Raw genomic sequence first — 72089 nt, 5'->3', positions numbered from 1 at the left:
GGGGAATCAGATATGGGGAATCAGAGGTGGCGAATCAGAGGTTGGGAATCAAACACGGGGAATGAGAGACGGGGAATCATAGCTGGGGAATCAGAGGCGGGGAATCAGAGTTGGGGAATCAGAGGCGGGGAATCAGATATGGGGAAACAGAGGCGGGGAATCAGAGGCGGGGAATCAGATATGGGGAAACAGAGGCGGGGAATCAGAGGCAGAAAACAGAGGTGGGGAATCAGATATGGGGAATCAGAGGTGGGGAATCAGTGGTTGGGAATCAGAGGCAGGGAATCAGATATGGGGAATCAGAGGTGGGGAATCAGTGGTTGGGAATCAGAGGCAGGTAATCAGAGGCGGGGAATCAGAGGCGGGGAATCAGAGGCAGGGAATCAGATGTGCGGAATCAGAGATGGGGAATCAGAGTCCGGGAATCAGAGATGGGGAATCAGAGGCGTGGAATGAGATATGGGGAATCAGAGGCGGGGAATCAGAGGCGGGGAAACAGATGCGGTGAATCAGATATGGGGAATCAGAGGTGGCGAATCAAAGGCGCTGAATCAGAGATGGGGAATCAGAGGCGGGGAATCAGAGGCAGGGAATCAAACACGGGGAATCAGAGGCGGGGAATCAGAGTTGGGGAATCAGAGGCGGGGAATCAGATATGGGGAAACAGAGGCGGGGAATAGGAGGCGGGGAAACAGAGGCGGGGAATCAGATATGGGGAATCAGAGGTGGGGAATCAGATGTTGCGAATCAGAGGCAGGGAATCAGAGGCGGGGAATCAGAGGCGGGGAATCAGAGGCAGGGAATCAGATGTGCGGAATCAGAGATGGGGAATCAGTCGCAGGGAATCAGAGGCGGGGAATCAGAGGCAGGGAATCAGAGGCCGGGAATCAGAGGAGGGGAATCAGATATGGGGAATCAGAGGTGGAGAATCAGAGGCAGGGTATCAGATGTGCGGAATCAGAGATGGGGAGTCAGAGGCAGAGAATCAGAATCAGAAGTGGGGAATCAGAGGCCGGGAATCAGAGGCCGGGAATCAGATGCCGGGAATAAGAGGCCGGGAATCAGAGGTGGGGAATCAGAGGAGGGGAATGAGATATGGGGAATCAGAGGCGGGGAATCAGAGGCGGGGAAACAGAGGCAGGGAATCAGATATGGGGAATCAGAGGTGGCGAATCAAAGGTTGTGAATCAGAGATGGGGAATCAGAGGCGGGGAATCAGAGGCAGCGAAACAAACACGGGGAATCAGAGGTGGGGAATCAGAGCTGGGGAATCAGAGGCGGGGAATCAGAGTTGGGGAATCAGATATGGGGAATCAGAGGTGGGGAATCAGAGGTTGGGAGTCAGAGGCAGGGAATCAGAGGCGGGGAATCAGAGGCGGGGAATCAGAGGCAGTGAATCAGATGTGCAGAATCAGAGAAGGGGAGTCAGAGGCAGGGAATCAGAGGCGGGGAATCAGAGTTGGGGAATCAGATATGGGGAATCAGAGGTGGGGAATCAGAGGTTGGGAGTCAGAGGCAGGGAATCAGAGGCGGGGAATCAGAGGCGGGGAATCAGAGGCAGGGAATCAGATGTGCAGAATCAGAGGCGGGGAATCAGAGTTGGGGAATCAGATATGGGGAATCAGAGGCGGGGAATCAGAGGCCGGGAATCAGAGGACGGTAATGAGAGGCCGGGAATCAGAGGCCGGGAATCAGAGGCCGGAAATCAGAGGCCGGGAATCAGAGGTGGGGAATAAGAGGCACGGAATCAGATGTGCGGTATCAGAGATGGGGAATCACAGGCAGGGAATCAGAGGCGGGGAATCAGAGGCGCGGAATCAGAGGCAGGGAATCGGATGTGCGGAATCAGAGATGGGGAATCAGAGGTGGGGAATCAGAGTCCGGGAATCAGAGATGGGGAATTAGAGGCGGGGAATCAGAGGCGGGGAAACATAGGTGGGGAATCAGATATGGGGAATCAGAGGTGGGGAATCAGAGGCGCTGAATCAGAGATGGTGAATCAGAGGCGGGGAATCAGAGGCAGGAAATCAGACATGGGGAATGAGAGGCTGGGAATCAGACACGGGGAATCAGAGGTGGGGAATCAGAGCTGGGGAATCAGAGGTGGGGAATCAGAGTTGGGGAATCAGAGGCGGGGAATCAGATATGGGGAAACAGAGGCGGGGAATCAGATGCAGGGAAACAGAGGCGGGGAATCAGATATGGGGAATCAGAGGAGGGGAATCAGAGGTTGGGAATCAGAGGCAGGGACTCAGAGGTTGGGATTCAGAGGCAGGGAATCAGATGCGGGGAATAAGACGCGGGGATTCAGAGCTGGGTAATCAGAGGCGGGGAATCAGAGTTGGGGAATCAGAGGCGGGGAATTAGATATGGGGAAACAGAGGTGGGGAATTAGAGGCGGGGAAACAGAGGCGGGGAATCAGATATGGGGAATCAGAGGTGGGGAATCAGAGGCAGGGAATCAGCTGTGCGGAATCAGAGATGGGGAATCAGAGGCAGGGAATCAGAATCGGTAGCGGGGAATCAGAGGCCGGGAATAAGAGGCCGGGAATCGGAGGTGGGTAATCAGAGTCCGGGAATCAGAGGCGGGGAATGAGATATGGGGAATTAGAGGCGGGGAATCAGAGGCGGGGAAACAGAGGCGTGGAATCAGATATGGGGAATCAGAGGTGGCGAATCAAAGGCGGTGAATCAGAGATGGGGAATCAGAGGCGGGGAATCAGAGGCAGGGAATCAAACACGGGGAATGAGAGACGGGGAATCATAGCTGGGGAATCAGAGGCGGGGAATCAGAGTTGGGGAATCAGAGGCGTTGAATCAGATATGGGGAAACAGAGGCGGGAAATCAGAGGCGGGGAAACAGAGGCGGGGAATCAGATATGGGGAATCAGAGGTGGGGAATCAGATATGGGGAAACAGAGGCGAGGAATCAGAGGCGGGGAAACAGAGGCGGGGAATCAGATATGGGGAATCAGAGGTGGGGAATCAGTGGTTGGGAATCAGAGGCAGAGAATCAGATATGGGGAATCAGAGGTGGGGAATCAGTGGTTGGGAATCAGATGTGCGGAATCAGAGATGGGGAATCAGAGTCCGGGAATCAGAGATGGGGAATCAGAGGCGGGGAATGAGATATGGGGAATCAGAGGCGGGGAATCAGAGGCAGGGAATCAGATGTGCGGAATCAGAGATGGGGAATCAGAGTCCGGGAATCAGAGATGGGGAATCAGAGGCGGGGAATGAGATATGGGGAATCAGAGGCGGGGAATCAGAGGCGGGGAAACAGATGCTGGGAATCCGATATGGGGAATCAGAGGTGGCGAATCAAAGGCGCTGAATCAGAGATGGGGAATGAGAGGCGGGGAATCAGAGGCAGGGAATCAAACACGGGGAATCAGAGGCGGGGAATCAGAGTTGGGGAATCAGAGGCGGGGACTCAGAGGCCGGGAATGAGAGGCCGGGAATGAGAGGCCGGGAATCAGATGTGCGGAATCAGAGATGGGGAATCACAGGCAGGGAATCAGTGGCGGGGAATCAGAGGCGCGGAATCAGAGTCAGGGAATCGGATGTGCGGAATCAGAGATGGGGAATCAGTGGTGGGGAATCAGAGTCCGGGAATCAGAGATGGGGAATCAGAGGTGGGGAATCAGAGGCGGGGAAACATAGGTGGGGAATCAGATATGGGGAATCAGAGGTGGGGAATCAGAGGTGCTGAATCAGAGATGGTGAATCAGAGGCGGGGAATCAGAGGCAGGAAATCAGACATGGGGAATGAGAGGCTGGGAATCAGACACGGGGAATCAGAGGCGGGGAATCAGAGCTGGGGAATCAGAGGTGGGGAATCAGAGTTGGGGAATCAGAGGCGGGGAATCAGATATGGGGAAACAGAGGCGGGGAATCAGAGGCAGGGAAACAGAGGCGGGGAATCAGATATGGGGAATCAGAGGAGGGGAAACAGAGGTTGGGAATCAGAGGCAGGGAATCAGAGATGGGGAATCAGAGGCGGGGAATGAGATATTGGGAATCAGAGGCGGGGAAACAGAGGCGGGGAATCAGATATGGGGAATCAGAGGTTGGGAATCAGAGGCAGGGAATCAGAGGTGGGGAATCAGAGGCATGGAATCAGATGCGGGGAATCAGAGGCGGGGAATCAGAGCTGGGGAATCAGAGGCGGGGAATCAGAGTTGGGGAATCAGAGGCCGGGAATTAGATATGGGGAAACAGAGGAGGGGAATCAGAGGCGGGGAAACAGAGGCGGGGAATCAGATATGGGGAATCAGAGGTGGGGAATCAGATATGGGGAAACAGAGGCGGGGAATCAGAGGCGGGGAAACAGAGGCGGGGAATCAGATATGGGGAATCAGAGGTGGGGAATCAGTGGTTGGGAATCAGAGGCAGGGAATCAGATATGGGGAATCAGAGGTGGGGAATCAGTGGTTGGGAATCAGATGTGCGGAATCAGAGATGGGGAATCAGAGTCCGGGAATCAGAGATGGGGAATCAGAGGCGGGGAATGAGATATGGGGAATCAGAGGTGGCGAATCGAAGGCGCTGAATCAGAGATGGGGAATCAGAGGCGGGGAATCAGAGGCAGGGAATCAAACACGGGGAATCAGAGGCGGGGAATCAGAGTTGGGGAATCGGAGGCGGGGACTCAGATATTGGGGAAACAGAGGCGGGGAATCAGAGGCGGGGAAACAGAGGCGGGGAATCAGATATGGGGAATCAGAGGTGGGGAATCTGAGGTTGCGAATCAGAGGCAGGGAATCAGAGGCGGGGAATCAGAGGCGGGGAATGAGTGGCAGGGAATCAGATGTGCGGAATCAGTGATGGGGAATCAGAGGCAGGGAATCAGAGGCGGGGAATCAGAGGCAGGGAATCAGAGGCCAGGAATCAGAGGCGGGGAATCAGATATGGGGAATCAGAGGTGGGGAATCAGAGGCAGGGAATCAGATGTGCGGAATCAGAGATGGGGAATCAGAGGCAGAGAATCAGAATCAGAAGCGGGGAATAAGAGGCCGGGAATCAGAGGTGGGGAATCAGAGTCCGGGAATCAGAGATGGGGAATCAGAGGCGGGGAATGAGATATTGGGAATCAGAGGTGGGTAATCAGAGTCCTGGAATCAGAGGCGGGGAATGAGAGATGGGGAATTAGAGGCGGGGAATCAGAGGCGGGGAAACAGAGGCGTGGAATCAGATATGGGGAATCAGAGGTGGCGAATCAAAGGCGGTGAATCAGAGATGGGGAATCAGAGGCGGGGAATCAGAGGCAGGGAATCAAACACGGGGAATGAGAGACGGGGAATCATAGCTGGGGAATCAGAGGCGGGGAATCAGAGTTGGGGAATCAGAGGCGTTGAATCAGATATGGGGAAACAGAGGCGGGAAATCAGAGGCGGGGAAACAGAGGCGGGGAATCAGATATGGGGAATCAGAGGTGGGGAATCAGATATGGGGAAACAGAGGCGAGGAATCAGAGGCGGGGAAACAGAGGCGGGGAATCAGATATGGGGAATCAGAGGTGGGGAATCAGTGGTTGGGAATCAGAGGCAGAGAATCAGATATGGGGAATCAGAGGTGGGGAATCAGTGGTTGGGAATCAGATGTGCGGAATCAGAGATGGGGAATCAGAGTCCGGGAATCAGAGATGGGGAATCAGAGGCGGGGAATGAGATATGGGGAATCAGAGGCGGGGAATCAGAGGCAGGGAATCAGATGTGCGGAATCAGAGATGGGGAATCAGAGTCCGGGAATCAGAGATGGGGAATCAGAGGCGGGGAATGAGATATGGGGAATCAGAGGCGGGGAATCAGAGGCGGGGAAACAGATGCTGGGAATCCGATATGGGGAATCAGAGGTGGCGAATCAAAGGCGCTGAATCAGAGATGGGGAATGAGAGGCGGGGAATCAGAGGCAGGGAATCAAACACGGGGAATCAGAGGCGGGGAATCAGAGTTGGGGAATCAGAGGCGGGGACTCAGATATTGGGGAAACAGAGGCGGGGAATCAGAGGCGGGGAAACAGTGGCGGGGAATCAGATATGTGGAATCAGAGGTGGGGAATCAGAGGTTGAGTATCAGAGGCAGGGAATCAGAGGCGGGGAATCAGAGGCGGGGAATGAGTGGCAGGGAATCAGATGTGCGGAATCAGAGTTGGGGAATCGGAGGCGGGGACTCAGATATTGGGGAAACAGAGGCGGGGAATCAGAGGCGGGGAAACAGAGGCGGGGAATCAGATATGGGGAATCAGAGGTGGGGAATCTGAGGTTGCGAATCAGAGGCAGGGAATCAGAGGCGGGGAATCAGAGGCGGGGAATGAGTGGCAGGGAATCAGATGTGCGGAATCAGTGATGGGGAATCAGAGGCAGGGAATCAGAGGCGGGGAATCAGAGGCAGGGAATCAGAGGCCAGGAATCAGAGGCGGGGAATCAGATATGGGGAATCAGAGGTGGGGAATCAGAGGCAGGGAATCAGATGTGCGGAATCAGAGATGGGGAATCAGAGGCAGAGAATCAGAATCAGAAGCGGGGAATAAGAGGCCGGGAATCAGAGGTGGGGAATCAGAGTCCGGGAATCAGAGATGGGGAATCAGAGGCGGGGAATGAGATATTGGGAATCAGAGGCGGGGAATCAGAGGCAGGGAAACAGAGGCGTAGAATCAGATATGCGGAATCAGAGATGGCGAATCAAAGGCGTTGAATCAGAGATGGGGAATCAGAGGCGGGGAATCAGAGGCGGGGAATCAGAGTTGGGGAATCAGATGTGGGGAATCAGAGGCGGGGAAACAGAGGTGGGGAATCAGATATGGGGAATCAGAGGTGGCGAATCAGAAGTTGGGAATCAAACACGGGGAATGAGAGACGGGGAATCATAGCTGGGGAATCAGAGGCGGGGAATCAGAGTTGGGGAATCAGAGGCGGGGAATCAGATATGGGGAAACAGAGGCGGGGAATCAGAGGCGGGGAATCAGATATGGGGAAACAGAGGCGGGGAATCAGAGGCGGAAAACAGAGGCGGGGAATCAGATATGGGGAATCAGAGGTGGGGAATCAGTGGTTGGGAATCAGAGGCAGGGAATCAGATATGGGGAATCAGAGGTGGGGAATCAGTGGTTGGGAATCAGAGGCAGGTAATCAGAGGCGGGGAATCAGAGGCGGGGAATCAGAGGCAGGGAATCAGATGTGCGGAATCAGAGATGGGGAATCAGAGTCCGGGAATCAGAGATGGGGAATCAGAGGCGTGGAATGAGATATGGGGAATCAGAGGCGGGGAATCAGAGGCGGGGAAACAGATGCGGTGAATCAGATATGGGGAATCAGAGGTGGCGAATCAAAGGCGCTGAATCAGAGATGGGGAATCAGAGGCGGGGAATCAGAGGCAGGGAATCAAACACGGGGAATCAGAGGCGGGGAATCAGAGTTGGGGAATCAGAGGCGGGGAATCAGATATGGGGAAACAGAGGCGGGGAATAGGAGGCGGGGAAACAGAGGCGGGGAATCAGATATGGGGAATCAGAGGTGGGGAATCAGATGTTGCGAATCAGAGGCAGGGAATCAGAGGCGGGGAATCAGAGGCGGGGAATCAGAGGCAGGGAATCAGATGTGCGGAATCAGAGATGGGGAATCAGTCGCAGGGAATCAGAGGCGGGGAATCAGAGGCAGGGAATCAGAGGCCGGGAATCAGAGGAGGGGAATCAGATATGGGGAATCAGAGGTGGAGAATCAGAGGCAGGGTATCAGATGTGCGGAATCAGAGATGGGGAGTCAGAGGCAGAGAATCAGAATCAGAAGTGGGGAATCAGAGGCCGGGAATCAGAGGCCGGGAATCAGATGCCGGGAATAAGAGGCCGGGAATCAGAGGTGGGGAATCAGAGGAGGGGAATGAGATATGGGGAATCAGAGGCGGGGAATCAGAGGCGGGGAAACAGAGGCAGGGAATCAGATATGGGGAATCAGAGGTGGCGAATCAAAGGTTGTGAATCAGAGATGGGGAATCAGAGGCGGGGAATCAGAGGCAGCGAAACAAACACGGGGAATCAGAGGTGGGGAATCAGAGCTGGGGAATCAGAGGCGGGGAATCAGAGTTGGGGAATCAGATATGGGGAATCAGAGGTGGGGAATCAGAGGTTGGGAGTCAGAGGCAGGGAATCAGAGGCGGGGAATCAGAGGCGGGGAATCAGAGGCAGGGAATCAGATGTGCAGAATCAGAGAAGGGGAGTCAGAGGCAGGGAATCAGAGGCGGGGAATCAGAGTTGGGGAATCAGATATGGGGAATCAGAGGTGGGGAATCAGAGGTTGGGAGTCAGAGGCAGGGAATCAGAGGCGGGGAATCAGAGGCGGGGAATCAGAGGCAGGGAATCAGATGTGCAGAATCAGAGGCGGGGAATCAGAGTTGGGGAATCAGATATGGGGAATCAGAGGCGGGGAATCAGAGGCCGGGAATCAGAGGACGGTAATGAGAGGCCGGGAATGAGAGGCCGGGAATCAGAGGCCGGAAATCAGAGGCCGGGAATCAGAGGTGGGGAATAAGAGGCACGGAATCAGATGTGCGGTATCAGAGATGGGGAATCACAGGCAGGGAATCAGAGGCGGGGAATCAGAGGCGCGGAATCAGAGGCAGGGAATCGGATGTGCGGAATCAGAGATGGGGAATCAGAGGTGGGGAATCAGAGTCCGGGAATCAGAGATGGGGAATTAGAGGCGGGGAATCAGAGGCGGGGAAACATAGGTGGGGAATCAGATATGGGGAATCAGAGGTGGGGAATCAGAGGCGCTGAATCAGAGATGGTGAATCAGAGGCGGGGAATCAGAGGCAGGAAATCAGACATGGGGAATGAGAGGCTGGGAATCAGACACGGGGAATCAGAGGTGGGGAATCAGAGCTGGGGAATCAGAGGTGGGGAATCAGAGTTGGGGAATCAGAGGCGGGGAATCAGATATGGGGAAACAGAGGCGGGGAATCAGATGCAGGGAAACAGAGGCGGGGAATCAGATATGGGGAATCAGAGGAGGGGAATCAGAGGTTGGGAATCAGAGGCAGGGACTCAGAGGTTGGGATTCAGAGGCAGGGAATCAGATGCGGGGAATAAGACGCGGGGATTCAGAGCTGGGTAATCAGAGGCGGGGAATCAGAGTTGGGGAATCAGAGGCGGGTAATTAGATATGGGGAAACAGAGGTGGGGAATTAGAGGCGGGGAAACAGAGGCGGGGAATCAGATATGGGGAATCAGAGGTGGGGAATCAGAGGCAGGGAATCAGCTGTGCGGAATCAGAGATGGGGAATCAGAGGCAGGGAATCAGAATCGGTAGCGGGGAATCAGAGGCCGGGAATAAGAGGCCGGGAATCAGAGGTGGGTAATCAGAGTCCTGGAATCAGAGGTGGGGAATGAGATATGGGGAATTAGAGGCGGGGAATCAGAGGCGGGGAAACAGAGGCGTGGAATCAGATATGGGGAATCAGAGGTGGCGAATCAAAGGCGGTGAATCAGAGATGGGGAATCAGAGGCGGGGAATCAGAGGCAGGGAATCAAACACGGGGAATGAGAGACGGGGAATCATAGCTGGGGAATCAGAGGCGGGGAATCAGAGTTGGGGAATCAGAGGCGTTGAATCAGATATGGGGAAACAGAGGCGGGAAATCAGAGGCGGGGAAACAGAGGCGGGGAATCAGATATGGGGAATCAGAGGTGGGGAATCAGATATGGGGAAACAGAGGCGAGGAATCAGAGGCGGGGAAACAGAGGCGGGGAATCAGATATGGGGAATCAGAGGTGGGGAATCAGTGGTTGGGAATCAGAGGCAGAGAATCAGATATGGGGAATCAGAGGTGGGGAATCAGTGGTTGGGAATCAGATGTGCGGAATCAGAGATGGGGAATCAGAGTCCGGGAATCAGAGATGGGGAATCAGAGGCGGGGAATGAGATATGGGGAATCAGAGGCGGGGAATCAGAGGCAGGGAATCAGATGTGCGGAATCAGAGATGGGGAATCAGAGTCCGGGAATCAGAGATGGGGAATCAGAGGCGGGGAATGAGATATGGGGAATCAGAGGCGGGGAATCAGAGGCGGGGAAACAGATGCTGGGAATCCGATATGGGGAATCAGAGGTGGCGAATCAAAGGCGCTGAATCAGAGATGGGGAATGAGAGGCGGGGAATCAGAGGCAGGGAATCAAACACGGGGAATCAGAGGCGGGGAATCAGAGTTGGGGAATCAGAGGCGGGGACTCAGATATTGGGGAAACAGAGGCGGGGAATCAGAGGCGGGGAAACAGTGGCGGGGAATCAGATATGTGGAATCAGAGGTGGGGAATCAAAGGTTGAGTATCAGAGGCAGGGAATCAGAGGCGGGGAATCAGAGGCGGGGAATGAGTGGCAGGGAATCAGATGTGCGGAATCAGAGATGGGGAATCAGAGGCAGGGAATCAGAGGCGGGGAATCAGAGGCAGGGAATCAGAGGTCGGGAATCAGAGGCGGGGAATCAGATATGGGGAATCAGAGGTGGGGAATCAGAGGCAGGGAATCAGATGTGCGGAATCAGAGGTGGGGAATCAGAGTCCGGGAATCAGAGATGGGGAATCAGAGGCGGGGAATGAGATATTGGGAATCAGAGGCGGGGAATCAGAGGCAGGGAAACAGAGGCGGAGAATCAGATATGGGGAATCAGAGATGGCGAATCAAAGGCGTTGAATCAGAGATGGGGAATCAGAGGCGGGGAATCAGAGGCGGGGAATCAGAGTTGGGGAATCAGAGGCGGGGAATCAGATATGGGGAAACAGAGGTGGGGAATCAGAGGCGGGGAAACAGAGGTGGGGAATCAGATATGGGGAATCAGAGGTGGGGAATCAGAGGTTGGCAATCAAACACGGGGAATGAGAGACGGGAAATCATAGCTGGGGAATCAGAGGCGGGGAATCAGAGTTGGGGAATCAGAGGCGGGGAATCAGATATGGGGAAACAGAGGCGGGGAACAGAGGCGGGGAATCAGATATGGGGAAACAGAGGCGGGGAATCAGAGGCGGGGAAACAGAGGCGGGGAATCAGATATGGGGAATCAGAGGTGGGGAATCAGATATGGGGAAACAGAGGCGGGGAATACGAGGCGGGAAACACAGGCGGGAAATCAGATATGGGGAATCAGAGGTGGGGAATCAGTGGTTGGGAATCAGAGGCAGGGAATCAGATATGGGGAATCAGAGGTGGGGAATCAGTGGTTGGGAATCAGAGGCAGGTAATCAGAGGCGGGGAATCAGAGGCGGGGAATCAGAGGCAGGGAATCAGATGTGCGGAATCAGAGATGGGGATTCAGAGTCCGGGAATCAGAGATGGGGAATCAGAGGCGGGGAATGAGATATGGGGAATCAGAGGCGGGGAATCAGAGGCGGGGAAGCAGATGCGGGGAATCAGATATGGGGAATCAGAGGTGGCGAATCAAAGGCGCTGAATCAGAGATGGGGAATCAGAGGCGGGGAATCAGAGGCGGGGAATCAGAGGCAGTGAATCAAACACGGGGAATCAGAGGCGGGGAATCAGAGTTGGGGAATGAGAGGCGGGGAATCAGATATGGGGAAACAGAGGCGGGGAATCAGAGGCGGGGAAACAGAGGCGGGGAATCAGATATGGGGAATCAGAGGTGGGGAATCAGAGGTTGCGAATCAGAGGAAGGGAATCAGAGGCGGGGAATCAGAGGCGGGGAATCAGAGGCAGGGAATCAGATGTGCGGAATCAGAGATGGTGAATCAGAGGCGGGGAATCAGAGGCAGGGAATCAGAGGCAGGGAATCAGAGGCCGGGAATCAGAGGCGGGGAATCAGATATGGGGAATCAGAGGTGGGGAATTAGAGGCAGGGAATCAGATGTGCGGAATCAGAGATGGGGAATCAGAGGCAGAGAATCAGAATCAGAAGCGGGGAGTAAGAGGCCGGGAATCAGAGGTGGGGAATCAGAGTCCGGGAATCAGAGATGGGGAATCAGGGGCGGGGAATGAGATATTGGGAATCAGAGGCGGGGAAACAGAGGCAGGGAAACAGAGGCGGGGAATCAGATATGGGGAATCAGAGGTTGGGAATCAGAGGCAGGGAATCAGAGGTGGGGAATCAGAGGCAGGGAATCAGATGCGGGGAATCAGAGGTGGGGAATCAGAGCTGGGGAATCAGAGGCGGGGAATCAGAGTTGGGGAATCAGAGGCCGGGAATTAGATATGGGGAAACAGAGGAGGGGAATCAGAGGCGGGGAAACAGAGGCGGGGAATCAGATATGGGGAATCAGAGGTGGGGAATAAGTTGCAGGGAAGCAGAGGCCGGGTATCAGAGCTGGGGGATAAGAGGTGGGGAATCTGAGTTGGGGTATCAGAGGCGGGGAATCAGATATGGGGAAACAGAGGCGGGGCATCAGAGGTGGGGAAACAGAGGCGGGGAATCAGATATGGGGAATCAGATGTGGGGAATCAGAGGCAGGGAATCAGATGTGCGGAATCAGAGATGGGGAATCAGAGGCATGGAATCAGAATCAGAAGCGGGGAATCAGAGGCTGGGAATCAGAGGCCGGGAATCAGATGCCGGGAACAAGAGGCCAGGAATCAGAGGTGGGGAATCAGAGTCCGGGAATCAGAGATGGGGAATCAGAGGCGGGGAATGAGATATGGGGAATCAGAGGTGGGGAATCAGAGGCGGGGAAACAGAGGCGGGGAATCAGATATGGGGAATCAGAGGTGGCGAATCAAAGGTTGTGAATCAGAGATGGTGAATCAGAGGCGGGGAATCAGAGTCAGGGATTCAAATACGGGGAATCAGAGGCGGGGAATCAGAGCTGGGGAATCAGAGGCGGGGAATCAGAGTTGGGGAATCAGAGGCGTGGAATCAGATATGGGGAAACAGAGGCGGGGAATCAGAGGCGGGGAAACAGAGGCGGGGAATCAGATATGGGGAATCAGAGGTGGGGAATCAGATATGGGGAAACAGAGGCGGGGAATCAGAGGCAGGGAAACAGAGGCGTAGAATCAGATATGCGGAATCAGAGATGGCGAATCAAAGGCGTTGAATCAGAGATGGGGAATCAGAGGCGGGGAATCAGAGGCGGGGAATCAGAGTTGGGGAATCAGAGGCGGGGAATCAGATATGGGGAAACAGAGGTGGGGAATCAGAGGCGGGGAAACAGAGGTGGGGAATCAGAGGCGGGGAATCAGATATGGGGAAACAGATGTGGGGAATCAGAGGCGGGGAAACAGAGGTGGGGAATCAGATATGGGGAATCAGAGGTGGCGAATCAGAGGTTGGGAATCAAACACGGGGAATGAGAGACGGGGAATCATAGCTGGGGAATCAGAGGCGGGGAATCAGAGTTGGGGAATCAGAGGCGGGGAATCAGATATGGGGAAACAGAGGCGGGGAATCAGAGGCGGGGAATCAGATATGGGGAAACAGAGGCGGGGAATCAGAGGCGGAAAACAGAGGCGGGGAATCAGATATGGGGAATCAGAGGTGGGGAATCAGTGGTTGGGAATCAGAGGCAGGGAATCAGATATGGGGAATCAGAGGTGGGGAATCAGTGGTTGGGAATCAGAGGCAGGTAATCAGAGGCGGGGAATCAGAGGCGGGGAATCAGAGGCAGGGAATCAGATGTGCGGAATCAGAGGCGTGGAATGAGATATGGGGAATCAGAGGCGGGGAATCAGAGGCGGGGAAACAGATGCGGTGAATCAGATATGGGGAATCAGAGGTGGCGAATCAAAGGCGCTGAATCAGAGATGGGGAATCAGAGGCGGGGAATCAGAGGCAGGGAATCAAACACGGGGAATCAGAGGCGGGGAATCAGAGTTGGGGAATCAGAGGCGGGGAATCAGATATGGGGAAACAGAGGCGGGGAATAGGAGGCGGGGAAACAGAGGCGGGGAATCAGATATGGGGAATCAGAGGTGGGGAATCAGATGTTGCGAATCAGAGGCAGGGAATCAGAGGCGGGGAATCAGAGGCGGGGAATCAGAGGCAGGGAATCAGATGTGCGGAATCAGAGATGGGGAATCAGTCGCAGGGAATCAGAGGCGGGGAATCAGAGGCAGGGAATCAGAGGCCGGGAATCAGAGGAGGGGAATCAGATATGGGGAATCAGAGGTGGAGAATCAGAGGCAGGGTATCAGATGTGCGGAATCAGAGATGGGGAGTCAGAGGCAGAGAATCAGAATCAGAAGTGGGGAATCAGAGGCCGGGAATCAGAGGCCGGGAATCAGATGCCGGGAATAAGAGGCCGGGAATCAGAGGTGGGGAATCAGAGGAGGGGAATGAGATATGGGGAATCAGAGGCGGGGAATCAGAGGCGGGGAAACAGAGGCAGGGAATCAGATATGGGGAATCAGAGGTGGCGAATCAAAGGTTGTGAATCAGAGATGGGGAATCAGAGGCGGGGAATCAGAGGCAGCGAAACAAACACGGGGAATCAGAGGTGGGGAATCAGAGCTGGGGAATCAGAGGCGGGGAATCAGAGTTGGGGAATCAGATATGGGGAATCAGAGGTGGGGAATCAGAGGTTGGGAGTCAGAGGCAGGGAATCAGAGGCGGGGAATCAGAGGCGGGGAATCAGAGGCAGGGAATCAGATGTGCAGAATCAGAGAAGGGGAGTCAGAGGCAGGGAATCAGAGGCGGGGAATCAGAGTTGGGGAATCAGATATGGGGAATCAGAGGTGGGGAATCAGAGGTTGGGAGTCAGAGGCAGGGAATCAGAGGCGGGGAATCAGAGGCGGGGAATCAGAGGCAGGGAATCAGATGTGCAGAATCAGAGGCGGGGAATCAGAGTTGGGGAATCAGATATGGGGAATCAGAGGCGGGGAATCAGAGGCCGGGAATCAGAGGACGGTAATGAGAGGCCGGGAATGAGAGGCCGGGAATCAGAGGCCGGAAATCAGAGGCCGGGAATCAGAGGTGGGGAATAAGAGGCACGGAATCAGATGTGCGGTATCAGAGATGGGGAATCACAGGCAGGGAATCAGAGGCGGGGAATCAGAGGCGCGGAATCAGAGGCAGGGAATCGGATGTGCGGAATCAGAGATGGGGAATCAGAGGTGGGGAATCAGAGTCCGGGAATCAGAGATGGGGAATTAGAGGCGGGGAATCAGAGGCGGGGAAACATAGGTGGGGAATCAGATATGGGGAATCAGAGGTGGGGAATCAGAGGCGCTGAATCAGAGATGGTGAATCAGAGGCGGGGAATCAGAGGCAGGAAATCAGACATGGGGAATGAGAGGCTGGGAATCAGACACGGGGAATCAGAGGTGGGGAATCAGAGCTGGGGAATCAGAGGTGGGGAATCAGAGTTGGGGAATCAGAGGCGGGGAATCAGATATGGGGAAACAGAGGCGGGGAATCAGATGCAGGGAAACAGAGGCGGGGAATCAGATATGGGGAATCAGAGGAGGGGAATCAGAGGTTGGGAATCAGAGGCAGGGACTCAGAGGTTGGGATTCAGAGGCAGGGAATCAGATGCGGGGAATAAGACGCGGGGATTCAGAGCTGGGTAATCAGAGGCGGGGAATCAGAGTTGGGGAATCAGAGGCGGGGAATTAGATATGGGGAAACAGAGGTGGGGAATTAGAGGCGGGGAAACAGAGGCGGGGAATCAGATATGGGGAATCAGAGGTGGGGAATCAGAGGCAGGGAATCAGCTGTGCGGAATCAGAGATGGGGAATCAGAGGCAGGGAATCAGAATCGGTAGCGGGGAATCAGAGGCCGGGAATAAGAGGCCGGGAATCAGAGGTGGGTAATCAGAGTCCGGGAATCAGAGGCGGGGAATGAGATATGGGGAATTAGAGGCGGGGAATCAGAGGCGGGGAAACAGAGGCGTGGAATCAGATATGGGGAATCAGAGGTGGCGAATCAAAGGCGGTGAATCAGAGATGGGGAATCAGAGGCGGGGAATCAGAGGCAGGGAATCAAACACGGGGAATGAGAGACGGGGAATCATAGCTGGGGAATCAGAGGCGGGGAATCAGAGTTGGGGAATCAGAGGCGTTGAATCAGATATGGGGAAACAGAGGCGGGAAATCAGAGGCGGGGAAACAGAGGCGGGGAATCAGATATGGGGAATCAGAGGTGGGGAATCAGATATGGGGAAACAGAGGCGGGGAATCAGATATGGGGAATCAGAGGTGGGGAATCAGAGGCAGGGAATGAGATATGGGGAATTAGAGGCGGGGAATCAGAGGCGGGGAAACAGAGGCGTGGAATCAGATATGGGGAATCAGAGGTGGCGAATCAAAGGCGGTGAATCAGAGATGGGGAATCAGAGGCGGGGAATCAGAGGCAGGGAATCAAACACGGGGAATGAGAGACGGGGAATCATAGCTGGGGAATCAGAGGCGGGGAATCAGAGTTGGGGAATCAGATATGGGGAAACAGAGGCGAGGAATCAGAGGCGGGGAAACAGAGGCGGGGAATCAGATATGGGGAATCAGAGGTGGGGAATCAGTGGTTGGGAATCAGAGGCAGAGAATCAGATATGGGGAATCAGAGAAGGGGAGTCAGAGGCAGGGAATCAGAGGCGGGGAATCAGAGTTGGGGAATCAGATATGGGGAATCAGAGGTGGGGAATCAGAGGTTGGGAGTCAGAGGCGGGGAATCAGAGGCAGGGAATCAGATGTGCAGAATCAGAGAAGGGGAGTCAGAGGCAGGGAATCAGAGGCGGGGAATCAGAGTTGGGGAATCAGATATGGGGAATCAGAGGTGGGGAATCAGAGGTTGGGAGTCAGAGGCAGGGAATCAGAGGCGGGGAATCAGAGGCGGGGAATCAGAGGCAGGGAATCAGATGTGCAGAATCAGAGGCGGGGAATCAGAGTTGGGGAATCAGATATGGGGAATCAGAGGCGGGGAATCAGAGGCCGGGAATCAGAGGACGGTAATGAGAGGCCGGGAATGAGAGGCCGGGAATCAGAGGCCGGAAATCAGAGGCCGGGAATCAGAGGTGGGGAATAAGAGGCACGGAATCAGATGTGCGGTATCAGAGATGGGGAATCACAGGCAGGGAATCAGAGGCGGGGAATCAGAGGCGCGGAATCAGAGGCAGGGAATCGGATGTGCGGAATCAGAGATGGGGAATCAGAGGTGGGGAATCAGAGTCCGGGAATCAGAGATGGGGAATTAGAGGCGGGGAATCAGAGGCGGGGAAACATAGGTGGGGAATCAGATATGGGGAATCAGAGGTGGGGAATCAGAGGCGCTGAATCAGAGATGGTGAATCAGAGGCGGGGAATCAGAGGCAGGAAATCAGACATGGGGAATGAGAGGCTGGGAATCAGACACGGGGAATCAGAGGTGGGGAATCAGAGCTGGGGAATCAGAGGTGGGGAATCAGAGTTGGGGAATCAGAGGCGGGGAATCAGATATGGGGAAACAGAGGCGGGGAATCAGATGCAGGGAAACAGAGGCGGGGAATCAGATATGGGGAATCAGAGGAGGGGAATCAGAGGTTGGGAATCAGAGGCAGGGACTCAGAGGTTGGGATTCAGAGGCAGGGAATCAGATGCGGGGAATAAGACGCGGGGATTCAGAGCTGGGTAATCAGAGGCGGGGAATCAGAGTTGGGGAATCAGAGGCGGGGAATTAGATATGGGGAAACAGAGGTGGGGAATTAGAGGCGGGGAAACAGAGGCGGGGAATCAGATATGGGGAATCAGAGGTGGGGAATCAGAGGCAGGGAATCAGCTGTGCGGAATCAGAGATGGGGAATCAGAGGCAGGGAATCAGAATCGGTAGCGGGGAATCAGAGGCCGGGAATAAGAGGCCGGGAATCAGAGGTGGGTAATCAGAGTCCGGGAATCAGAGGCGGGGAATGAGATATGGGGAATTAGAGGCGGGGAATCAGAGGCGGGGAAACAGAGGCGTGGAATCAGATATGGGGAATCAGAGGTGGCGAATCAAAGGCGGTGAATCAGAGATGGGGAATCAGAGGCGGGGAATCAGAGGCAGGGAATCAAACACGGGGAATGAGAGACGGGGAATCATAGCTGGGGAATCAGATATGGGGAATCAGAGGTGGGGAATCAGATATGGGGAAACAGAGGCGAGGAATCAGAGGCGGGGAAACAGAGGCGGGGAATCAGATATGGGGAATCAGAGGTGGGGAATCAGTGGTTGGGAATCAGAGGCAGAGAATCAGATATGGGGAATCAGAGGTGGGGAATCAGTGGTTGGGAATCAGATGTGCGGAATCAGAGATGGGGAATCAGAGTCCGGGAATCAGAGATGGGGAATCAGAGGCGGGGAATGAGATATGGGGAATCAGAGGCGGGGAATCAGAGGCAGGGAATCAGATGTGCGGAATCAGAGATGGGGAATCAGAGTCCGGGAATCAGAGATGGGGAATCAGAGGCGGGGAATGAGATATGGGGAATCAGAGGCGGGGAATCAGAGGCGGGGAAACAGATGCTGGGAATCCGATATGGGGAATCAGAGGTGGCGAATCAAAGGCGCTGAATCAGAGATGGGGAATGAGAGGCGGGGAATCAGAGGCAGGGAATCAAACACGGGGAATCAGAGGCGGGGAATCAGAGTTGGGGAATCAGAGGCGGGGACTCAGAGGCCGGGAATGAGAGGCCGGGAATGAGAGGCCGGGAATCAGATGTGCGGAATCAGAGATGGGGAATCACAGGCAGGGAATCAGTGGCGGGGAATCAGAGGCGCGGAATCAGAGTCAGGGAATCGGATGTGCGGAATCAGAGATGGGGAATCAGTGGTGGGGAATCAGAGTCCGGGAATCAGAGATGGGGAATCAGAGGTGGGGAATCAGAGGCGGGGAAACATAGGTGGGGAATCAGATATGGGGAATCAGAGGTGGGGAATCAGAGGCGCTGAATCAGAGATGGTGAATCAGAGGCGGGGAATCAGAGGCAGGAAATCAGACATGGGGAATGAGAGGCTGGGAATCAGACACGGGGAATCAGAGGCGGGGAATCAGAGCTGGGGAATCAGAGGTGGGGAATCAGAGTTGGGGAATCAGAGGCGGGGAATCAGATATGGGGAAACAGAGGCGGGGAATCAGAGGCAGGGAAACAGAGGCGGGGAATCAGATATGGGGAATCAGAGGAGGGGAAACAGAGGTTGGGAATCAGAGGCAGGGAATCAGAGATGGGGAATCAGAGGCGGGGAATGAGATATTGGGAATCAGAGGCGGGGAAACAGAGGCGGGGAATCAGATATGGGGAATCAGAGGTTGGGAATCAGAGGCAGGGAATCAGAGGTGGGGAATCAGAGGCAGGGAATCAGATGCGGGGAATCAGAGGCGGGGAATCAGAGCTGGGGAATCAGAGGCGGGGAATCAGAGTTGGGGAATCAGAGGCCGGGAATTAGATATGGGGAAACAGAGGAGGGGAATCAGAGGCGGGGAAACAGAGGCGGGGAATCAGATATGGGGAATCAGAGGTGGGGAATCAGATATGGGGAAACAGAGGCGGGGAATCAGAGGCGGGGAAACAGAGGCGGGGAATCAGATATGGGGAATCAGAGGTGGGGAATCAGTGGTTGGGAATCAGAGGCAGGGAATCAGATATGGGGAATCAGAGGTGGGGAATCAGTGGTTGGGAATCAGATGTGCGGAATCAGAGATGGGGAATCAGAGTCCGGGAATCAGAGATGGGGAATCAGAGGCGGGGAATGAGATATGGGGAATCAGAGGTGGCGAATCGAAGGCGCTGAATCAGAGATGGGGAATCAGAGGCGGGGAATCAGAGGCAGGGAATCAAACACGGGGAATCAGAGGCGGGGAATCAGAGTTGGGGAATCAGAGGCGGGGACTCAGATATTGGGGAAACAGAGGCGGGGAATCAGAGGCGGGGAAACAGAGGCGGGGAATCAGATATGGGGAATCAGAGGTGGGGAATCTGAGGTTGCGAATCAGAGGCAGGGAATCAGAGGCGGGGAATCAGAGGCGGGGAATGAGTGGCAGGGAATCAGATGTGCGGAATCAGTGATGGGGAATCAGAGGCAGGGAATCAGAGGCGGGGAATCAGAGGCAGGGAATCAGAGGCCAGGAATCAGAGGCGGGGAATCAGATATGGGGAATCAGAGGTGGGGAATCAGAGGCAGGGAATCAGATGTGCGGAATCAGAGATGGGGAATCAGAGGCAGAGAATCAGAATCAGAAGCGGGGAATAAGAGGCCGGGAATCAGAGGTGGGGAATCAGAGTCCGGGAATCAGAGATGGGGAATCAGAGGCGGGGAATGAGATATTGGGAATCAGAGGCGGGGAATCAGAGGCAGGGAAACAGAGGCGTAGAATCAGATATGCGGAATCAGAGATGGCGAATCAAAGGCGTTGAATCAGAGATGGGGAATCAGAGGCGGGGAATCAGAGGCGGGGAATCAGAGTTGGGGAATCAGAGGCGGGGAATCAGATATGGGGAAACAGATGTGGGGAATCAGAGGCGGGGAAACAGAGGTGGGGAATCAGATATGGGGAATCAGAGGTGGCGAATCAGAGGTTGGGAATCAAACACGGGGAATGAGAGACGGGGAATCATAGCTGGGGAATCAGAGGCGGGGAATCAGAGTTGGGGAATCAGAGGGGGGGAATCAGATATGGGGAAACAGAGGCGGGGAATCAGAGGCGGGGAATCAGATATGGGGAAACAGAGGCGGGGAATCAGAGGCGGAAAACAGAGGCGGGGAATCAGATATGGGGAATCAGAGGTGGGGAATCAGTGGTTGGGAATCAGAGGCAGGGAATCAGATATGGGGAATCAGAGGTGGGGAATCAGTGGTTGGGAATCAGAGGCAGGTAATCAGAGGCGGGGAATCAGAGGCGGGGAATCAGAGGCAGGGAATCAGATGTGCGGAATCAGAGATGGGGAATCAGAGTCCGGGAATCAGAGATGGGGAATCAGAGGCGTGGAATGAGATATGGGGAATCAGAGGCGGGGAATCAGAGGCGGGGAAACAGATGCGGTGAATCAGATATGGGGAATCAGAGGTGGCGAATCAAAGGCGCTGAATCAGAGATGGGGAATCAGAGGCGGGGAATCAGAGGCAGGGAATCAAACACGGGGAATCAGAGGCGGGGAATCAGAGTTGGGGAATCAGAGGCGGGGAATCAGATATGGGGAAACAGAGGCGGGGAATAGGAGGCGGGGAAACAGAGGCGGGGAATCAGATATGGGGAATCAGAGGTGGGGAATCAGATGTTGCGAATCAGAGGCAGGGAATCAGAGGCGGGGAATCAGAGGCGGGGAATCAGAGGCAGGGAATCAGATGTGCGGAATCAGAGATGGGGAATCAGTCGCAGGGAATCAGAGGCGGGGAATCAGAGGCAGGGAATCAGAGGCCGGGAATCAGAGGAGGGGAATCAGATATGGGGAATCAGAGGTGGAGAATCAGAGGCAGGGTATCAGATGTGCGGAATCAGAGATGGGGAGTCAGAGGCAGAGAATCAGAATCAGAAGTGGGGAATCAGAGGCCGGGAATCAGAGGCCGGGAATCAGATGCCGGGAATAAGAGGCCGGGAATGAGAGGTGGGGAATCAGAGGAGGGGAATGAGATATGGGGAATCAGAGGCGGGGAATCAGAGGCGGGGAAACAGAGGCAGGGAATCAGATATGGGGAATCAGAGGTGGCGAATCAAAGGTTGTGAATCAGAGATGGGGAATCAGAGGCGGGGAATCAGAGGCAGCGAAACAAACACGGGGAATCAGAGGTGGGGAATCAGAGCTGGGGAATCAGAGGCGGGGAATCAGAGTTGGGGAATCAGATATGGGGAATCAGAGGCGGGGAATCAGAGGCAGGGAATCAGATGTGCAGAATCAGAGGTTGGGAGTCAGAGGCAGGGAATCAGAGGCGGGGAATCAGAGGCGGGGAATCAGAGGCAGGGAATCAGATGTGCAGAATCAGAGAAGGGGAGTCAGAGGCAGTGAATCAGAGGCGGGGAATCAGAGTTGGGGAATCAGATATGGGGAATCAGAGGTGGGGAATCAGAGGTTGGGAGTCAGAGGCAGGGAATCAGAGGCGGGGAATCAGAGGCGGGGAATCAGAGGCAGGGAATCAGATGTGCAGAATCAGAGGCGGGGAATCAGAGTTGGGGAATCAGATATGGGGAATCAGAGGCGGGGAATCAGAGGCCGGGAATCAGAGGACGGTAATGAGAGGCCGGGAATGAGAGGCCGGGAATCAGAGGCCGGAAATCAGAGGCCGGGAATCAGAGGTGGGGAATAAGAGGCACGGAATCAGATGTGCGGTATCAGAGATGGGGAATCACAGGCAGGGAATCAGAGGCGGGGAATCAGAGGCGCGGAATCAGAGGCAGGGAATCGGATGTGCGGAATCAGAGATGGGGAATCAGAGGTGGGGAATCAGAGTCCGGGAATCAGAGATGGGGAATTAGAGGCGGGGAATCAGAGGCGGGGAAACATAGGTGGGGAATCAGATATGGGGAATCAGAGGTGGGGAATCATAGGCGCTGAATCAGAGATGGTGAATCAGAGGCGGGGAATCAGAGGCAGGAAATCAGACATGGGGAATGAGAGGCTGGGAATCAGACACGGGGAATCAGAGGTGGGGAATCAGAGCTGGGGAATCAGAGGTGGGGAATCAGAGTTGGGGAATCAGAGGCAGGGAATCAGATGTGCGGAATCAGAGATGGGGAATCAGAGGCAGAGAATCAGAATCAGAAGCGGGGAATAAGAGGCCGGGAATCAGAGGTGGGGAATCAGAGTCCGGGAATCAGAGATGGGGAATCAGAGGCGGGGAATGAGATATTGGGAATCATTGGCGGGGAATCAGAGGCAGGGAAACAGAGGCGTAGAATCAGATATGCGGAATCAGAGATGGCGAATCAAAGGCGTTGAATCAGAGATGGGGAATCAGAGGCGGGGAATCAGAGTCGGGGAATCAGAGTTGGGGAATCAGAGGCGGGGAATCAGATATGGGGAAACAGATGTGGGGAATCAGAGGCGGGGAAACAGAGGTGGGGAATCAGATATGGGGAATCAGAGGTGGCGAATCAGAGGTTGGGAATCAAACACGGGGAATGAGAGACGGGGAATCATAGCTGGGGAATCAGAGGCGGGGAATCAGAGTTGGGGAATCAGAGGCGGGGAATCAGATATGGGGAAACAGAGGCGGGGAATCAGAGGCGGGGAATCAGATATGGGGAAACAGAGGCGGGGAATCAGAGGCGGAAAACAGAGGTGGGGAATCAGATATGGGGAATCAGAGGTGGGGAATCAGTGGTTGGGAATCAGAGGCAGGGAATCAGATATGGGGAATCAGAGGTGGGGAATCAGTGGTTGGGAATCAGAGGCAGGTAATCAGAGGCGGGGAATCAGAGGCGGGGAATCAGAGGCAGGGAATCAGATGTGCGGAATCAGAGATGGGGAATCAGAGTCCGGGAATCAGAGATGGGGAATCAGAGGCGTGGAATGAGATATGGGGAATCAGAGGCGGGGAATCAGAGGCGGGGAAACAGATGCGGTGAATCAGATATGGGGAATCAGAGGTGGCGAATCAAAGGCGCTGAATCAGAGATGGGGAATCAGAGGCGGGGAATCAGAGGCAGGGAATCAAACACGGGGAATCAGAGGCGGGGAATCAGAGTTGGGGAATCAGAGGCGGGGAATCAGATATGGGGAAACAGAGGCGGGGAATAGGAGGCGGGGAAACAGAGGCGGGGAATCAGATATGGGGAATCAGAGGTGGGGAATCAGATGTTGCAAATCAGAGGCAGGGAATCAGAGGCGGGGAATCAGAGGCGGGGAATCAGAGGCAGGGAATCAGATGTGCGGAATCAGAGATGGGGAATCAGTCGCAGGGAATCAGAGGCGGGGAATCAGAGGCAGGGAATCAGAGGCCGGGAATCAGAGGAGGGGAATCAGATATGGGGAATCAGAGGTGGAGAATCAGAGGCAGGGTATCAGATGTGCGGAATCAGAGATGGGGAGTCAGAGGCAGAGAATCAGAATCAGAAGTGGGGAATCAGAGGCCGGGAATCAGAGGCCGGGAATCAGATGCCGGGAATAAGAGGCCGGGAATCAGAGGTGGGGAATCAGAGGAGGGGAATGAGATATGGGGAATCAGAGGCGGGGAATCAGAGGCGGGGAAACAGAGGCAGGGAATCAGATATTGGGAATCAGAGGTGGCGAATCAAAGGTTGTGAATCAGAGATGGGGAATCAGAGGCGGGGAATCAGAGGCAGCGAAACAAACACGGGGAATCAGAGGTGGGGAATCAGAGCTGGGGAATCAGAGGCGGGGAATCAGAGTTGGGGAATCAGATATGGGGAATCAGAGGTGGGGAATCAGAGGTTGGGAGTCAGAGGCAGGGAATCAGAGGCGGGGAATCAGAGGCGGGGAATCAGAGGCAGGGAATCAGATGTGCAGAATCAGAGAAGGGGAGTCAGAGGCAGGGAATCAGAGGCGGGGAATCAGAGTTGGGGAATCAGATATGGGGAATCAGAGGTGGGGAATCAGAGGCGGGGAATCAGAGGCAGGGAATCAGAGGCCAGGAATCAGAGGCGGGGAATCAGATATGGGGAATCAGAGGTGGGGAATCAGAGGCAGGGAATCAGATGTGCGGAATCAGAGATGGGGAATCAGAGGCAGAGAATCAGAATCAGAAGCGGGGAATAAGAGGCCGGGAATCAGAGGTGGGGAATCAGAGTCCGGGAATCAGAGATGGGGAATCAGAGGCGGGGAATGAGATATTGGGAATCAGAGGCGGGGAATCAGAGGCAGGGAAACAGAGGCGTAGAATCAGATATGCGGAATCAGAGATGGCGAATCAAAGGCGTTGAATCAGAGATGGGGAATCAGAGGCGGGGAATCAGAGGCGGGGAATCAGAGTTGGGGAATCAGAGGCGGGGAATCAGATATGGGGAAACAGATGTGGGGAATCAGAGGCGGGGAAACAGAGGTGGGGAATCAGATATGGGGAATCAGAGGTGGCGAATCAGAGGTTGGGAACCAAACACGGGGAATGAGAGACGGGGAATCATAGCTGGGGAATCAGAGGCGGGGAATCAGAGTTGGGGAATCAGAGGGGGGGAATCAGATATGGGGAAACAGAGGCGGGGAATCAGAGGCGGGGAATCAGATATGGGGAAACAGAGGCGGGGAATCAGAGGCGGAAAACAGAGGCGGGGAATCAGATATGGGGAATCAGAGGTGGGGAATCAGTGGTTGGGAATCAGAGGCAGGGAATCAGATATGGGGAATCAGAGGTGGGGAATCAGTGGTTGGGAATCAGAGGCAGGTAATCAGAGGCGGGGAATCAGAGGCGGGGAATCAGAGGCAGGGAATCAGATGTGCGGAATCAGAGATGGGGAATCAGAGTCCGGGAATCAGAGATGGGGAATCAGAGGCGTGGAATGAGATATGGGGAATCAGAGGCGGGGAATCAGAGGCGGGGAAACAGATGCGGTGAATCAGATATGGGGAATCAGAGGTGGCGAATCAAAGGCGCTGAATCAGAGATGGGGAATCAGAGGCGGGGAATCAGAGGCAGGGAATCAAACACGGGGAATCAGAGGCGGGGAATCAGAGTTGGGGAATCAGAGGCGGGGAATCAGATATGGGGAAACAGAGGCGGGGAATAGGAGGCGGGGAAACAGAGGCGGGGAATCAGATATGGGGAATCAGAGGTGGGGAATCAGATGTTGCGAATCAGAGGCAGGGAATCAGAGGCGGGGAATCAGAGGCGGGGAATCAGAGGCAGGGAATCAGATGTGCGGAATCAGAGATGGGGAATCAGTCGCAGGGAATCAGAGGCGGGGAATCAGAGGCAGGGAATCAGAGGCCGGGAATCAGAGGAGGGGAATCAGATATGGGGAATCAGAGGTGGAGAATCAGAGGCAGGGTATCAGATGTGCGGAATCAGAGATGGGGAGTCAGAGGCAGAGAATCAGAATCAGAAGTGGGGAATCAGAGGCCGGGAATCAGAGGCCGGGAATCAGATGCCGGGAATAAGAGGCCGGGAATGAGAGGTGGGGAATCAGAGGAGGGGAATGAGATAAGGGGAATCAGAGGCGGGGAATCAGAGGCGGGGAAACAGAGGCAGGGAATCAGATATGGGGAATCAGAGGTGGCGAATCAAAGGTTGTGAATCAGAGATGGGGAATCAGAGGCGGGGAATCAGAGGCAGCGAAACAAACACGGGGAATCAGAGGTGGGGAATCAGAGCTGGGGAATCAGAGGCGGGGAATCAGAGTTGGGGAATCAGATATGGGGAATCAGAGGCGGGGAATCAGAGGCAGGGAATCAGATGTGCAGAATCAGAGGTTGGGAGTCAGAGGCAGGGAATCAGAGGCGGGGAATCAGAGGCGGGGAATCAGAGGCAGGGAATCAGATGTGCAGAATCAGAGAAGGGGAGTCAGAGGCAGTGAATCAGAGGCGGGGAATCAGAGTTGGGGAATCAGATATGGGGAATCAGAGGTGGGGAATCAGAGGTTGGGAGTCAGAGGCAGGGAATCAGAGGCGGGGAATCAGAGGCGGGGAATCAGAGGCAGGGAATCAGATGTGCAGAATCAGAGGCGGGGAATCAGAGTTGGGGAATCAGATATGGGGAATCAGAGGCGGGGAATCAGAGGCCGGGAATCAGAGGACGGTAATGAGAGGCCGGGAATGAGAGGCCGGGAATCAGAGGCCGGAAATCAGAGGCCGGGAATCAGAGGTGGGGAATAAGAGGCACGGAATCAGATGTGCGGTATCAGAGATGGGGAATCACAGGCAGGGAATCAGAGGCGGGGAATCAGAGGCGCGGAATCAGAGGCAGGGAATCGGATGTGCGGAATCAGAGATGGGGAATCAGAGGTGGGGAATCAGAGTCCGGGAATCAGAGATGGGGAATTAGAGGCGGGGAATCAGAGGCGGGGAAACATAGGTGGGGAATCAGATATGGGGAATCAGAGGTGGGGAATCAGAGGCGCTGAATCAGAGATGGTGAATCAGAGGCGGGGAATCAGAGGCAGGAAATCAGACATGGGGAATGAGAGGCTGGGAATCAGACACGGGGAATCAGAGGTGGGGAATCAGAGCTGGGGAATCAGAGGTGGGGAATCAGAGTTGGGGAATCAGAGGCAGGGAATCAGATGTGCGGAATCAGAGATGGGGAATCAGAGGCAGAGAATCAGAATCAGAAGCGGGGAATAAGAGGCCGGGAATCAGAGGTGGGGAATCAGAGTCCGGGAATCAGAGATGGGGAATCAGAGGCGGGGAATGAGATATTGGGAATCATTGGCGGGGAATCAGAGGCAGGGAAACAGAGGCGTAGAATCAGATATGCGGAATCAGAGATGGCGAATCAAAGGCGTTGAATCAGAGATGGGGAATCAGAGGCGGGGAATCAGAGTCGGGGAATCAGAGTTGGGGAATCAGAGGCGGGGAATCAGATATGGGGAAACAGATGTGGGGAATCAGAGGCGGGGAAACAGAGGTGGGGAATCAGATATGGGGAATCAGAGGTGGCGAATCAGAGGTTGGGAATCAAACACGGGGAATGAGAGACGGGGAATCATAGCTGGGGAATCAGAGGCGGGGAATCAGAGTTGGGGAATCAGAGGCGGGGAATCAGATATGGGGAAACAGAGGCGGGGAATCAGAGGCGGGGAATCAGATATGGGGAAACAGAGGCGGGGAATCAGAGGCGGAAAACAGAGGTGGGGAATCAGATATGGGGAATCAGAGGTGGGGAATCAGTGGTTGGGAATCAGAGGCAGGGAATCAGATATGGGGAATCAGAGGTGGGGAATCAGTGGTTGGGAATCAGAGGCAGGTAATCAGAGGCGGGGAATCAGAGGCGGGGAATCAGAGGCAGGGAATCAGATGTGCGGAATCAGAGATGGGGAATCAGAGTCCGGGAATCAGAGATGGGGAATCAGAGGCGTGGAATGAGATATGGGGAATCAGAGGCGGGGAATCAGAGGCGGGGAAACAGATGCGGTGAATCAGATATGGGGAATCAGAGGTGGCGAATCAAAGGCGCTGAATCAGAGATGGGGAATCAGAGGCGGGGAATCAGAGGCAGGGAATCAAACACGGGGAATCAGAGGCGGGGAATCAGAGTTGGGGAATCAGAGGCGGGGAATCAGATGTGGGGAAACAGAGGCGGGGAATAGGAGGCGGGGAAACAGAGGCGGGGAATCAGATATGGGGAATCAGAGGTGGGGAATCAGATGTTGCGAATCAGAGGCAGGGAATCAGAGGCGGGGAATCAGAGGCGGGGAATCAGAGGCAGGGAATCAGATGTGCGGAATCAGAGATGGGGAATCAGTCGCAGGGAATCAGAGGCGGGGAATCAGAGGCAGGGAATCAGAGGCCGGGAATCAGAGGAGGGGAATCAGATATGGGGAATCAGAGGTGGAGAATCAGAGGCAGGGTATCAGATGTGCGGAATCAGAGATGGGGAGTCAGAGGCAGAGAATCAGAATCAGAAGTGGGGAATCAGAGGCCGGGAATCAGAGGCCGGGAATCAGATGCCGGGAATAAGAGGCCGGGAATGAGAGGTGGGGAATCAGAGGAGGGGAATGAGATATGGGGAATCAGAGGCGGGGAATCAGAGGCGGGGAAACAGAGGCAGGGAATCAGATATGGGGAATCAGAGGTGGCGAATCAAAGGTTGTGAATCAGAGATGGGGAATCAGAGGCGGGGAATCAGAGGCAGACGAAACAAACACGGGGAATCAGAGGTGGGGAATCAGAGCTGGGGAATCAGAGGCGGGGAATCAGAGTTGGGGAATCAGATATGGGGAATCAGAGGTGGGGAATCAGAGGTTGGGAGTCAGAGGCAGGGAATCAGAGGCGGGGAATCAGAGGCGGGGAATCAGAGGCAGGGAATCAGATGTGCAGAATCAGAGAAGGGGAGTCAGAGGCAGGGAATCAGAGGCGGGGAATCAGAGTTGGGGAATCAGATATGGGGAATCAGAGGTGGGGAATCAGAGGTTGGGAGTCAGAGGCAGGGAATCAGAGGCGGGGAATCAGAGGCGGGGAATCAGAGGCAGGGAATCAGATGTGCAGAATCAGAGGCGGGGAATCAGAGTTGGGGAATCAGATATGGGGAATCAGAGGCGGGGAATCAGAGGCCGGGAATCAGAGGACGGTAATGAGAGGCCGGGAATCAGAGGCCGGGAATCAGAGGCCGGAAATCAGAGGCCGGGAATCAGAGGTGGGGAATAAGAGGCACGGAATCAGATGTGCGGTATCAGAGATGGGGAATCACAGGCAGGGAATCAGAGGCGGGGAATCAGAGGCGCGGAATCAGAGGCAGGGAATCGGATGTGCGGAATCAGAGATGGGGAATCAGAGGTGGGGAATCAGAGTCCGGGAATCAGAGATGGGGAATTAGAGGCGGGGAATCAGAGGCGGGGAAACATAGGTGGGGAATCAGATATGGGGAATCAGAGGTGGGGAATCAGAGGCGCTGAATCAGAGATGGTGAATCAGAGGCGGGGAATCAGAGGCAGGAAATCAGACATGGGGAATGAGAGGCTGGGAATCAGACACGGGGAATCAGAGGTGGGGAATCAGAGCTGGGGAATCAGAGGTGGGGAATCAGAGTTGGGGAATCAGAGGCGGGGAATCAGATATGGGGAAACAGAGGCGTGGAATCAGATGCAGGGAAACAGAGGCGGGGAATCAGATATGGGGAATCAGAGGAGGGGAATCAGAGGTTGGGAATCAGAGGCAGGGACTCAGAGGTTGGGATTCAGAGGCAGGGAATCAGATGCGGGGAATAAGACGCGGGGATTCAGAGCTGGGTAATCAGAGGCGGGGAATCAGAGTTGGGGAATCAGAGGCGGGGAATTAGATATGGGGAAACAGAGGTGGGGAATTAGAGGCGGGGAAACAGAGGCGGGGAATCAGATATGGGGAATCAGAGGTGGGGAATCAGAGGCAGGGAATCAGCTGTGCGGAATCAGAGATGGGGAATCAGAGGCAGGGAATCAGAATCGGTAGCGGGGAATCAGAGGCCGGGAATAAGAGGCCGGGAATCAGAGGTGGGTAATCAGAGTCCGGGAATCAGAGGCGGGGAATGAGATATGGGGAATTAGAGGCGGGGAATCAGAGGCGGGGAAACAGAGGCGTGGAATCAGATATGGGGAATCAGAGGTGGCGAATCAAAGGCGGTGAATCAGAGATGGGGAATCAGAGGCGGGGAATCAGAGGCAGGGAATCAAACACGGGGAATGAGAGACGGGGAATCATAGCTGGGGAATCAGAGGCGGGGAATCAGAGTTGGGGAATCAGAGGCGTTGAATCAGATATGGGGAAACAAAGGCGGGAAATCAGAGGCGGGGAAACAGAGGCGGGGAATCAGATATGGGGAATCAGAGGTGGGGAATCAGATATGGGGAAACAGAGGCGAGGAATCAGAGGCGGGGAAACAGAGGCGGGGAATCAGATATGGGGAATCAGAGGTGGGGAATCAGTGGTTGGGAATCAGAGGCAGAGAATCAGATATGGGGAATCAGAGGTGGGGAATCAGTGGTTGGGAATCAGATGTGCGGAATCAGAGATGGGGAATCAGAGTCCGGGAATCAGAGATGGGGAATCAGAGGCGGGGAATGAGATATGGGGAATCAGAGGCGGGGAATCAGAGGCAGGGAATCAGATGTGCGGAATCAGAGATGGGGAATCAGAGTCCGGGAATCAGAGATGGGGAATCAGAGGCGGGGAATGAGATATGGGGAATCAGAGGCGGGGAATCAGAGGCGGGGAAACAGATGCTGGGAATCCGATATGGGGAATCAGAGGTGGCGAATCAAAGGCGCTGAATCAGAGATGGGGAATGAGAGGCGGGGAATCAGAGGCAGGGAATCAAACACGGGGAATCAGAGGCGGGGAATCAGAGTTGGGGAATCAGAGGCGGGGACTCAGAGGCCGGGAATGAGAGGCCGGGAATGAGAGGCCGGGAATCAGATGTGCGGAATCAGAGATGGGGAATCACAGGCAGGGAATCAGTGGCGGGGAATCAGAGGCGCGGAATCAGAGTCAGGGAATCGGATGTGCGGAATCAGAGATGGGGAATCAGTGGTGGGGAATCAGAGTCCGGGAATCAGAGATGGGGAATCAGAGGTGGGGAATCAGAGGCGGGGAAACATAGGTGGGGAATCAGATATGGGGAATCAGAGGTGGGGAATCAGAGGCGCTGAATCAGAGATGGTGAATCAGAGGCGGGGAATCAGAGGCAGGAAATCAGACATGGGGAATGAGAGGCTGGGAATCAGACACGGGGAATCAGAGGCGGGGAATCAGAGCTGGGGAATCAGAGGTGGGGAATCAGAGTTGGGGAATCAGAGGCGGGGAATCAGATATGGGGAAACAGAGGCGGGGAATCAGAGGCAGGGAAACAGAGGCGGGGAATCAGATATGGGGAATCAGAGGAGGGGAAACAGAGGTTGGGAATCAGAGGCAGGGAATCAGAGATGGGGAATCAGAGGCGGGGAATGAGATATTGGGAATCAGAGGCGGGGAAACAGAGGCGGGGAATCAGATATGGGGAATCAGAGGTTGGGAATCAGAGGCAGGGAATCAGAGGTGGGGAATCAGAGGCAGGGAATCAGATGCGGGGAATCAGAGGCGGGGAATCAGAGCTGGGGAATCAGAGGCGGGGAATCAGAGTTGGGGAATCAGAGGCCGGGAATTAGATATGGGGAAACAGAGGAGGGGAATCAGAGGCGGGGAAACAGAGGCGGGGAATCAGATATGGGGAATCAGAGGTGGGGAATCAGATATGGGGAAACAGAGGCGGGGAATCAGAGGCGGGGAAACAGAGGCGGGGAATCAGATATGGGGAATCAGAGGTGGGGAATCAGTGGTTGGGAATCAGAGGCAGGGAATCAGATATGGGGAATCAGAGGTGGGGAATCAGTGGTTGGGAATCAGATGTGCGGAATCAGAGATGGGGAATCAGAGTCCGGGAATCAGAGATGGGGAATCAGAGGCGGGGAATGAGATATGGGGAATCAGAGGTGGCGAATCGAAGGTGCTGAATCAGAGATGGGGAATCAGAGGCGGGGAATCAGAGGCAGGGAATCAAACACGGGGAATCAGAGGCGGGGAATCAGAGTTGGGGAATCAGAGGCGGGGACTCAGATATTGGGGAAACAGAGGCGGGGAATCAGAGGCGGGGAAACAGAGGCGGGGAATCAGATATGGGGAATCAGAGGTGGGGAATCTGAGGTTGCGAATCAGAGGCAGGGAATCAGAGGCGGGGAATCAGAGGCGGGGAATGAGTGGCAGGGAATCAGATGTGCGGAATCAGTGATGGGGAATCAGAGGCAGGGAATCAGAGGCGGGGAATCAGAGGCAGGGAATCAGAGGCCAGGAATCAGAGGCGGGGAATCAGATATGGGGAATCAGAGGTGGGGAATCAGAGGCAGGGAATCAGATGTGCGGAATCAGAGATGGGGAATCAGAGGCAGAGAATCAGAATCAGAAGCGGGGAATAAGAGGCCGGGAATCAGAGATGGGGAATCAGAGGCGGGGAATGAGATATTGGGAATCAGAGGCGGGGAATCAGAGGCAGGGAAACAGAGGCGTAGAATCAGATATGCGGAATCAGAGATGGCGAATCAAAGGCGTTGAATCAGAGATGGGGAATCAGAGGCGGGGAATCAGAGGCGGGGAATCAGAGTTGGGGAATCAGAGGCGGGGAATCAGATATGGGGAAACAGATGTGGGGAATCAGAAGCGGGGAAACAGAGGTGGGGAATCAGATATGGGGAATCAGAGGTGGCGAATCAGAGGTTGGGAATCAAACACGGGGAATGAGAGACGGGGAATCATAGCTGGGGAATCAGAGGCGGGGAATCAGAGTTGGGGAATCAGAGGCGGGGAATCAGATATGGGGAAACAGAGGCGGGGAATCAGAGGCGGGGAATCAGATATGGGGAAACAGAGGCGGGGAATCAGAGGCGGAAAACAGAGGCGGGGAATCAGATATGGGGAATCAGAGGTGGGGAATCAGTGGTTGGGAATCAGAGGCAGGGAATCAGATATGGGGAATCAGAGGTGGGGAATCAGTGGTTGGGAATCAGAGGCAGGTAATCAGAGGCGGGGAATCAGAGGCGGGGAATCAGAGGCAGGGAATCAGATGTGCGGAATCAGAGATGGGGAATCAGAGTCCGGGAATCAGAGATGGGGAATCAGAGGCGTGGAATGAGATATGGGGAATCAGAGGCGGGGAATCAGAGGCGGGGAAACAGATGCGGTGAATCAGATATGGGGAATCAGAGGTGGCGAATCAAAGGCGCTGAATCAAAGATGGGGAATCAGAGGCGGGGAATCAGAGGCAGGGAATCAAACACGGGGAATCAGAGGCGGGGAATCAGAGTTGGGGAATCAGAGGCGGGGAATCAGATATGGGGAAACAGAGGCGGGGAATAGGAGGCGGGGAAACAGAGGCGGGGAATCAGATATGGGGAATCAGAGGTGGGGAATCAGATGTTGCGAATCAGAGGCAGGGAATCAGAGGCGGGGAATCAGAGGCGGGGAATCAGAGGCAGGGAATCAGATGTGCGGAATCAGAGATGGGGAATCAGTCGCAGGGAATCAGAGGCGGGGAATCAGAGGCAGGGAATCAGAGGCCGGGAATCAGAGGAGGGGAATCAGATATGGGGAATCAGAGGTGGAGAATCAGAGGCAGGGTATCAGATGTGCGGAATCAGAGATGGGGAGTCAGAGGCAGAGAATCAGAATCAGAAGTGGGGAATCAGAGGCCGGGAATCAGAGGCCGGGAATCAGATGCCGGGAATAAGAGGCCGGGAATGAGAGGTGGGGAATCAGAGGAGGGGAATGAGATATGGGGAATCAGAGGCGGGGAATCAGAGGCGGGGAAACAGAGGCAGGGAATCAGATATGGGGAATCAGAGGTGGCGAATCAAAGGTTGTGAATCAGAGATGGGGAATCAGAGGCGGGGAATCAGAGGCAGCGAAACAAACACGGGGAATCAGAGGTGGGGAATCAGAGCTGGGGAATCAGAGGCGGGGAATCAGAGTTGGGGAATCAGATATGGGGAATCAGAGGCGGGGAATCAGAGGCAGGGAATCAGATGTGCAGAATCAGAGGTTGGGAGTCAGAGGCAGGGAATCAGAGGCGGGGAATCAGAGGCGGGGAATCAGAGGCAGGGAATCAGATGTGCAGAATCAGAGAAGGGGAGTCAGAGGCAGTGAATCAGAGGCGGGGAATCAGAGTTGGGGAATCAGATATGGGGAATCAGAGGTGGGGAATCAGAGGTTGGGAGTCAGAGGCAGGGAATCAGAGGCGGGGAATCAGAGGCGGGGAATCAGAGGCAGGGAATCAGATGTGCAGAATCAGAGGCGGGGAATCAGAGTTGGGGAATCAGATATGGGGAATCAGAGGCGGGGAATCAGAGGCCGGGAATCAGAGGACGGTAATGAGAGGCCGGGAATGAGAGGCCGGGAATCAGAGGCCGGAAATCAGAGGCCGGGAATCAGAGGTGGGGAATAAGAGGCACGGAATCAGATGTGCGGTATCAGAGATGGGGAATCACAGGCAGGGAATCAGAGGCGGGGAATCAGAGGCGCGGAATCAGAGGCAGGGAATCGGATGTGCGGAATCAGAGATGGGGAATCAGAGGTGGGGAATCAGAGTCCGGGAATCAGAGATGGGGAATTAGAGGCGGGGAATCAGAGGCGGGGAAACATAGGTGGGGAATCAGATATGGGGAATCAGAGGTGGGGAATCAGAGGCGCTGAATCAGAGATGGTGAATCAGAGGCGGGGAATCAGAGGCAGGAAATCAGACATGGGGAATGAGAGGCTGGGAATCAGACACGGGGAATCAGAGGTGGGGAATCAGAGCTGGGGAATCAGAGGTGGGGAATCAGAGTTGGGGAATCAGAGGCGGGGAATCAGATATGGGGAAACAGAGGCGGGGAATCAGATGCAGGGAAACAGAGGCGGGGAATCAGATATGGGGAATCAGAGGAGGGGAATCAGAGGTTGGGAATCAGAGGCAGGGACTCAGAGGTTGGGATTCAGAGGCAGGGAATCAGATGCGGGGAATAAGACGCGGGGATTCAGAGCTGGGTAATCAGAGGCGGGGAATCAGAGTTGGGGAATCAGAGGCGGGGAATTAGATATGGGGAAACAGAGGTGGGGAATTAGAGGCGGGGAAACAGAGGCGGGGAATCAGATATGGGGAGTCAGAGGTGGGGAATCAGAGGCAGGGAATCAGCTGTGCGGAATCAGAGATGGGGAATCAGAGGCAGGGAATCAGAATCGGTAGCGGGGAATCAGAGGCCGGGAATAAGAGGCCGGGAATCAGAGGTGGGTAATCAGAGTCTGGGAATCAGAGGCGGGGAATGAGATATGGGGAATTAGAGGCGGGGAATCAGAGGCGGGGAAACAGAGGCGTGGAATCAGATATGGGGATCAGAGGTGGCGAATCAAAGGCGGTGAATCAGAGATGGGGAATCAGAGGCGGGGAATCAGAGGCAGGGAATCAAACACGGGGAATGAGAGACGGGGAATCATAGCTGGGGAATCAGAGGCGGGGAATCAGAGTTGGGGAATCAGAGGCGTTGAATCAGATATGGGGAAACAGAGGCGGGAAATCAGAGGCGGGGAAACAGAGGCGGGGAATCAGATATGGGGAATCAGAGGTGGGGAATCAGATATGGGGAAACAGAGGCGAGGAATCAGAGGCGGGGAAACAGAGGCGGGGAATCAGATATGGGGAATCAGAGGTGGGGAATCAGTGGTTGGGAATCAGAGGCAGAGAATCAGATATGGGGAATCAGAGGTGGGGAATCAGTGGTTGGGAATCAGATGTGCGGAATCAGAGATGGGGAATCAGAGTCCGGGAATCAGAGATGGGGAATCAGAGGCGGGGAATGAGATATGGGGAATCAGAGGCGGGGAATCAGAGGCAGGGAATCAGATGTGCGGAATCAGAGATGGGGAATCAGAGTCCGGGAATCAGAGATGGGGAATCAGAGGCGGGGAATGAGATATGGGGAATCAGAGGCGGGGAATCAGAGGCGGGGAAACAGATGCTGGGAATCCGATATGGGGAATCAGAGGTGGCGAATCAAAGGCGCTGAATCAGAGATGGGGAATGAGAGGCGGGGAATCAGAGGCAGGGAATCAAACACGGGGAATCAGAGGCGGGGAATCAGAGTTGGGGAATCAGAGGCGGGGACTCAGATATTGGGGAAACAGAGGCGGGGAATCAGAGGCGGGGAAACAGTGGCGGGGAATCAGATATGTGGAATCAGAGGTGGGGAATCAGAGGTTGAGAATCAGAGGCAGGGAATCAGAGGCGGGGAATCAGAGGCGGGGAATGAGTGGCAGGGAATCAGATGTGCGGAATCAGAGATGGGGAATCAGAGGCAGGGAATCAGAGGCGGGGAATCAGAGGCAGGGAATCAGAGGTCGGGAATCAGAGGCGGGGAATCAGATATGGGGAATCAGAGGTGGGGAATCAGAGGCAGGGAATCAGATGTGCGGAATCAGAGGTGGGGAATCAGAGTCCGGGAATCAGAGGCAGAGAATCAGATATGGGGAATCAGAGGTGGGGAATCAGTGGTTGGGAATCAGATGTGCGGAATCAGAGATGGGGAATCAGAGTCCGGGAATCAGAGATGGGGAATCAGAGGCGGGGAATGAGATATGGGGAATCAGAGGCGGGGAATCAGAGGCAGGGAATCAGATGTGCGGAATCAGAGATGGGGAATCAGAGTCCGGGAATCAGAGATGGGGAATCAGAGGCGGGGAATGAGATATGGGGAATCAGAGGCGGGGAATCAGAGGCGGGGAAACAGATGCTGGGAATCCGATATGGGGAATCAGAGGTGGCGAATCAAAGGCGCTGAATCAGAGATGGGGAATGAGAGGCGGGGAATCAGAGGCAGGGAATCAAACACGGGGAATCAGAGGCGGGGAATCAGAGTTGGGGAATCAGAGGCGGGGACTCAGAGGCCGGGAATGAGAGGCCGGGAATGAGAGGCCGGGAATCAGATGTGCGGAATCAGAGATGGGGAATCACAGGCAGGGAATCAGTGGCGGGGAATCAGAGGCGCGGAATCAGAGTCAGGGAATCGGATGTGCGGAATCAGAGATGGGGAATCAGTGGTGGGGAATCAGAGTCCGGGAATCAGAGATGGGGAATCAGAGGTGGGGAATCAGAGGCGGGGAAACATAGGTGGGGAATCAGATATGGGGAATCAGAGGTGGGGAATCAGAGGCGCTGAATCAGAGATGGTGAATCAGAGGCGGGGAATCAGAGGCAGGAAATCAGACATGGGGAATGAGAGGCTGGGAATCAGACACGGGGAATCAGAGGCGGGGAATCAGAGCTGGGGAATCAGAGGTGGGGAATCAGAGTTGGGGAATCAGAGGCGGGGAATCAGATATGGGGAAACAGAGGCGGGGAATCAGAGGCAGGGAAACAGAGGCGGGGAATCAGATATGGGGAATCAGAGGAGGGGAAACAGAGGTTGGGAATCAGAGGCAGGGAATCAGAGATGGGGAATCAGAGGCGGGGAATGAGATATTGGGAATCAGAGGCGGGGAAACAGAGGCGGGGAATCAGATATGGGGAATCAGAGGTTGGGAATCAGAGGCAGGGAATCAGAGGTGGGGAATCAGAGGCAGGGAATCAGATGCGGGGAATCAGAGGCGGGGAATCAGAGCTGGGGAATCAGAGGCGGGGAATCAGAGTTGGGGAATCAGAGGCCGGGAATTAGATATGGGGAAACAGAGGAGGGGAATCAGAGGCGGGGAAACAGAGGCGGGGAATCAGATATGGGGAATCAGAGGTGGGGAATCAGATATGGGGAAACAGAGGCGGGGAATCAGAGGCGGGGAAACAGAGGCGGGGAATCAGATATGGGGAATCAGAGGTGGGGAATCAGTGGTTGGGAATCAGAGGCAGGGAATCAGATATGGGGAATCAGAGGTGGGGAATCAGTGGTTGGGAATCAGATGTGCGGAATCAGAGATGGGGAATCAGAGTCCGGGAATCAGAGATGGGGAATCAGAGGCGGGGAATGAGATATGGGGAATCAGAGGTGGCGAATCGAAGGCGCTGAATCAGAGATGGGGAATCAGAGGCGGGGAATCAGAGGCAGGGAATCAAACACGGGGAATCAGAGGCGGGGAATCAGAGTTGGGGAATCAGAGGCGGGGACTCAGATATTGGGGAAACAGAGGCGGGGAATCAGAGGCGGGGAAACAGAGGCGGGGAATCAGATATGGGGAATCAGAGGTGGGGAATCTGAGGTTGCGAATCAGAGGCAGGGAATCAGAGGCGGGGAATCAGAGGCGGGGAATGAGTGGCAGGGAATCAGATGTGCGGAATCAGTGATGGGGAATCAGAGGCAGGGAATCAGAGGCGGGGAATCAGAGGCAGGGAATCAGAGGCCAGGAATCAGAGGCGGGGAATCAGATATGGGGAATCAGAGGTGGGGAATCAGAGGCAGGGAATCAGATGTGCGGAATCAGAGATGGGGAATCAGAGGCAGAGAATCAGAATCAGAAGCGGGGAATAAGAGGCCGGGAATCAGAGATGGGGAATCAGAGGCGGGGAATGAGATATTGGGAATCAGAGGCGGGGAATCAGAGGCAGGGAAACAGAGGCGTAGAATCAGATATGCGGAATCAGAGATGGCGAATCAAAGGCGTTGAATCAGAGATGGGGAATCAGAGGCGGGGAATCAGAGGCGGGGAATCAGAGTTGGGGAATCAGAGGCGGGGAATCAGATATGGGGAAACAGATGTGGGGAATCAGAAGCGGGGAAACAGAGGTGGGGAATCAGATATGGGGAATCAGAGGTGGCGAATCAGAGGTTGGGAATCAAACACGGGGAATGAGAGACGGGGAATCATAGCTGGGGAATCAGAGGCGGGGAATCAGAGTTGGGGAATCAGAGGCGGGGAATCAGATATGGGGAAACAGAGGCGGGGAATCAGAGGCGGGGAATCAGATATGGGGAAACAGAGGCGGGGAATCAGAGGCGGAAAACAGAGGCGGGGAATCAGATATGGGGAATCAGAGGTGGGGAATCAGTGGTTGGGAATCAGAGGCAGGGAATCAGATATGGGGAATCAGAGGTGGGGAATCAGTGGTTGGGAATCAGAGGCAGGTAATCAGAGGCGGGGAATCAGAGGCGGGGAATCAGAGGCAGGGAATCAGATGTGCGGAATCAGAGATGGGGAATCAGAGTCCGGGAATCAGAGATGGGGAATCAGAGGCGTGGAATGAGATATGGGGAATCAGAGGCGGGGAATCAGAGGCGGGGAAACAGATGCGGTGAATCAGATATGGGGAATCAGAGGTGGCGAATCAAAGGCGCTGAATCAAAGATGGGGAATCAGAGGCGGGGAATCAGAGGCAGGGAATCAAACACGGGGAATCAGAGGCGGGGAATCAGAGTTGGGGAATCAGAGGCGGGGAATCAGATATGGGGAAACAGAGGCGGGGAATAGGAGGCGGGGAAACAGAGGCGGGGAATCAGATATGGGGAATCAGAGGTGGGGAATCAGATGTTGCGAATCAGAGGCAGGGAATCAGAGGCGGGGAATCAGAGGCGGGGAATCAGAGGCAGGGAATCAGATGTGCGGAATCAGAGATGGGGAATCAGTCGCAGGGAATCAGAGGCGGGGAATCAGAGGCAGGGAATCAGAGGCCGGGAATCAGAGGAGGGGAATCAGATATGGGGAATCAGAGGTGGAGAATCAGAGGCAGGGTATCAGATGTGCGGAATCAGAGATGGGGAGTCAGAGGCAGAGAATCAGAATCAGAAGTGGGGAATCAGAGGCCGGGAATCAGAGGCCGGGAATCAGATGCCGGGAATAAGAGGCCGGGAATGAGAGGTGGGGAATCAGAGGAGGGGAATGAGATATGGGGAATCAGAGGCGGGGAATCAGAGGCGGGGAAACAGAGGCAGGGAATCAGATATGGGGAATCAGAGGTGGCGAATCAAAGGTTGTGAATCAGAGACGGGGAATCAGAGGCGGGGAATCAGAGGCAGCGAAACAAACACGGGGAATCAGAGGTGGGGAATCAGAGCTGGGGAATCAGAGGCGGGGAATCAGAGTTGGGGAATCAGATATGGGGAATCAGAGGCGGGGAATCAGAGGCAGGGAATCAGATGTGCAGAATCAGAGGTTGGGAGTCAGAGGCAGGGAATCAGAGGCGGGGAATCAGAGGCGGGGAATCAGAGGCAGGGAATCAGATGTGCAGAATCAGAGAAGGGGAGTCAGAGGCAGTGAATCAGAGGCGGGGAATCAGAGTTGGGGAATCAGATATGGGGAATCAGAGGTGGGGAATCAGAGGTTGGGAGTCAGAGGCAGGGAATCAGAGGCGGGGAATCAGAGGCGGGGAATCAGAGGCAGGGAATCAGATGTGCAGAATCAGAGGCGGGGAATCAGAGTTGGGGAATCAGATATGGGGAATCAGAGGCGGGGAATCAGAGGCCGGGAATCAGAGGACGGTAATGAGAGGCCGGGAATGAGAGGCCGGGAATCAGAGGCCGGAAATCAGAGGCCGGGAATCAGAGGTGGGGAATAAGAGGCACGGAATCAGATGTGCGGTATCAGAGATGGGGAATCACAGGCAGGGAATCAGAGGCGGGGAATCAGAGGCGCGGAATCAGAGGCAGGGAATCGGATGTGCGGAATCAGAGATGGGGAATCAGAGGTGGGGAATCAGAGTCCGGGAATCAGAGATGGGGAATTAGAGGCGGGGAATCAGAGGCGGGGAAACATAGGTGGGGAATCAGATATGGGGAATCAGAGGTGGGGAATCAGAGGCGCTGAATCAGAGATGGTGAATCAGAGGCGGGGAATCAGAGGCAGGAAATCAGACATGGGGAATGAGAGGCTGGGAATCAGACACGGGGAATCAGAGGTGGGGAATCAGAGCTGGGGAATCAGAGGTGGGGAATCAGAGTTGGGGAATCAGAGGCGGGGAATCAGATATGGGGAAACAGAGGCGGGGAATCAGATGCAGGGAAACAGAGGCGGGGAATCAGATATGGGGAATCAGAGGAGGGGAATCAGAGGTTGGGAATCAGAGGCAGGGACTCAGAGGTTGGGATTCAGAGGCAGGGAATCAGATGCGGGGAATAAGACGCGGGGATTCAGAGCTGGGTAATCAGAGGCGGGGAATCAGAGTTGGGGAATCAGAGGCGGGGAATTAGATATGGGGAAACAGAGGTGGGGAATTAGAGGCGGGGAAACAGAGGCGGGGAATCAGATATGGGGAGTCAGAGGTGGGGAATCAGAGGCAGGGAATCAGCTGTGCGGAATCAGAGATGGGGAATCAGAGGCAGGGAATCAGAATCGGTAGCGGGGAATCAGAGGCCGGGAATAAGAGGCCGGGAATCAGAGGTGGGTAATCAGAGTCTGGGAATCAGAGGCGGGGAATGAGATATGGGGAATTAGAGGCGGGGAATCAGAGGCGGGGAAACAGAGGCGTGGAATCAGATATGGGGAATCAGAGGTGGCGAATCAAAGGCGGTGAATCAGAGATGGGGAATCAGAGGCGGGGAATCAGAGGCAGGGAATCAAACACGGGGAATGAGAGACGGGGAATCATAGCTGGGGAATCAGAGGCGGGGAATCAGAGTTGGGGAATCAGAGGCGTTGAATCAGATATGGGGAAACAGAGGCGGGAAATCAGAGGCGGGGAAACAGAGGCGGGGAATCAGATATGGGGAATCAGAGGTGGGGAATCAGATATGGGGAAACAGAGGCGAGGAATCAGAGGCGGGGAAACAGAGGCGGGGAATCAGATATGGGGAATCAGAGGTGGGGAATCAGTGGTTGGGAATCAGAGGCAGAGAATCAGATATGGGGAATCAGAGGTGGGGAATCAGTGGTTGGGAATCAGATGTGCGGAATCAGAGATGGGGAATCAGAGTCCGGGAATCAGAGATGGGGAATCAGAGGCGGGGAATGAGATATGGGGAATCAGAGGCGGGGAATCAGAGGCAGGGAATCAGATGTGCGGAATCAGAGATGGGGAATCAGAGTCCGGGAATCAGAGATGGGGAATCAGAGGCGGGGAATGAGATATGGGGAATCAGAGGCGGGGAATCAGAGGCGGGGAAACAGATGCTGGGAATCCGATATGGGGAATCAGAGGTGGCGAATCAAAGGCGCTGAATCAGAGATGGGGAATGAGAGGCGGGGAATCAGAGGCAGGGAATCAAACACGGGGAATCAGAGGCGGGGAATCAGAGTTGGGGAATCAGAGGCGGGGACTCAGATATTGGGGAAACAGAGGCGGGGAATCAGAGGCGGGGAAACAGTGGCGGGGAATCAGATATGTGGAATCAGAGGTGGGGAATCAGAGGTTGAGAATCAGAGGCAGGGAATCAGAGGCGGGGAATCAGAGGCGGGGAATGAGTGGCAGGGAATCAGATGTGCGGAATCAGAGATGGGGAATCAGAGGCAGGGAATCAGAGGCGGGGAATCAGAGGCAGGGAATCAGAGGTCGGGAATCAGAGGCGGGGAATCAGATATGGGGAATCAGAGGTGGGGAATCAGAGGCAGGGAATCAGATGTGCGGAATCAGAGGTGGGGAATCAGAGTCCGGGAATCAGAGATGGGGAATCAGAGGCGGGGAATGAGATATTGGGAATCAGAGGCGGGGAATCAGAGGCAGGGAAACAGAGGCGGAGAATCAGATATGGGGAATCAGAGATGGCGAATCAAAGGCGTTGAATCAGAGATGGGGAATCAGAGGCGGGGAATCAGAGGCGGGGAATCAGAGTTGGGGAATCAGAGGCGGGGAATCAGATATGGGGAAACAGAGGTGGGGAATCAGAGGCGGGGAAACAGAGGTGGGGAATCAGATATGGGGAATCAGAGGTGGGGAATCAGAGGTTGGCAATCAAACACGGGGAATGAGAGACGGGAAATCATAGCTGGGGAATCAGAGGCGGGGAATCAGAGTTGGGGAATCAGAGGCGGGGAATCAGATATGGGGAAACAGAGGTGGGGAACAGAGGCGGGGAATCAGATATGGGGAAACAGAGGCGGGGAATCAGAGGCGGGGAAACAGAGGCGGGGAATCAGATATGGGGAATCAGAGGTGGGGAATCAGATATGGGGAAACAGAGGCGGGGAATACGAGGCGGGAAACACAGGCGGGAAATCAGATATGGGGAATCAGAGGTGGGGAATCAGTGGTTGGGAATCAGAGGCAGGGAATCAGATATGGGGAATCAGAGGTGGGGAATCAGTGGTTGGGAATCAGAGGCAGGTAATCAGAGGCGGGGAATCAGAGGCGGGGAATCAGAGGCAGGGAATCAGATGTGCGGAATCAGAGATGGGGATTCAGAGTCCGGGAATCAGAGATGGGGAATCAGAGGCGGGGAATGAGATATGGGGAATCAGAGGCGGGGAATCAGAGGCGGGGAAGCAGATGCGGGGAATCAGATATGGGGAATCAGAGGTGGCGAATCAAAGGCGCTGAATCAGAGATGGGGAATCAGAGGCGGGGAATCAGAGGCAGTGAATCAAACACGGGGAATCAGAGGCGGGGAATCAGAGTTGGGGAATGAGAGGCGGGGAATCAGATATGGGGAAACAGAGGCGGGGAATCAGAGGCGGGGAAACAGAGGCGGGGAATCAGATATGGGGAATCAGAGGTGGGGAATCAGAGGTTGCGAATCAGAGGAAGGGAATCAGAGGCGGGGAATCAGAGGCGGGGAATCAGAGGCAGGGAATCAGATGTGCGGAATCAGAGATGGTGAATCAGAGGCGGGGAATCAGAGGCAGGGAATCAGAGGCAGGGAATCAGAGGCCGGGAATCAGAGGCGGGGAATCAGATATGGGGAATCAGAGGTGGGGAATTAGAGGCAGGGAATCAGATGTGCGGAATCAGAGATGGGGAATCAGAGGCAGAGAATCAGAATCAGAAGCGGGGAGTAAGAGGCCGGGAATCAGAGGTGGGGAATCAGAGTCCGGGAATCAGAGATGGGGAATCAGGGGCGGGGAATGAGATATTGGGAATCAGAGGCGGGGAAACAGAGGCAGGGAAACAGAGGCGGGGAATCAGATATGGGGAATCAGAGGTTGGGAATCAGAGGCAGGGAATCAGAGGTGGGGAATCAGAGGCAGGGAATCAGATGCGGGGAATCAGAGGTGGGGAATCAGAGCTGGGGAATCAGAGGCGGGGAATCAGAGTTGGGGAATCAGAGGCCGGGAATTAGATATGGGGAAACAGAGGAGGGGAATCAGAGGCGGGGAAACAGAGGCGGGGAATCAGATATGGGGAATCAGAGGTGGGGAATAAGTTGCAGGGAAGCAGAGGCCGGGTATCAGAGCTGGGGGATAAGAGGTGGGGAATCTGAGTTGGGGTATCAGAGGCGGGGAATCAGATATGGGGAAACAGAGGCGGGGCATCAGAGGTGGGGAAACAGAGGCGGGGAATCAGATATGGGGAATCAGATGTGGGGAATCAGAGGCAGGGAATCAGATGTGCGGAATCAGAGATGGGGAATCAGAGGCATGGAATCAGAATCAGAAGCGGGGAATCAGAGGCTGGGAATCAGAGGCCGGGAATCAGATGCCGGGAACAAGAGGCCAGGAATCAGAGGTGGGGAATCAGAGTCCGGGAATCAGAGATGGGGAATCAGAGGCGGGGAATGAGATATGGGGAATCAGAGGTGGGGAATCAGAGGCGGGGAAACAGAGGCGGGGAATCAGATATGGAAAATCAGAGGTGGCGAATCAAAGGTTGTGAATCAGAGATGGTGAATCAGAGGCGGGGAATCAGAGTCAGGGATTCAAACACGGGGAATCAGAGGCGGGGAATCAGAGCTGGGGAATCAGAGGCGGGGAATCAGAGTTGGGGAATCAGAGGCGTGGAATCAGATATGGGGAAACAGAGGCGGGGAATCAGAGGCGGGGAAACAGAGGCGGGGAATCAGATATGGGGAATCAGAGGTGGGGAATCAGATATGGGGAAACAGAGGCGGGGAATCAGAGGCAGGGAAACAGAGGCGTAGAATCAGATATGCGGAATCAGAGATGGCGAATCAAAGGCGTTGAATCAGAGATGGGGAATCAGAGGCGGGGAATCAGAGGCGGGGAATCAGAGTTGGGGAATCAGAGGCGGGGAATCAGATATGGGGAAACAGAGGTGGGGAATCAGAGGCGGGGAAACAGAGGTGGGGAATCAGAGGCGGGGAATCAGATATGGGGAAACAGATGTGGGGAATCAGAGGCGGGGAAACAGAGGTGGGGAATCAGATATGGGGAATCAGAGGTGGCGAATCGGAGGTTGGGAATCAAACACGGGGAATGAGAGACGGGGAATCATAGCTGGGGAATCAGAGGCGGGGAATCAGAGTTGGGGAATCAGAGGCGGGGAATCAGATATGGGGAAACAGAGGCGGGGAATCAGAGGCGGGGAATCAGATATGGGGAAACAGAGGCGGGGAATCAGAGGCGGAAAACAGAGGCGGGGAATCAGAGGCAGGGAATCAAACACGGGGAATCAGAGGCGGGGAATCAGAGTTGGGGAATCAGAGGCGGGGAATCAGATATGGGGAATCAGAGGTGGCGAATCAGAGGTTGGGAATCAAACACGGGGAATGAGAGACGGGGAATCATAGCTGGGGAATCAGAGGCGGGGAATCAGAGTTGGGGAATCAGAGGCGGGGAATCAGATATGGGGAAACAGAGGCGGGGAATCAGAGGCGGGGAATCAGATATGGGGAAACAGAGGCGGGGAATCAGAGGCGGAAATCAGAGGCGGGGAATCAGAGGCAGGGAATCAAACACGGGGAATCAGAGGCGGGGAATCAGAGTTGGGGAATCAGAGGCGGGGAATCAGATATGGGGAAACAGAGGCGGGGAATAGGAGGCGGGGAAACAGAGGCGGGGAATCAGATATGGGGAATCAGAGGTGGGGAATCAGATGTTGCGAATCAGAGGCAGGGAATCAGAGGCGGGGAATCAGAGGCGGGGAATCAGAGGCAGGGAATCAGATGTGCGGAATCAGAGATGGGGAATCAGTCGCAGGGAATCAGAGGCGGGGAATCAGAGGCAGGGAATCAGAGGCCGGGAATCAGAGGAGGGGAATCAGATATGGGGAATCAGAGGTGGAGAATCAGAGGCAGGGTATCAGATGTGCGGAATCAGAGATGGGGAGTCAGAGGCAGAGAATCAGAATCAGAAGTGGGGAATCAGAGGCCGGGAATCAGAGGCCGGGAATCAGATGCCGGGAATAAGAGGCCGGGAATCAGAGGTGGGGAATCAGAGGAGGGGAATGAGATATGGGGAATCAGAGGCGGGGAATCAGAGGCGGGGAAACAGAGGCAGGGAATCAGATATGGGGAATCAGAGGTGGCGAATCAAAGGTTGTGAATCAGAGATGGGGAATCAGAGGCAGGGAATCAGAGGCAGCGAAACAAACACGGGGAATCAGAGGTGGGGAATCAGAGCTGGGGAATCAGAGGCGGGGAATCAGAGTTGGGGAATCAGATATGGGGAATCAGAGGTGGGGAATCAGAGGTTGGGAGTCAGAGGCAGGGAATCAGAGGCGGGGAATCAGAGGCGGGGAATCAGAGGCAGGGAATCAGATGTGCAGAATCAGAGAAGGGGAGTCAGAGGCAGGGAATCAGAGGCGGGGAATCAGAGTTGGGGAATCAGATATGGGGAATCAGAGGTGGGGAATCAGAGGTTGGGAGTCAGAGGCAGGGAATCAGAGGCGGGGAATCAGAGGCGGGGAATCAGAGGCAGGGAATCAGATGTGCAGAATCAGAGGCGGGGAATCAGAGTTGGGGAATCAGATATGGGGAATCAGAGGCGGGGAATCAGAGGCCGGGAATCAGAGGACGGTAATGAGAGGCCGGGAATGAGAGGCCGGGAATCAGAGGCCGGAAATCAGAGGCCGGGAATCAGAGGTGGGGAATAAGAGGCACGGAATCAGATGTGCGGTATCAGAGATGGGGAATCACAGGCAGGGAATCAGAGGCGGGGAATCAGAGGCGCGGAATCAGAGGCAGGGAATCGGATGTGCGGAATCAGAGATGGGGAATCAGAGGTGGGGAATCAGAGTCCGGGAATCAGAGATGGGGAATTAGAGGCGGGGAATCAGAGGCGGGGAAACATAGGTGGGGAATCAGATATGGGGAATCAGAGGTGGGGAATCAGAGGCGCTGAATCAGAGATGGTGAATCAGAGGCAGGAAATCAGACATGGGGAATGAGAGGCTGGGAATCAGACACGGGGAATCAGAGGTGGGGAATCAGAGCTGGGGAATCAGAGGTGGGGAATCAGAGTTGGGGAATCAGAGGCGGGGAATCAGATATGGGGAAACAGAGGCGGGGAATCAGATGCAGGGAAACAGAGGCGGGGAATCAGATATGGGGAATCAGAGGAGGGGAATCAGAGGTTGGGAATCAGAGGCAGGGACTCAGAGGTTGGGATTCAGAGGCAGGGAATCAGATGCGGGGAATAAGACGCGGGGATTCAGAGCTGGGTAATCAGAGGCGGGGAATCAGAGTTGGGGAATCAGAGGCGGGGAATTAGATATGGGGAAACAGAGGTGGGGAATTAGAGGCGGGGAAACAGAGGCGGGGAATCAGATATGGGGAATCAGAGGTGGGGAATCAGAGGCAGGGAATCAGCTGTGCGGAATCAGAGATGGGGAATCAGAGGCAGGGAATCAGAATCGGTAGCGGGGAATCAGAGGCCGGGAATAAGAGGCCGGGAATCAGAGGTGGGTAATCAGAGTCCGGGAATAAGAGGCGGGGAATGAGATATGGGGAATTAGAGGCGGGGAATCAGAGGCGGGGAAACAGAGGCGTGGAATCAGATATGGGGAATCAGAGGTGGCGAATCAAAGGCGGTGAATCAGAGACGGGGAATCAGAGGCGGGGAATCAGAGGCAGGGAATCAAACACGGGGAATGAGAGACGGGGAATCATAGCTGGGGAATCAGAGGCGGGGAATCAGAGTTGGGGAATCAGAGGCGTTGAATCAGATATGGGGAAACAGAGGCGGGAAATCAGAGGCGGGGAAACAGAGGCGGGGAATCAGATATGGGGAATCAGAGGTGGGGAATCAGATATGGGGAAACAGAGGCGAGGAATCAGAGGCGGGGAAACAGAGGCGGGGAATCAGATATGGGGAATCAGAGGTGGGGAATCAGTGGTTGGGAATCAGAGGCAGAGAATCAGATATGGGGAATCAGAGGTGGGGAATCAGTGGTTGGGAATCAGATGTGCGGAATCAGAGATGGGGAATCAGAGTCCGGGAATCAGAGATGGGGTATCAGAGGCGGGGAATGAGATATGGGGAATCAGAGGCGGGGAATCAGAGGCAGGGAATCAGATGTGCGGAATCAGAGATGGGGAATCAGAGTCCGGGAATCAGAGATGGGGAATCAGAGGCGGGGAATGAGATATGGGGAATCAGAGGCGGGGAATCAGAGGCGGGGAAACAGATGCTGGGAATCCGATATGGGGAATCAGAGGTGGCGAATCAAAGGCGCTGAATCAGAGATGGGGAATGAGAGGCGGGGAATCAGAGGCAGGGAATCAAACACGGGGAATCAGAGGCGGGGAATCAGAGTTGGGGAATCAGAGGCGGGGACTCAGAGGCCGGGAATGAGAGGCCGGGAATGAGAGGCCGGGAATCAGATGTGCGGAATCAGAGATGGGGAATCACAGGCAGGGAATCAGTGGCGGGGAATCAGAGGCGGGGAATCAGAGGCAGGGAATCAGATGTGCGGAATCAGAGATGGGGAATCAGAGTCCGGGAATCAGAGATGGGGAATCAGAGGCGTGGAATGAGATATGGGGAATCAGAGGCGGGGAATCAGAGGCGGGGAAACAGATGCGGTGAATCAGATATGGGGAATCAGAGGTGGCGAATCAAAGGCGCTGAATCAAAGATGGGGAATCAGAGGCGGGGAATCAGAGGCAGGGAATCAAACACGGGGAATCAGAGGCGGAGAATCAGAGTTGGGGAATCAGAGGCGGGGAATCAGATATGGGGAAACAGAGGCGGGGAATAGGAGGCGGGGAAACAGAGGCGGGGAATCAGATATGGGGAATCAGAGGTGGGGAATCAGATGTTGCGAATCAGAGGCAGGGAATCAGAGGCGGGGAATCAGAGGCGGGGAATCAGAGGCAGGGAATCAGATGTGCGGAATCAGAGATGGGGAATCAGTCGCAGGGAATCAGAGGCGGGGAATCAGAGGCAGGGAATCAGAGGCCGGGAATCAGAGGAGGGGAATCAGATATGGGGAATCAGAGGTGGAGAATCAGAGGCAGGGTATCAGATGTGCGGAATCAGAGATGGGGAGTCAGAGGCAGAGAATCAGAATCAGAAGTGGGGAATCAGAGGCCGGGAATCAGAGGCCGGGAATCAGATGCCGGGAATAAGAGGCCGGGAATGAGAGGTGGGGAATCAGAGGAGGGGAATGAGATATGGGGAATCAGAGGCGGGGAATCAGAGGCGGGGAAACAGAGGCAGGGAATCAGATATGGGGAATCAGAGGTGGCGAATCAAAGGTTGTGAATCAGAGATGGGGAATCAGAGGCGGGGAATCAGAGGCAGCGAAACAAACACGGGGAATCAGAGGTGGGGAATCAGAGCTGGGGAATCAGAGGCGGGGAATCAGAGTTGGGGAATCAGATATGGGGAATCAGAGGCGGGGAATCAGAGGCAGGGAATCAGATGTGCAGAATCAGAGGTTGGGAGTCAGAGGCAGGGAATCAGAGGCGGGGAATCAGAGGCGGGGAATCAGAGGCAGGGAATCAGATGTGCAGAATCAGAGAAGGGGAGTCAGAGGCAGTGAATCAGAGGCGGGGAATCAGAGTTGGGGAATCAGATATGGGGAATCAGAGGTGGGGAATCAGAGGTTGGGAGTCAGAGGCAGGGAATCAGAGGCGGGGAATCAGAGGCGGGGAATCAGAGGCAGGGAATCAGATGTGCAGAATCAGAGGCGGGGAATCAGAGTTGGGGAATCAGATATGGGGAATCAGAGGCGGGGAATCAGAGGCCGGGAATCAGAGGACGGTAATGAGAGGCCGGGAATGAGAGGCCGGGAATCAGAGGCCGGAAATCAGAGGCCGGGAATCAGAGGTGGGGAATAAGAGGCACGGAATCAGATGTGCGGTATCAGAGATGGGGAATCACAGGCAGGGAATCAGAGGCGGGGAATCAGAGGCGCGGAATCAGAGGCAGGGAATCGGATGTGCGGAATCAGAGATGGGGAATCAGAGGTGGGGAATCAGAGTCCGGGAATCAGAGATGGGGAATTAGAGGCGGGGAATCAGAGGCGGGGAAACATAGGTGGGGAATCAGATATGGGGAATCAGAGGTGGGGAATCAGAGGCGCTGAATCAGAGATGGTGAATCAGAGGCGGGGAATCAGAGGCAGGAAATCAGACATGGGGAATGAGAGGCTGGGAATCAGACACGGGGAATCAGAGGTGGGGAATCAGAGCTGGGGAATCAGAGGTGGGGAATCAGAGTTGGGGAATCAGAGGCGGGGAATCAGATATGGGGAAACAGAGGCGGGGAATCAGATGCAGGGAAACAGAGGCGGGGAATCAGATATGGGGAATCAGAGGAGGGTAATCAGAGGTTGGGAATCAGAGGCAGGGACTCAGAGGTTGGGATTCAGAGGCAGGGAATCAGATGCGGGGAATAAGACGCGGGGATTCAGAGCTGGGTAATCAGAGGCGGGGAATCAGAGTTGGGGAATCAGAGGCGGGGAATTAGATATGGGGAAACAGAGGTGGGGAATTAGAGGCGGGGAAACAGAGGCGGGGAATCAGATATGGGGAGTCAGAGGTGGGGAATCAGAGGCAGGGAATCAGCTGTGCGGAATCAGAGATGGGGAATCAGAGGCAGGGAATCAGAATCGGTAGCGGGGAATCAGAGGCCGGGAATAAGAGGCCGGGAATCAGAGGTGGGTAATCAGAGTCTGGGAATCAGAGGCGGGGAATGAGATATGGGGAATTAGAGGCGGGGAATCAGAGGCGGGGAAACAGAGGCGTGGAATCAGATATGGGGAATCAGAGGTGGCGAATCAAAGGCGGTGAATCAGAGATGGGGAATCAGAGGCGGGGAATCAGAGGCAGGGAATCAAACACGGGGAATGAGAGACGGGGAATCATAGCTGGGGAATCAGAGGCGGGGAATCAGAGTTGGGGAATCAGAGGCGTTGAATCAGATATGGGGAAACAGAGGCGGGAAATCAGAGGCGGGGAAACAGAGGCGGGGAATCAGATATGGGGAATCAGAGGTGGGGAATCAGATATGGGGAAACAGAGGCGAGGAATCAGAGGCGGGGAAACAGAGGCGGGGAATCAGATATGGGGAATCAGAGGTGGGGAATCAGTGGTTGGGAATCAGAGGCAGAGAATCAGATATGGGGAATCAGAGGTGGGGAATCAGTGGTTGGGAATCAGATGTGCGGAATCAGAGATGGGGAATCAGAGTCCGGGAATCAGAGATGGGGAATCAGAGGCGGGGAATGAGATATGGGGAATCAGAGGCGGGGAATCAGAGGCAGGGAATCAGATGTGCGGAATCAGAGATGGGGAATCAGAGTCCGGGAATCAGAGATGGGGAATCAGAGGCGGGGAATGAGATATGGGGAATCAGAGGCGGGGAATCAGAGGCGGGGAAACAGATGCTGGGAATCCGATATGGGGAATCAGAGGTGGCGAATCAAAGGCGCTGAATCAGAGATGGGGAATGAGAGGCGGGGAATCAGAGGCAGGGAATCAAACACGGGGAATCAGAGGCGGGGAATCAGAGTTGGGGAATCAGAGGCGGGGACTCAGATATTGGGGAAACAGAGGCGGGGAATCAGAGGCGGGGAAACAGTGGCGGGGAATCAGATATGTGGAATCAGAGGTGGGGAATCAGAGGTTGAGAATCAGAGGCAGGGAATCAGAGGCGGGGAATCAGAGGCGGGGAATGAGTTGCAGGGAATCAGATGTGCGGAATCAGAGATGGGGAATCAGAGGCAGGGAATCAGAGGCGGGGAATCAGAGGCAGGGAATCAGAGGTCGGGAATCAGAGGCGGGGAATCAGATATGGGGAATCAGAGGTGGGGAATCAGAGGCAGGGAATCAGATGTGCGGAATCAGAGGTGGGGAATCAGAGTCCGGGAATCAGAGATGGGGAATCAGAGGCGGGGAATGAGATATTGGGAATCAGAGGCGGGGAATCAGAGGCAGGGAAACAGAGGCGGAGAATCAGATATGGGGAATCAGAGATGGCGAATCAAAGGCGTTGAATCAGAGATGGGGAATCAGAGGCGGGGAATCAGAGGCGGGGAATCAGAGTTGGGGAATCAGAGGCGGGGAATCAGATATGGGGAAACAGAGGTGGGGAATCAGAGGCGGGGAAACAGAGGTGGGGAATCAGATATGGGGAATCAGAGGTGGGGAATCAGAGGTTGGCAATCAAACACGGGGAATGAGAGACGGGAAATCATAGCTGGGGAATCAGAGGCGGGGAATCAGAGTTGGGGAATCAGAGGCGGGGAATCAGATATGGGGAAACAGAGGTGGGGAACAGAGGCGGGGAATCAGATATGGGGAAACAGAGGCGGGGAATCAGAGGCGGGGAAACAGAGGCGGGGAATCAGATATGGGGAATCAGAGGTGGGGAATCAGATATGGGGAAACAGAGGCGGGGAATACGAGGCGGGAAACACAGGCGGGAAATCAGATATGGGGAATCAGAGGTGGGGAATCAGTGGTTGGGAATCAGAGGCAGGGAATCAGATATGGGGAATCAGAGGTGGGGAATCAGTGGTTGGGAATCAGAGGCAGGTAATCAGAGGCGGGGAATCAGAGGCGGGGAATCAGAGGCAGGGAATCAGATGTGCGGAATCAGAGATGGGGATTCAGAGTCCGGGAATCAGAGATGGGGAATCAGAGGCGGGGAATGAGATATGGGGAATCAGAGGCGGGGAATCAGAGGCGGGGAAGCAGATGCGGGGAATCAGATATGGGGAATCAGAGGTGGCGAATCAAAGGCGCTGAATCAGAGATGGGGAATCAGAGGCGGGGAATCAGAGGCAGTGAATCAAACACGGGGAATCAGAGGCGGGGAATCAGAGTTGGGGAATGAGAGGCGGGGAATCAGATATGGGGAAACAGAGGCGGGGAATCAGAGGCGGGGAAACAGAGGCGGGGAATCAGATATGGGGAATCAGAGGTGGGGAATCAGAGGTTGCGAATCAGAGGAAGGGAATCAGAGGCGGGGAATCAGAGGCGGGGAATCAGAGGCAGGGAATCAGATGTGCGGAATCAGAGATGGTGAATCAGAGGCGGGGAATCAGAGGCAGGGAATCAGAGGCAGGGAATCAGAGGCCGGGAATCAGAGGCGGGGAATCAGATATGGGGAATCAGAAGTGGGGAATTAGAGGCAGGGAATCAGATGTGCGGAATCAGAGATGGGGAATCAGAGGCAGAGAATCAGAATCAGAAGCGGGGAGTAAGAGGCCGGGAATCAGAGGTGGGGAATCAGAGTCCGGGAATCAGAGATGGGGAATCAGGGGCGGGGAATGAGATATTGGGAATCAGAGGCGGGGAAACAGAGGCAGGGAAACAGAGGCGGGGAATCAGATATGGGGAATCAGAGGTTGGGAATCAGAGGCAGGGAATCAGAGGTGGGGAATCAGAGGCAGGGAATCAGATGCGGGGAATCAGAGGTGGGGAATCAGAGCTGGGGAATCAGAGGCGGGGAATCAGAGTTGGGGAATCAGAGGCCGGGAATTAGATATGGGGAAACAGAGGAGGGGAATCAGAGGCGGGGAAACAGAGGCGGGGAATCAGATATGGGGAATCAGAGGTGGGGAATAAGTTGCAGGGAAGCAGAGGCCGGGTATCAGAGCTGGGGGATAAGAGGTGGGGAATCTGAGTTGGGGTATCAGAGGCGGGGAATCAGATATGGGGAAACAGAGGCGGGGCATCAGAGGTGGGGAAACAGAGGCGGGGAATCAGATATGGGGAATCAGATGTGGGGAATCAGAGGCAGGGAATCAGATGTGCGGAATCAGAGATGGGGAATCAGAGGCATGGAATCAGAATCAGAAGCGGGGAATCAGAGGCTGGGAATCAGAGGCCGGGAATCAGATGCCGGGAACAAGAGGCCAGGAATCAGAGGTGGGGAATCAGAGTCCGGGAATCAGAGATGGGGAATCAGAGGCGGGGAATGAGATATGGGGAATCAGAGGTGGGGAATCAGAGGCGGGGAAACAGAGGCGGGGAATCAGATATGGAAAATCAGAGGTGGCGAATCAAAGGTTGTGAATCAGAGATGGTGAATCAGAGGCGGGGAATCAGAGTCAGGGATTCAAACACGGGGAATCAGAGGCGGGGAATCAGAGCTGGGGAATCAGAGGCGGGGAATCAGAGTTGGGGAATCAGAGGCGTGGAATCAGATATGGGGAAACAGAGGCGGGGAATCAGAGGCGGGGAAACAGAGGCGGGGAATCAGATATGGGGAATCAGAGGTGGGGAATCAGATATGGGGAAACAGAGGCGGGGAATCAGAGGCAGGGAAACAGAGGCGTAGAATCAGATATGCGGAATCAGAGATGGCGAATCAAAGGCGTTGAATCAGAGATGGGGAATCAGAGGCGGGGAATCAGAGGCGGGGAATCAGAGTTGGGGAATCAGAGGCGGGGAATCAGATATGGGGAAACAGAGGTGGGGAATCAGAGGCGGGGAAACAGAGGTGGGGAATCAGAGGCGGGGAATCAGATATGGGGAAACAGATGTGGGGAATCAGAGGCGGGGAAACAGAGGTGGGGAATCAGATATGGGGAATCAGAGGTGGCGAATCGGAGGTTGGGAATCAAACACGGGGAATGAGAGACGGGGAATCATAGCTGGGGAATCAGAGGCGGGGAATCAGAGTTGGGGAATCAGAGGCGGGGAATCAGATATGGGGAAACAGAGGCGGGGAATCAGAGGCGGGGAATCAGATATGGGGAAACAGAGGCGGGGAATCAGAGGCGGAAAACAGAGGCGGGGAATCAGAGGCAGGGAATCAAACACGGGGAATCAGAGGCGGGGAATCAGAGTTGGGGAATCAGAGGCGGGGAATCAGATATGGGGAATCAGAGGTGGCGAATCAGAGGTTGGGAATCAAACACGGGGAATGAGAGACGGGGAATCATAGCTGGGGAATCAGAGGCGGGGAATCAGAGTTGGGGAATCAGAGGCGGGGAATCAGATATGGGGAAACAGAGGCGGGGAATCAGAGGCGGGGAATCAGATATGGGGAAACAGAGGCGGGGAATCAGAGGCGGAAATCAGAGGCGGGGAATCAGAGGCAGGGAATCAAACACGGGGAATCAGAGGCGGGGAATCAGAGTTGGGGAATCAGAGGCGGGGAATCAGATATGGGGAAACAGAGGCGGGGAATAGGAGGCGGGGAAACAGAGGCGGGGAATCAGATATGGGGAATCAGAGGTGGGGAATCAGATGTTGCGAATCAGAGGCAGGGAATCAGAGGCGGGGAATCAGAGGCGGGGAATCAGAGGCAGGGAATCAGATGTGCGGAATCAGAGATGGGGAATCAGTCGCAGGGAATCAGAGGCGGGGAATCAGAGGCAGGGAATCAGAGGCCGGGAATCAGAGGAGGGGAATCAGATATGGGGAATCAGAGGTGGAGAATCAGAGGCAGGGTATCAGATGTGCGGAATCAGAGATGGGGAGTCAGAGGCAGAGAATCAGAATCAGAAGTGGGGAATCAGAGGCCGGGAATCAGAGGCCGGGAATCAGATGCCGGGAATAAGAGGCCGGGAATCAGAGGTGGGGAATCAGAGGAGGGGAATGAGATATGGGGAATCAGAGGCGGGGAATCAGAGGCGGGGAAACAGAGGCAGGGAATCAGATATGGGGAATCAGAGGTGGCGAATCAAAGGTTGTGAATCAGAGATGGGGAATCAGAGGCGGGGAATCAGAGGCAGCGAAACAAACACGGGGAATCAGAGGTGGGGAATCAGAGCTGGGGAATCAGAGGCGGGGAATCAGAGTTGGGGAATCAGATATGGGGAATCAGAGGTGGGGAATCAGAGGTTGGGAGTCAGAGGCAGGGAATCAGAGGCGGGGAATCAGAGGCGGGGAATCAGAGGCAGGGAATCAGATGTGCAGAATCAGAGAAGGGGAGTCAGAGGCAGGGAATCAGAGGCGGGGAATCAGAGTTGGGGAATCAGATATGGGGAATCAGAGGTGGGGAATCAGAGGTTGGGAGTCAGAGGCAGGGAATCAGAGGCGGGGAATCAGAGGCGGGGAATCAGAGGCAGGGAATCAGATGTGCAGAATCAGAGGCGGGGAATCAGAGTTGGGGAATCAGATATGGGGAATCAGAGGCGGGGAATCAGAGGCCGGGAATCAGAGGACGGTAATGAGAGGCCGGGAATGAGAGGCCGGGAATCAGAGGCCGGAAATCAGAGGCCGGGAATCAGAGGTGGGGAATAAGAGGCACGGAATCAGATGTGCGGTATCAGAGATGGGGAATCACAGGCAGGGAATCAGAGGCGGGGAATCAGAGGCGCGGAATCAGAGGCAGGGAATCGGATGTGCGGAATCAGAGATGGGGAATCAGAGGTGGGGAATCAGAGTCCGGGAATCAGAGATGGGGAATTAGAGGCGGGGAATCAGAGGCGGGGAAACATAGGTGGGGAATCAGATATGGGGAATCAGAGGTGGGGAATCAGAGGCGCTGAATCAGAGATGGTGAATCAGAGGCAGGAAATCAGACATGGGGAATGAGAGGCTGGGAATCAGACACGGGGAATCAGAGGTGGGGAATCAGAGCTGGGGAATCAGAGGTGGGGAATCAGAGTTGGGGAATCAGAGGCGGGGAATCAGATATGGGGAAACAGAGGCGGGGAATCAGATGCAGGGAAACAGAGGCGGGGAATCAGATATGGGGAATCAGAGGAGGGGAATCAGAGGTTGGGAATCAGAGGCAGGGACTCAGAGGTTGGGATTCAGAGGCAGGGAATCAGATGCGGGGAATAAGACGCGGGGATTCAGAGCTGGGTAATCAGAGGCGGGGAATCAGAGTTGGGGAATCAGAGGCGGGGAATTAGATATGGGGAAACAGAGGTGGGGAATTAGAGGCGGGGAAACAGAGGCGGGGAATCAGATATGGGGAATCAGAGGTGGGGAATCAGAGGCAGGGAATCAGCTGTGCGGAATCAGAGATGGGGAATCAGAGGCAGGGAATCAGAATCGGTAGCGGGGAATCAGAGGCCGGGAATAAGAGGCCGGGAATCAGAGGTGGGTAATCAGAGTCCGGGAATAAGAGGCGGGGAATGAGATATGGGGAATTAGAGGCGGGGAATCAGAGGCGGGGAAACAGAGGCGTGGAATCAGATATGGGGAATCAGAGGTGGCGAATCAAAGGCGGTGAATCAGAGACGGGGAATCAGAGGCGGGGAATCAGAGGCAGGGAATCAAACACGGGGAATGAGAGACGGGGAATCATAGCTGGGGAATCAGAGGCGGGGAATCAGAGTTGGGGAATCAGAGGCGTTGAATCAGATATGGGGAAACAGAGGCGGGAAATCAGAGGCGGGGAAACAGAGGCGGGGAATCAGATATGGGGAATCAGAGGTGGGGAATCAGATATGGGGAAACAGAGGCGAGGAATCAGAGGCGGGGAAACAGAGGCGGGGAATCAGATATGGGGAATCAGAGGTGGGGAATCAGTGGTTGGGAATCAGAGGCAGAGAATCAGATATGGGGAATCAGAGGTGGGGAATCAGTGGTTGGGAATCAGATGTGCGGAATCAGAGATGGGGAATCAGAGTCCGGGAATCAGAGATGGGGTATCAGAGGCGGGGAATGAGATATGGGGAATCAGAGGCGGGGAATCAGAGGCAGGGAATCAGATGTGCGGAATCAGAGATGGGGAATCAGAGTCCGGGAATCAGAGATGGGGAATCAGAGGCGGGGAATGAGATATGGGGAATCAGAGGCGGGGAATCAGAGGCGGGGAAACAGATGCTGGGAATCCGATATGGGGAATCAGAGGTGGCGAATCAAAGGCGCTGAATCAGAGATGGGGAATGAGAGGCGGGGAATCAGAGGCAGGGAATCAAACACGGGGAATCAGAGGCGGGGAATCAGAGTTGGGGAATCAGAGGCGGGGACTCAGAGGCCGGGAATGAGAGGCCGGGAATGAGAGGCCGGGAATCAGATGTGCGGAATCAGAGATGGGGAATCACAGGCAGGGAATCAGTGGCGGGGAATCAGAGGCGCGGAATCAGAGTCAGGGAATCGGATGTGCGGAATCAGAGATGGGGAATCAGTGGTGGGGAATCAGAGTCCGGGAATCAGAGATGGGGAATCAGAGGTGGGGAATCAGAGGCGGGGAAACATAGGTGGGGAATCAGATATGGGGAATCAGAGGTGGGGAATCAGAGGCGCTGAATCAGAGATGGTGAATCAGAGGCGGGGAATCAGAGGCAGGAAATCAGACATGGGGAATGAGAGGCTGGGAATCAGACACGGGGAATCAGAGGCGGGGAATCAGAGCTGGGGAATCAGAGGTGGGGAATCAGAGTTGGGGAATCAGAGGCGGGGAATCAGATATGGGGAAACAGAGGCGGGGAATCAGAGGCAGGGAAACAGAGGCGGGGAATCAGATATGGGGAATCAGAGGAGGGGAAACAGAGGTTGGGAATCAGAGGCAGGGAATCAGAGATGGGGAATCAGAGGCGGGGAATGAGATATTGGGAATCAGAGGCGGGGAAACAGAGGCGGGGAATCAGATATGGGGAATCAGAGGTTGGGAATCAGAGGCAGGGAATCAGAGGTGGGGAATCAGAGGCAGGGATTCAGATGCGGGGAATCAGAGGCGTGGAATCAGAGCTGGGGAATCAGAGGCGGGGAATCAGAGTTGGGGAATCAGAGGCCGGGAATTAGATATGGGGAAACAGAGGAGGGGAATCAGAGGCGGGGAAACAGAGGCGGGGAATCAGATATGGGGAATCAGAGGTGGGGAATCAGATATGGGGAAACAGAGGCGGGGAATCAGAGGCGGGGAAACAGAGGCGGGGAATCAGATATGGGGAATCAGAGGTGGGGAATCAGTGGTTGGGAATCAGAGGCAGGGAATCAGATATGGGGAATCAGAGGTGGGGAATCAGTGGTTGGGAATCAGATGTGCGGAATCAGAGATGGGGAATCAGAGTCCGGGAATCAGAGATGGGGAATCAGAGGCGGGGAATGAGATATGGGGAATCAGTGGTGGCGAATCGAAGGCGCTGAATCAGAGATGGGGAATCAGAGGCGGGGAATCAGAGGCAGGGAATCAAACACGGGGAATCAGAGGCGGGGAATCAGAGTTGGGGAATCAGAGGCGGGGACTCAGATATTGGGGAAACAGAGGCGGGGAATCAGAGGCGGGGAAACAGAGGCGGGGAATCAGATATGGGGAATCAGAGGTGGGGAATCTGAGGTTGCGAATCAGAGGCAGGGAATCAGAGGCGGGGAATCAGAGGCGGGGAATGAGTGGCAGGGAATCAGATGTGCGGAATCAGTGATGGGGAATCAGAGGCAGGGAATCAGAGGCGGGGAATCAGAGGCAGGGAATCAGAGGCCAGGAATCAGAGGCGGGGAATCAGATATGGGGAATCAGAGGTGGGGAATCAGAGGCAGGGAATCAGATGTGCGGAATCAGAGATGGGGAATCAGAGGCAGAGAATCAGAATCAGAAGCGGGGAATAAGAGGCCGGGAATCAGAGGTGGGGAATCAGAGTCCGGGAATCAGAGATGGGGAATCAGAGGCGGGGAATGAGATATTGGGAATCAGAGGCGGGGAATCAGAGGCAGGGAAACAGAGGCGTAGAATCAGATATGCGGAATCAGAGATGGCGAATCAAAGGCGTTGAATCAGAGATGGGGAATCAGAGGCGGGGAATCAGAGGCGGGGAATCAGAGTTGGGGAATCAGAGGCGGGGAATCAGATATGGGGAAACAGATGTGGGGAATCAGAGGCGGGGAAACAGAGGTGGGGAATCAGATATGGGGAATCAGAGGTGGCGAATCAGAGGTTGGGAATCAAACACGGGGAATGAGAGACGGGGAATCATAGCTGGGGAATCAGAGGCGGGGAATCAGAGTTGGGGAATCAGAGGCGGGGAATCAGATATGGGGAAACAGAGGCGGGGAATCAGAGGCGGGGAATCAGATATGGGGAAACAGAGGCGGGGAATCAGAGGCGGAAAACAGAGGCGGGGAATCAGATATGGGGAATCAGAGGTGGGGAATCAGTGGTTGGGAATCAGAGGCAGGGAATCAGATATGGGGAATCAGAGGTGGGGAATCAGTGGTTGGGAATCAGAGGCAGGTAATCAGAGGCGGGGAATCAGAGGCGGGGAATCAGAGGCAGGGAATCAGATGTGCGGAATCAGAGATGGGGAATCAGAGTCCGGGAATCAGAGATGGGGAATCAGAGGCGTGGAATGAGATATGGGGAATCAGAGGCGGGGAATCAGAGGCGGGGAAACAGATGCGGTGAATCAGATATGGGGAATCAGAGGTGGCGAATCAAAGGCGCTGAATCAGAGATGGGGAATCAGAGGCGGGGAATCAGAGGCAGGGAATCAAACACGGGGAATCAGAGGCGGGGAATCAGAGTTGGGGAATCAGAGGCGGGGAATCAGATATGGGGAAACAGAGGCGGGGAATAGGAGGCGGGGAAACAGAGGCGGGGAATCAGATATGGGGAATCAGAGGTGGGGAATCAGATGTTGCGAATCAGAGGCAGGGAATCAGAGGCGGGGAATCAGAGGCGGGGAATCAGAGGCAGGGAATCAGATGTGCGGAATCAGAGATGGGGAATCAGTCGCAGGGAATCAGAGGCGGGGAATCAGAGGCAGGGAATCAGAGGCCGGGAATCAGAGGAGGGGAATCAGATATGGGGAATCAGAGGTGGAGAATCAGAGGCAGGGTATCAGATGTGCGGAATCAGAGATGGGGAGTCAGAGGCAGAGAATCAGAATCAGAAGTGGGGAATCAGAGGCCGGGAATCAGAGGCCGGGAATCAGATGCCGGGAATAAGAGGCCGGGAATCAGAGGTGGGGAATCAGAGGAGGGGAATGAGATATGGGGAATCAGAGGCGGGGAATCAGAGGCGGGGAAACAGAGGCAGGGAATCAGATATGGGGAATCAGAGGTGGCGAATCAAAGGTTGTGAATCAGAGATGGGGAATCAGAGGCGGGGAATCAGAGGCAGCGAAACAAACACGGGGAATCAGAGGTGGGGAATCAGAGCTGGGGAATCAGAGGCGGGGAATCAGAGTTGGGGAATCAGATATGGGGAATCAGAGGTGGGGAATCAGAGGTTGGGAGTCAGAGGCAGGGAATCAGAGGCGGGGAATCAGAGGCGGGGAATCAGAGGCAGGGAATCAGATGTGCAGAATCAGAGAAGGGGAGTCAGAGGCAGGGAATCAGAGGCGGGGAATCAGAGTTGGGGAATCAGATATGGGGAATCAGAGGTGGGGAATCAGAGGTTGGGAGTCAGAGGCAGGGAATCAGAGGCGGGGAATCAGAGGCGGGGAATCAGAGGCAGGGAATCAGATGTGCAGAATCAGAGGCGGGGAATCACAGTTGGGGAATCAGATATGGGGAATCAGAGGCGGGGAATCAGAGGCCGGGAATCAGAGGACGGTAATGAGAGGCCGGGAATGAGAGGCCGGGAATCAGAGGCCGGAAATCAGAGGCCGGGAATCAGAGGTGGGGAATAAGAGGCACGGAATCAGATGTGCGGTATCAGAGATGGGGAATCACAGGCAGGGAATCAGAGGCGGGGAATCAGAGGCGCGGAATCAGAGGCAGGGAATCGGATGTGCGGAATCAGAGATGGGGAATCAGAGGTGGGGAATCAGAGTCCGGGAATCAGAGATGGGGAATTAGAGACGGGGAATCAGAGGCGGGGAAACATAGGTGGGGAATCAGATATGGGGAATCAGAGGTGGGGAATCAGAGGCGCTGAATCAGAGATGGTGAATCAGAGGCGGGGAATCAGAGGCAGGAAATCAGACATGGGGAATGAGAGGCTGGGAATCAGACACGGGGAATCAGAGGTGGGGAATCAGAGCTGGGGAATCAGAGGTGGGGAATCAGAGTTGGGGAATCAGAGGCGGGGAATCAGATATGGGGAAACAGAGGCGGGGAATCAGATGCAGGGAAACAGAGGCGGGGAATCAGATATGGGGAATCAGAGGAGGGGAATCAGAGGTTGGGAATCAGAGGCAGGGACTCAGAGGTTGGGATTCAGAGGCAGGGAATCAGATGCGGGGAATAAGACGCGGGGATTCAGAGCTGGGTAATCAGAGGCGGGGAATCAGAGTTGGGGAATCAGAGGCGGGGAATTAGATATGGGGAAACAGAGGTGGGGCATTAGAGGCGGGGAAACAGAGGCGGGGAATCAGATATGGGGAATCAGAGGTGGGGAATCAGAGGCGTGGAATGAGATATGGGGAATCAGAGGCGGGGAATCAGAAGCGGGGAAACAGATGCGGTGAATCAGATATGGGGAATCAGAGGTGGCGAATCAAAGGCGCTGAATCAGAGATGGGGAATCAGAGGCGGGGAATCAGAGGCAGGGAATCAAACACGGGGAATCAGAGGCGGGGAATCAGAGTTGGGGAATCAGAGGCGGGGAATCAGATATGGGGAAACAGAGGCGGGGAATAGGAGGCGGGGAAACAGAGGCGGGGAATCAGATATGGGGAATCAGAGGTGGGGAATCAGATGTTGCGAATCAGAGGCAGGGAATCAGAGGCGGGGAATCAGAGGCGGGGAATCAGAGGCAGGGAATCAGATGTGCGGAATCAGAGATGGGGAATCAGTCGCAGGGAATCAGAGGCGGGGAATCAGAGGCAGGGAATCAGAGGCCGGGAATCAGAGGAGGGGAATCAGATATGGGGAATCAGAGGTGGAGAATCAGAGGCAGGGTATCAGATGTGCGGAATCAGAGATGGGGAGTCAGAGGCAGAGAATCAGAATCAGAAGTGGGGAATCAGAGGCCGGGAATCAGAGGCCGGGTATCAGATACCGGGAATAAGAGGCCGGGAATCAGAGGTGGGGAATCAGAGGAGGGGAATGAGATATGGGGAATCAGAGGCGGGGAATCAGAGGCGGGGAAACAGAGGCAGGGAATCAGATATGGGGAATCAGAGGTGGCGAATCAAAGGTTGTGAATCAGAGATGGGGAATCAGAGGCGGGGAATCAGAGGCAGCGAAACAAACACGGGGAATCAGAGGTGGGGAATCAGAGCTGGGGAATCAGAGGCGGGGAATCAGAGTTGGGGAATCAGATATGGGGAATCAGAGGTGGGGAATCAGAGGTTGGGAGTCAGAGGCAGGGAATCAGAGGCGGGGAATCAGAGGCGGGGAATCAGAGGCAGGGAATCAGATGTGCAGAATCAGAGAAGGGGAGTCAGAGGCAGGGAATCAGAGGCGGGGAATCAGAGTTGGGGAATCAGATATGGGGAATCAGAGGTGGGGAATCAGAGGTTGGGAGTCAGAGGCAGGGAATCAGAGGCGGGGAATCAGAGGCGGGGAATCAGAGGCAGGGAATCAGATGTGCAGAATCAGAGGCGGGGAATCAGAGTTGGGGAATCAGATATGGGGAATCAGAGGCGGGGAATCAGAGGCCGGGAATCAGAGGACGGTAATGAGAGGCCGGGAATGAGAGGCCGGGAATCAGAGGCCGGAAATCAGAGGCCGGGAATCAGAGGTGGGGAATAAGAGGCACGGAATCAGATGTGCGGTATCAGAGATGGGGAATCACAGGCAGGGAATCAGAGGCGGGGAATCAGAGGCGCGGAATCAGAGGCAGGGAATCGGATGTGCGGAATCAGAGATGGGGAATCAGAGGTGGGGAATCAGAGTCCGGGAATCAGAGATGGGGAATTAGAGGCGGGGAATCAGAGGCGGGGAAACATAGGTGGGGAATCAGATATGGGGAATCAGAGGTGGGGAATCAGAGGCGCTGAATCAGAGATGGTGAATCAGAGGCGGGGAATCAGAGGCAGGAAATCAGACATGGGGAATGAGAGGCTGGGAATCAGACACGGGGAATCAGAGGTGGGGAATCAGAGCTGGGGAATCAGAGGTGGGGAATCAGAGTTGGGGAATCAGAGGCGGGGAATCAGATATGGGGAAACAGAGGCGGGGAATCAGATGCAGGGATACAGAGGCGGGGAATCAGATATGGGGAATCAGAGGAGGGGAATCAGAGGTTGGGAATCAGAGGCAGGGACTCAGAGGTTGGGATTCAGAGGCAGGGAATCAGATGCGGGGAATAAGACGCGGGGATTCAGAGCTGGGTAATCAGAGGCGGGGAATCAGAGTTGGGGAATCAGAGGCGGGGAATTAGATATGGGGAAACAGAGGTGGGGAATTAGAGGCGGGGAAACAGAGGCGGGGAATCAGATATGGGGAATCAGAGGTGGGGAATCAGAGGCAGGGAATCAGCTGTGCGGAATCAGAGATGGGGAATCAGAGGCAGGGAATCAGAATCGGTAGCGGGGAATCAGAGGCCGGGAATAAGAGGCCGGGAATCAGAGGTGGGTAATCAGAGTCCGGGAATCAGAGGCGGGGAATGAGATATGGGGAATTAGAGGCGGGGAATCAGAGGCGGGGAAACAGAGGCGTGGAATCAGATATGGGGAATCAGAGGTGGCGAATCAAAGGCGGTGAATCAGAGATGGGGAATCAGAGGCGGGGAATCAGAGGCAGGGAATCAAACACGGGGAATGAGAGACGGGGAATCATAGCTGGGGAATCAGAGGCGGGGAATCAGAGTTGGGGAATCAGAGGCGTTGAATCAGATATGGGGAAACAGAGGCGGGAAATCAGAGGCGGGGAAACAGAGGCGGGGAATCAGATATGGGGAATCAGAGGTGGGGAATCAGATATGGGGAAACAGATGCGAGGAATCAGAGGCGGGGAAACAGAGGCGGGGAATCAGATATGGGGAATCAGAGGTGGGGAATCAGTGGTTGGCAATCAGAGGCAGAGAATCAGATATGGGGAATCAGAGGTGGGGAATCAGTGGTTGGGAATCAGATGTGCGGAATCAGAGATGGGGAATCAGAGACCGGGAATCAGAGATGGGGAATCAGAGGCGGGGAATGAGATATGGGGAATCAGAGGCCGGGAATCAGAGGCAGGGAATCAGATGTGCGGAATCAGAGATGGGGAATCAGAGTCCGGGAATCAGAGATGGGGAATCAGAGGCGGGGAATGAGATATGGGGAATCAGAGGCGGGGAATCAGAGGCGGGGAAACAGATGCTGGGAATCCGATATGGGGAATCAGAGGTGGCGAATCAAAGGCGCTGAATCAGAGATGGGGAATGAGAGGCGGGGAATCAGAGGCAGGGAATCAAACACGGGGAATCAGAGGCGGGGAATCAGAGTTGGGGAATCAGAGGCGGGGACTCAGATATTGGGGAAACAGAGGCGGGGAATCAGAGGCGGGGAAACAGTGGCGGGGAATCAGATATGTGGAATCAGAGGTGGGGAATCAGAGGTTGAGAATCAGAGGCAGGGAATCAGAGGCGGGGAATCAGAGGCGGGGAATGAGTGGCAGGGAATCAGATGTGCGGAATCAGAGATGGGGAATCAGAGGCAGGGAATCAGAGGCGGGGAATCAGAGGCAGGGAATCAGAGGTCGGGAATCAGAGGCGGGGAATCAGATATGGGGAATCAGAGGTGGGGAATCAGAGGCAGGGAATCAGATGTGCGGAATCAGAGGTGGGGAATCAGAGTCCGGGAATCAGAGATGGGGAATCAGAGGCGGGGAATGAGATATTGGGAATCAGAGGCGGGGAATCAGAGGCAGGGAAACAGAGGCGGAGAATCAGATATGGGGAATCAGAGATGGCGAATCAAAGGCGTTGAATCAGAGATGGGGAATCAGAGGCGGGGAATCAGAGGCGGGGAATCAGAGTTGGGGAATCAGAGGCGGGGAATCAGATATGGGGAAACAGAGGTGGGGAATCAGAGGCGGGGAAACAGAGGTGGGGAATCAGATATGGGGAATCAGAGGTGGGGAATCAGAGGTTGGCAATCAAACACGGGGAATGAGAGACGGGAAATCATAGCTGGGGAATCAGAGGCGGGGAATCAGAGTTGGGGAATCAGAGGCGGGGAATCAGATATGGGGAAACAGAGGCGGGGAACAGAGGCGGGGAATCAGATATGGGGAAACAGAGGCGGGGAATCAGAGGCGGGGAAACAGAGGCGGGGAATCAGATATGGGGAATCAGAGGTGGGGAATCAGATATGGGGAAACAGAGGCGGGGAATACGAGGCGGGAAACACAGGCGGGAAATCAGATATGGGGAATCAGAGGTGGGGAATCAGTGGTTGGGAATCAGAGGCAGGGAATCAGATATGGGGAATCAGAGGTGGGGAATCAGTGGTTGGGAATCAGAGGCAGGTAATCAGAGGCGGGGAATCAGAGGCGGGGAATCAGAGGCAGGGAATCAGATGTGCGGAATCAGAGATGGGGATTCAGAGTCCGGGAATCAGAGATGGGGAATCAGAGGCGGGGAATGAGATATGGGGAATCAGAGGCGGGGAATCAGAGGCGGGGAAGCAGATGCGGGGAATCAGATATGGGGAATCAGAGGTGGCGAATCAAAGGCGCTGAATCAGAGATGGGGAATCAGAGGCGGGGAATCAGAGGCAGTGAATCAAACACGGGGAATGAGAGGCGGGGAATCAGAGTTGGGGAATGAGAGGCGGGGAATCAGATATGGGGAAACAGAGGCGGGGAATCAGAGGCGGGGAAACAGAGGCGGGGAATCAGATATGGGGAATCAGAGGTGGGGAATCAGAGGTTGCGAATCAGAGGAAGGGAATCAGAGGCGGGGAATCAGAGGCGGGGAATCAGAGGCAGGGAATCAGATGTGCGGAATCAGAGATGGTGAATCAGAGGCGGGGAATCAGAGGCAGGGAATCAGAGGCAGGGAATCAGAGGCCGGGAATCAGAGGCGGGGAATCAGATATGGGGAATCAGAGGTGGGGAATTAGAGGCAGGGAATCAGATGTGCGGAATCAGAGATGGGGAATCAGAGGCAGAGAATCAGAATCAGAAGCGGGGAGTAAGAGGCCGGGAATCAGAGGTGGGGAATCAGAGTCCGGGAATCAGAGATGGGGAATCAGGGGCGGGGAATGAGATATTGGGAATCAGAGGCGGGGAATCAGAGGCAGGGAAACAGAGGCGGGGAATCAGATATGGGGAATCAGAGGTTGGGAATCAGAGGCAGGGAATCAGAGGTGGGGAATCAGAGGCAGGGAATCAGATGCGGGGAATCAGAGGTGGGGAATCAGAGCTGGGGAATCAGAGGCGGGGAATCAGAGTTGGGGAATCAGAGGCCGGGAATTAGATATGGGGAAACAGAGGAGGGGAATCAGAGGCGGGGAAACAGAGGCGGGGAATCAGATATGGGGAATCAGAGGTGGGGAATAAGTTGCAGGGAAGCAGAGGCCGGGTATCAGAGCTGGGGGATAAGAGGTGGGTAATCTGAGTTGGGGTATCAGAGGCGGGGAATCAGATATGGGGAAACAGAGGCGGGGCATCAGAGGTGGGGAAACAGAGGCGGGGAATCAGATATGGGGAATCAGATGTGGGGAATCAGAGGCAGGGAATCAGATGTGCGGAATCAGAGATGGGGAATCAGAGGCATGGAATCAGAATCAGAAGCGGGGAATCAGAGGCTGGGAATCAGAGGCCGGGAATCAGATGCCGGGAACAAGAGGCCATGAATCAGAGGTGGGGAATCAGAGGCGGGGAATGAGATATGGGGAATCAGATGTGGGGAATCAGAGGCGGGGAAACAGAGGCGGGGAATCAGATATGGGGAATCAGAGGTGGCGAATCAAAGGTTGTGAATCAGAGATGGTGAATCAGAGGCGGGGAATCAGAGTCAGGGATTCAAACACGGGGAATCAGAGGCGGGGAATCAGAGCTGGGGAATCAGAGGCGGGGAATCAGAGTTGGGGAATCAGAGGCGTGGAATCAGATATGGGGAAACAGAGGCGGGGAATCAGAGGCGGGGAAACAGAGGCGGGGAATCAGATATGGGGAATCAGAGGTGGGGAATCAGATATGGGGAAACAGAGGCGGGGAATCAGAGGCAGGGAAACAGAGGCGTAGAATCAGATATGCGGAATCAGAGATGGCGAATCAAAGGCGTTGAATCAGAGATGGGGAATCAGAGGCGGGGAATCAGAGGCGGGGAATCAGAGTTGGGGAATCAGAGGCGGGGAATCAGATATGGGGAAACAGAGGTGGGGAATCAGAGGCGGGGAAACAGAGGTGGGGAATCAGATATGGGGAATCAGAGGTGGCGAATCAGAGGTTGGGAATCAAACACGGGGAATGAGAGACGGGGAATCATAGCTGGGAATCAGAGGCGGGGAATCAGAGTTGGGGAATCAGAGGCGGGGAATCAGATATGGGGAAACAGAGGCGGGGAATCAGAGGCGGGGAATCAGATATGGGGAAACAGAGGCGGGGAATCAGAGGCGGAAAACAGAGGCGGGGAATCAGATATGGGGAATCAGAGGTGGGGAATCAGTGGTTGGGAATCAGAGGCAGGGAATCAGATATGGGGAATCAGAGGTGGGGAAACAGTGGTTGGGAATCAGAGGCAGGTAATCAGAGGCGGGGAATCAGAGGCGGGGAATCAGAGGCAGGGAATCAGATGTGCGGAATCAGAGATGGGGAATCAGAGTCCGGGAATCAGAGATGGGGAATCAGAGGCGTGGAATGAGATATGGGGAATCAGAGGCGGGGAATCAGAGGCGGGGAAACAGATGCGGTGAATCAGATATGGGGAATCAGAGGTGGTGAATCAAAGGCGCTGAATCAGAGATGGGGAATCAGAGGCGGGGAATCAGAGGCAGGGAATCAAACACGGGGAATCAGAGGCGGGGAATCAGAGTTGGGGAATCAGAGGCGGGGAATCAGATATGGGGAAACAGAGGCGGGGAATAGGAGGCGGGGAAACAGAGGCGGGGAATCAGATATGGGGAATCAGAGGTGGGGAATCAGATGTTGCGAATCAGAGGCAGGGAATCAGAGGCGGGGAATCAGAGGCGGGGAATCAGAGGCAGGGAATCAGATGTGCGGAATCAGAGATGGGGAATCAGTCGCAGGGAATCAGAGGCGGGGAATCAGAGGCAGGGAATCAGAGGCCGGGAATCAGAGGAGGGGAATCAGATATGGGGAATCAGAGGTGGAGAATCAGAGGCAGGGTATCAGATGTGCGAAATCAGAGATTGGGAGTCAGAGGCAGAGAATCAGAATCAGAAGTGGGGAATCAGAGGCCGGGAATCAGAGGCCGGGAATCAGATGCCGGGAATAAGAGGCCGGGAATCAGAGGTGGGGAATCAGAGGCGGGGAGTGAGATATGGGGAATCAGAGGCGGGGAATCAGAGGCGGGGAAACAGAGGCAGGGAATCAGATATGGGGAATCAGAGGTGGCGAATCAAAGGTTGTGAATCAGAGATGGGGAATCAGAGGCGGGGAATCAGAGGCAGCGAAACAAACACGGGGAATCAGAGGTGGGGAATCAGAGCTGGGGAATCAGAGGCGGGGAATCAGAGTTGGGGAATCAGATATGGGGAATCAGAGGTGGGGAATCAGAGGTTGGGAGTCAGAGGCAGGGAATCAGAGGCGGGGAATCAGAGGCGGGGAATCAGAGGCAGGGAATCAGATGTGCAGAATCAGAGAATGGGGGTCAGAGGCAGGGAATCAGAGGCGGGGAATCAGAGTTGGGGAATCAGATATGGGGAATCAGAGGTGGGAAATCAGAGGTTGGGAGTCAGAGGCAGGGAATCAGAGGCGGGGAATCAGAGGCGGGGAATCAGAGGCAGGGAATCAGATGTGCAGAATCAGAGAAGGGGAATCAGAGGCAGGGAATCAGAGGCGGGGAATCAGAGGCGGGGAATCAGAGGCCGGGAATCAGAGGACGGTAATGAGAGGCCGGGAATGAGAGGCCGGGAATCAGAGGCCGGAAATCAGAGGCCGGGAATCAGAGGTGGGGAATAAGAGGCACGGAATCAGATGTGCGGTATCAGAGATGGGGAATCACAGGCAGGGAATCAGAGGCGGGGAATCAGAGGCGCGGAATCAGAGGCAGGGAATCGGATGTGCGGAATCAGAGATGGGGAATCAGAGGTGGGGAATCAGAGTCCGGGAATCAGAGATGGGGAATTAGAGGCGGGGAATCAGAGGCGGGGAAACATAGGTGGGGAATCAGATATGGGGAATCAGAGGTGGGGAATCAGAGGCGCTGAATCAGAGATGGTGAATCAGAGGCGGGGAATCAGAGGCAGGAAATCAGACATGGGGAATGAGAGGCTGGGAATCAGACACGGGGAATCAGAGGTGGGGAATCAGAGCTGGGGAATCAGAGGTGGGGAATCAGAGTTGGGGAATCAGAGGCGAGGAATCAGATATGGGGAAACAGAGGCGGGGAATCAGATGCAGGGAAACAGAGGCGGGGAATCAGATATGGGGAATCAGAGGAGGGGAATCAGAGGTTGGGAATCAGAGGCAGGGACTCAGAGGTTGGGATTCAGAGGCAGGGAATCAGATGCGGGGAATAAGACGCGGGGATTCAGAGCTGGGTAATCAGAGGCGGGGAATCAGAGTTGGGGAATCAGAGGCGGGGAATTAGATATGGGGAAACAGAGGTGGGGAATTAGAGGCGGGGAAACAGAGGCGGGGAATCAGATATGGGGAATCAGAGGTGGGGAATCAGAGGCAGGGAATCAGCTGTGCGGAATCAGAGATGGGGAATCAGAGGCAGGGAATCAGAATCGGTAGCGGGGAATCAGAGGCCGGGAATAAGAGGCCGGGAATCAGAGGTGGGTAATCAGAGTCCGGGAATCAGAGGCGGGGAATGAGATATGGGGAATTAGAGGCGGGGAATCAGAGGCGGGGAAACAGAGGCGTGGAATCAGATATGGGGAATCAGAGGTGGCGAATCAAAGGCGGTGAATCAGAGATGGGGAATCAGAGGCGGGGAATCAGAGGCAGGGAATCAAACACGGGGAATGAGAGACGGGGAATCATAGCTGGGGAATCAGAGGCGGGGAATCAGAGTTGGGGAATCAGAGGCGTTGAATCAGATATGGGGAAACAGAGGCGGGAAATCAGAGGCGGGGAAACAGAGGCGGGGAATCAGATATGGGGAATCAGAGGTGGGGAATCAGATATGGGGAAACAGAGGCGAGGAATCAGAGGCGGGGAAACAGAGGCGGGGAATCAGATATGGGGAATCAGAGGTGGGGAATCAGTGGTTGGGAATCAGAGGCAGAGAATCAGATATGGGGAATCAGAGGTGGGGAATCAGTGGTTGGGAATCAGATGTGCGGAATCAGAGATGGGGAATCAGAGTCCGGGAATCAGAGATGGGGAATCAGAGGCGGGGAATGAGATATGGGGAATCAGAGGCGGGGAATCAGAGGCAGGGAATCAGATGTGCGGAATCAGAGATGGGGAATCAGAGTCCGGGAATCAGAGATGGGGAATCAGAGGCGGGGAATGAGATATGGGGAATCAGAGGCGGGGAATCAGAGGCGGGGAAACAGATGCTGGGAATCCGATATGGGGAATCAGAGGTGGCGAATCAAAGGCGCTGAATCAGAGATGGGGAATGAGAGGCGGGGAATCAGAGGCAGGGAATCAAACACGGGGAATCAGAGGCGGGGACTCAGATATTGGGGAAACAGAGGCGGGGAATCAGAGGCGGGGAAACAGTGGCGGGGAATCAGATATGTGGAATCAGAGGTGGGGAATCAGAGGTTGAGAATCAGAGGCAGGGAATCAGAGGCGGGGAATCAGAGGCGGGGAATGAGTGGCAGGGAATCAGATGTGCGGAATCAGAGATGGGGAATCAGAGGCAGGGAATCAGAGGCGGGGAATCAGAGGCAGGGAATCAGAGGTCGGGAATCAGAGGCGGGGAATCAGATATGGGGAATCAGAGGTGGGGAATCAGAGGCAGGGAATCAGATGTGCGGAATCAGAGGTGGGGAATCAGAGTCCGGGAATCAGAGATGGGGAATCAGAGGCGGGGAATGAGATATTGGGAATCAGAGGCGGGGAATCAGAGGCAG

This window comes from Narcine bancroftii, chromosome 1 (genome assembly GCF_036971445.1).
Source record: "Narcine bancroftii isolate sNarBan1 chromosome 1, sNarBan1.hap1, whole genome shotgun sequence".
NCBI classification, from domain to species: domain Eukaryota; kingdom Metazoa; phylum Chordata; class Chondrichthyes; order Torpediniformes; family Narcinidae; genus Narcine; species Narcine bancroftii.
The sequence above is the reverse complement of the archived record's forward strand: the minus strand, read 5'-3'. Positions refer to the sequence as shown.